The following is a 72,089-nucleotide window of genomic DNA, read 5'->3' on the forward strand; positions in this document are numbered from 1 at the left end:
TTACAGCAAGAAGGTCCGGGTTCGAGCCCCGTGGCCGGCGAGGGCCTTTCTGTGCGGAGTTTGCATGTTCTCCCCGTGTCCGTGTGGGTTTCCTCCGGGTGCTCCGGTTTCCCCCACAGTCCAAAGACATGCAGGTTAGGTTAACTGGTGACTCTAAATTGACCATAGGTGTGAATGTGAGTGTGAATGGTTGTCTGTGTCTATGTGTCAGCCCTGTGATGACCTGGCAATAAATAAATAAAAACCCTTCGTTACACAGAGCCATCAAATACAAGCTTCTAATTATTATAAAAAAAAAATGCCTGGGTGCCACTGCATTTTCTTTGTTTGTCTTTTCACTGCTTCAGTTGGGTTGAATAGAGAAAGAATGTCACTGTGCTGTAATGTTTGAGACAAAGGCTTCTAATTCTAAAAATCTAATCAGATTTTCTGTAACCATATGATTTTTACTGGCAAAATCGGCGAATCGACAGACTTTTATGAAGTTTAAATCTGACTCGGTCAGATAATGCGTATGCAGTCCTGACACCGCTACTAGTAAACGATCCTGTGATTTCTTGCTGTATAAAAAGATCGCGTTTCTCAGCGAAGAACAACAAACAAAAGCATGTCACTTAAAATGGTCAATGATCTGGCTTATTTTTACACCCAAATGCTTGACACCCAGCATCTTTAGTGTTGACAATTTAGAAGTGACATGTCCACAAAACCCCCTAGCCTCAGTAAGTCGTGTAGGTGATATCATGATTTGTACTCGGAGCACAATATTTGATTGGGCGGCACAGTGGTGTAGTGATTAGCACGGTCGCCTCACAGCAAGAAGGTTCCAGGTTCGAACCCAGCAGCCGGCGAGGGCCTTTCTGTGTGGAGTTTGCATGTTCTCTGCGTGGGTTTCCTCTGGGTGCTCCGGTTTCCCCCCCAATCCAAAGACGTGCAGTTAGGTTGACGTGGGGCGGCCTTGGGCTGAGGTGCCCTTGAGCAAGGTATCTAACCCCTGACTGCTCACCGGGCGCTTTGGTGTGGCTGCCCACTGCTCTGAGTGTGTGCATGTGTTCACTGCTTCAGATGGGTTAAATGCAGAGGATGAATTTCCCTGTGCTTGAAGTGTGCATGTGACGAATAAAGGTTTCTTCTTGGAAAGAGTAAGATGCCTGCACCCAGGGATGATGTTTTTTTTCTTTTAAAATAAAATCTGTACACAGTATACAGGTACAGATATGAACAAGTGAACACTCTAACATGCCTTGTATAGAAATTATCTGTCAGTATAAAGAAGTTTATTTTTAGGTTTTGTTAATCTTTAAGGCACAGTAGTGGACAGTGGTGGACAGTGTTTCTGATTTGAAATACTAAATCAGCTTCTGTTTGCTGAATCATGCTCTTCTGGTGAAACAATGGATATGTAGTGACATGCTATCTGATTCTACCCAACATACTGTCAGAACCATGACTATTACAAAATATTTATTAATGGGTTTACAATTTTCCAAGGGTGGCACGGTGGTGTAGTGGTTAGCGCTGTCGCCTCACAGCAAGAAGGTCTGGGTTCGTGCCCCGTGGCTGGCGAGGGCCTTTCTGTGTGGAGTTTGCATGTTCTCCCCGTGTCCGCGTGGGTTTCCTCCGGGTGCTCCGGTTTCCCCCACAGTCCAAAGACATGCAGGTTAGGTTAACTGGTGACTCTAAATTGACTGTAGGTGTGAATGGCGAAAGGCGGGGTACACCCTGGACAAGTCGCCAGGTCATCACAGGGCTGAAACATATTTTCTTATTCATTTTCCATTAATTTTTTATCATCAGAAATAAAATCTTCTTTGACTAGGCTACTAACTGTGCTCTGAATAAATGTGGAAAGTTAAAATTTCAACCCTAGACTGAAAATCACTGGTTATGGTCATTGCAAGATGAAATGATGTCCGTAGCCATTAACTTTTGTTAACTTCATCATTTAGAAATGTTATAGTGTTCACATAATTGTGTTTGATATTATAGACAGTGGTGAATCTAAAGTCTATCCCAGGAACACTGGGATCCCACACCCTGGATGGCATACCAAGGTCATTCTCAGAAAATGTGAGTAGGTTGTACCTCGCCTCTTGCCCATAGGCAGCTGGGATAGGTTCCAGCTTTGCCCATGACCCTGCACAGGATAAGTGGTTATGGATAATGGATGTTTGGATGGATGGGATATTATTTGGCAGTAGGCACATTGGAAAGTGTATCAGACATGAGACCTCACACTGCAAAATCTTTTTTACATGATCCACAGATAGTATTTGTGGCAAAGTGTGTGTGTGTTTGTGTGTGTGCGTGCGTATGTAGTGTGTGCTCAGACAACGTCACATGTAAACAATTACCTGATTGATCCGATAAGACATCTGACCAGGTTCAGTTCTGGAAAAATCGCTCCAGAAGCAATCTCACTGATACTGATAAACCCAGGCCCGGGCTATAGGTATCGTTATCGGTCTGTAATTTATTTATAGTTATCATTATAGTTATTGGTGGTGTGGTACCGGGCCCTTAGACAGTGACAGGTGGAGTAATTTCGCAATCAGGCACCAGGTGGCAGCCCATCATTTTGTTGTGATATTTAAGTCTGAGAACATGTCCTCATTGTACCCTTTTTTGGATTCAGAGCAAAAATGGCTGAAAATTAAAATCAGTGGACGTGCCTGTTGAATCTTTTCTTTTTAACACTATTGCAATATGTTGGGATTTCCATAATAACACTGAACCCATGTGACGATAATTTATTATATGTGAATATTTTGTAAAATTTACGAGTTTACTTGAATTTGAAGTCATGTGAAATTAAGTCACTTGTATGATGGAGAATACAATCTCTGTACATTGTGTGTGTGTGTGTGTGTTGTTTGTGTTCATTTGTCTAAGATTCAGAGGCCTCAGTGAGTGTGTGTTTGTTTATATACTGTGCTGTCTGAGTGCGTGTGCATGCGCGCTACTGTGTGTGTGTGTGTGTGTGTGTGCGCGCGCTGTTCAAACATGCCCCCAGGCACCCACACAAAGCAAAGGGGAGTCCCATATACGATTCGTACATTGGGGAAGTGCCTGTTAGAGAGCGCACTTGTCCTGGGCCATCGGCATAGTGAGGTAGGGTGGCACCCACACACTGGCCCTTTCTCTCGGCTGTGTGAGAATGGAGGGCTTTGCTTTGTGTGGGTGTCTGTCAGTGCTGTTGTGTGGAGTTGGCCCCATTGTGGCCGACCACTGTTCCTTATTGACACAGGACTCTCTCTGCTCTCTGTTCCCAGGCTTGGAGCCTGCGTCCGGACCTCCAGCACCCTGAAACCGGATCCGGTGAGCACCGTCACCGTTTGTGCTCTCCTTCTCCCTCCCCCCTGCACTATAGTGTGTGTCTGTATTTCAGTCTAAACTGTGGCTGTGTCTATTAAAGGACAGCAGGTAATGGTGTGGTCACAGCTGCAGCTGCTGATGGGGAATGTGACGACTGCTCCTTCAGAGCCACTCCTGAATGGCTGCACTCATTTTCTGTTCTCTTTGTGCCTCCTGTTGCTCTGTGATGGCATGGCATCACTAGAACCTCAGAGAGAGAGAGAGAGAGAGAGAGAGAGAGGAGACGTGCTTAATATTGGGTCTGTTATGGAGTGTGTGTGTGTGTGTGTGTGTGTGTGTGTGTGTGTGTTAATTGGGCCTCAGAACCTACCGTTACCTCAGAGGCAGATGGAACGACTAGGCAGGTAATGACAGTTTAGAAATATATCCCATTAGAGATTTAGTTTATTTCCTCTGGCAGGAATTTCTTTCTTTATTAGGCCTAAATAAATAAACAAACAAACAAAAATTGCAACATAAAATATAGAAGAATAAACAGAAATGAATGAATGCATTAATAAATGAATGTCACAGTAAAAGTATAATAATATTTTTTGCTGTTTTGAAAGCCCTTTCTTTATCTCTCCTCCATCCTAATTACTAATATAAAACAGAATCTTTTATATTTTTAAAAGCACTAGTGCTAGCGTGTTTAGCACATCTTCCGCTGTGTCTCCCATTGTGTATATTAGCGAGTTCACTTGATACTCTTGACTCTTATAGTTGAGTCCTGCAGCTATGCGGAATCTTTCAAAACGTCGGATCCAATTTGGCCAACTAGCAAAGTCACTAAAGTCAAATGCATCCGGCGGATTTATTGAAAACAAGGAATCCATTGCTCTTTTTACCTTCTGACTGTTCTCTCGTCACTGACGTTGCTGCAACGTTCCGTTGGAATCCCTGTAACTTAGCTTGGCTAGTTCACGTCATGAACTCCCCAAAAGTGTCTTTTCTCCGCGTTGCCACTTTAGACCGACTAGAAGAAAGCTCCACTTATTTGCCTTTGGCAGCGGCATTCATTAGAGACGGGTCGACGACTTCTGACACGATGTGTAGTACTGTGTACTTAATAAATGGACCAGAGACCAAAAGCGTAGTTTTCACCGTTTACTCAGATATCTACTGAACTCCACGCATGCTCGCATGATACATCTCCAACCTTATCACTACAGGGTTTCCCCTCCCCTCCCTCTAATCTTCAGCTGCCCAGTTTCTGGGCATCTAAGAGTAAAAATTTTGCCACTGTAGGAGAAAAGGACAGCATTTTTAGCTAAGGATGCTCACTGGCTTATGATTTCTATTCCTAAGGGCTATGCCCTTAAAAATGTGTTGAAGTGGAGCCAACATTGAAGAGATCATCGCTGTGAAATCAAGCACTCCCTGTAGGCCTACATTTACAACCCCGATTCCAAAAAATTTGGGACAAAGTACAAATTGTAAATAAAAACGGAATACAATGATGTGGAAGTTTCAAAATTCCATATTTTATTCAGAATAGAACATAGATGACATATCAAATGTTTAAATTGAGAAAATGTATCATTTTAAGAGAAAAATTAGGTGATTTTAAATTTCATGACAACACCACATCTCAAAAAAAGTTGGGACAAGGCCATGTTTACCACTGTGAAACATCCCCTTTTCTCTTTACAACAGTCTGTAAACGTCTGGGGACTGAGGAGACAAGTTGCTCAAGTTTAGGGATAGGAATGTTAAACCATTCTTGTCTAATGTAGGATTCTAGTTGCTCAACTGCCTTAGGTCTTTTTTGTCGTATCTTCCGTTTTATGATGCGCCAAATGTTTTCTATGGGTGAAAGATCTGGACTGCAGGCTGGCCAGTTCAGTACCCGGACCCTTCTTCTACGCAGCCATGATGCTGGAATTGATGCAGTATGTGGTTTGGCATTGTCATGTTGGAAAATGCAAGGTCTTCCCTGAAAGAGATGTCGTCTGGATGAGAGCATATGTTGCTCTAGAACCTGGATATACCTTTCAGCATTGATGGTGTCTTTCCAGATGTGTAAACTGCCCATGCCACATGCACTAATGCAACACCATACCATCAAAGATGCAGGCTTCTGAACTGCGCGCTGATAACAACTTGGGTTGTCCTTCTCCTCTTTAGTCCGAATGACACGGCGTCCCTCATTTCCATAAAGAACTTCAAATTTTGATTCGTCTGACCACAGAACAGTTTTTCACTTTGCCACAGTCCATTTTAAATGAGCCTTCACCCAGAGAAGACATCTGCGCTTCTGGATCATGTTTAGATACGGCTTCTTCTTTGAACTATAGAGTTTTAGCTGGCAATGGCGGATGGCACGGTGAATTGTATTCACAGATAATGTTCTCTGGAAATATTCCTGAGTCCATTTTGTGATTTCCAATACAGAAGCATGCCTGTATGTGATACAGTGCCATCTCCAGTGGGGAAAAAAGGATTTAGTCAGTCACCAATTGTGCAAGTTCTCCCACTTAAAAAGATGAGAGAGGCCTGTAATTTTCATCATAGGTACACTTCAACTATGGGAGACAGAATGGGGGGAAAGAATCCAGAAAATCACATTGTCTGATTTTTAAAGAATTTATTTGCAAATTATGGTGGAAAATAAGTATTTGGTCAATAACAAAAGTTCATCTCAATACTTTGTTATATACCCTTTGTTGGCAATGACAGAGGTCAAACATTTTCTGTAAGTCTTCACAAGGTTTTCACACACTGTTGCTGGTATTTTGGCCCATTCCTCCATGCAGATCTCCTCTAGAGCAGTGATGTTTTGGGGCTGTCGCTGGGCAACACGGACTTTCAACTCCCTCCAAAGATTTTCTATGGGGTTGAGATCTGGAGACTGGCTAGGCCACTCCAGGACCTTGAAATGCTTCTTACGAAGCCACTCCTTCGTTGCCCGGGCGGTGTGTTTGGGATCATTGTCATGCTGAAAGACCCAGCCACGTTTCATCTTCAATGCCCTTGCTGATGGAAGGAGGTTTTCACTCAAAATCTCACGATACATGGCCCCATTCATTCTTTCCTTTACACTGATCAGTCATCCTGGTCCCTTTGCAGAAAAACAGCCCCAAAGCATGATGTTTCCACCCCCATGCTTCACAGTAGGTATGGTGTTCTTTGGATGCAACTCAGCATTCTTTCTCCTCCAAACACGACAAGTTGAGTTTTTACCAAAAAGTTCTATTTTGGTTTCATCTGACCATATGACATTCTCCCAATCCTCTTCTGGATCATCCAAATGCTCTCTAGCAAACTTCAGACGGGCCTGGACATGTACTGGCTTAAGCAGGGGGACACGTCTGGCACTGCAGGATTCGAGTCTCTGGTGGCGTAGTGTGTTACTGATGGTAGCCTTTGTTACTTTGGTCCCAGCTCTCTGCAGGTCATTCACTAGGTCCCCCCGTGTGGTTCTGGGATTTTTGCTCACTGTTCTTGTGATCATTTTGACCCCACGGGGTGAGATCTTGCATGGAGCCCCAGATCGAGGGAGATTATCAGTGGTCTTGTATGTCTTCCATTTTCTAATAATTGCTCCCACAGTTGATTTCTTCACACCAAGCTGCTTACCTATTGCAGATTCAGTCTTCCCAGCCTGGTGCAGGTCTACACTTTTGTTTCTGGTGTCCTTTGACAGCTCTTTGGTCTTGGCCATAGTGGAGTTTGGAGTGTGAGTGTTTGAGGTTGTGGACAGGTGTCTTTTATACTGATGAGTTCAAACAGGTGCCATTAATACAGATAACGAGTGGAGGACAGAAGAGCCTCTTAAAGAAGTTGTTACAGGTCTGTGAGAGCCAGAAATCTTGCTTGTTTGTAGGTGACCAAATACTTATTTTACAGAGGAATTTACCAATTAATTCATTAAAAATCCTACAATGTGATTTCCTGGATTCTTTCCCCCCATTCTGTCTCTCATAGTTGAAGTGTACCTATGATGAAAATTACAGGCCTCTCTCATCTTTTTAAGTGGGAGAACTTGCACACTTTTTTGCCCCACTGTAAGGGCCCGAAGATCACGGGCACCCAGTATGGTTTTCCGGCCTTGACCCTTACACACAGAGATTCTTCCGGATTCTCTGAATCTTTTGATGATATTATGCACTGTAGATGATGATATGTTCAAACTCTGCAATTTTACACTGTCGAACTCCTTTCTGATATTGCTCCACTATTTGTCGGTGCAGAATTAGGGGGATTGATGATCCTCTTCCCATCTTTACTTCTGAGGGCCGCTGCCACTCCAAGATGCTCTTTTTATACCCAGTCATGTTAATGACCTATTGCCAATTGACCTAATGAGTTGCAATTTGGTCCTCCAGCTGTTCCTTTTTTGTACCTTTAACTTTTCCAGCCTCTTATTGACCCTGTCCCAACTTTTTTGAGATGTGTTGCTGTCATGAAATTTCAAAATGTCTCATTTTCGACATTTGATATGTTGTCTATGTTCTATTGTGAATACAATATCAGTTTTTGAGATTTGTAAATTATTGCATTCCGTTTTTATTTACAATTTGTACTTTGTCCCACCTTTTTTGGAATCGGGGTTGTATATGCACTAGCTGACAACTTTGTGGTATTTGCAGCAAGAACTTGACTGCTCTGGCATCTCTTGATCATCCCTGAGCTACTTATTGCCAGCCACATGAGGTAGCATTTAATTAGATATCACCCTGATGCACTGAATTTTCTTATACTCAGGGTGATCATATTGACAGGAAACAGTATTTTGCAGCTATTCTGTTTTTTTTTTTAAATTATTTTTAAATGTAATAGCAAAATTGACTACATTCATGTTGCAATAAGGTTCCACCAGACAGGAGGATATAACTCCATTAAAGTGACAATATTTTGTGATAAATTCAACATGTAAAAGGATACAAATTCCACAGTCTAGTCAAGTTTATTTGTATCACACTTAACAACAGACATTGTCACAAAGCAGTTTTACAGAAAATTAAAGGCTTTAAACATGAGTTAATTTTAATCCCCAATGAGCAGCCTGTGGTGACGGTGGCAAGGAAAAACTCCCTCAAACAACATGAAGAAGAAACCTTGAGAGGAACCAAACTCAAAAGGGAACCCATCCTCATTTGGGTGACAACAGATAGCGTGATTACAAGTAACTCGCTTCTATAACAGTGCCCTTTAGAGTCACAAAGTATAACTGTGAAACCAGAAAATTCATTATAGTTTTAACATGAAGTCTGTTTTATTGAAGTTATAAACTGTTCATTGATAGAAACTTGAGTGCAAAACTGTTCATGACAACTGCAGTCCTAAAGTTATCATGTCACTTGTAGTCCTCAACCATAAGAGCAAAACTGTAAGTGTCCAGAGCATCTTCCAAGTGCGACTTTCGACTGTCCATATGGGGCCGTCCTCCACAGGAGTGATGTGATGAGACTCCAGCCAGACGTAGGGCACCAGGATGGATCAGGTAGGTCCGAGGAGCAGAAGAGGTCAGGGGGAAGAGATTTTTTTTTTTTGGGGGGGGGGGGGGGGAACCACCACAGGTTGTTAGGTATTGCCTAATGTCAGTGTTACAATGAGAATAAATCAGCTGACTGTCATTCACTATATTCCTAATTATATTAGAGAATGAATAGATTCATCAGGAGAAAAAAAGCCATCATTTCTGAATCATTTTAACTTTTGGTGTATAATATTGAACTCTCTCTCATATGACTAGCTGTGACTCCCATCTGTCACTGCGAAGCTGGACTTCTTGCAACTTGGTAATAACTGACATAGCTGCAATTCCCAAATCAACACCACTGCACAGCACTGACTGTAAATCACTAGTACAGGACTATTACTATTATAGGATTGTTAGAATCACAAGAACAACAAATCACGTTTATATTTTTAACAACATCTTCTGCACTGTAGCTTTAAACAGTTCTAAACACCAATGGTAAACTGTAAGCTGCATAGCTTAAGGTATCACCCATTCTTACAGCTAAATGTTGCAAATTATAATCGCAATTCTGTATAAAAAGCTTAGTAGTTGGTGTAAATTCTGGCCCCAACCTTCAATGTGGCATCTTCTTTTATGTCTATGGTAAAAATTACATCAAGTGCTGCCATCTAGTGGTGATTTGGGTACTTGTCCTGTGCACTGGTTTCCTCAAATTTATTCATCTAAAAGGCACTAAACCAATAATTATTGTACTGTACAATGCAAAAAAAAGAATAGAAAACCAGTTTCGATTTGCAAATAGCAGAACTATTACTTGCAGTAATAATTGAGTGACTTGATATTGTGACACTATATTGGGCTTTCAGTGATTTCAGTGAACTGCTCTTTGTCTGAGACAATTATTGTTTTTTCCTGTTAAAGGTGCATGCTGTACAAACAAACAAGAATTTGGTACACAATTTATTTATTTTAGGTTCTCTTATCAACACAGGGTCAAAATTATCCATCCATCATCTATAGCCGCTTATCCTGTTCTACAGGGCTGCAGGCAAGCTGGAGCCCATCACAGCCGACTATGGGCGAGAGGCAGGGTACACCCTGGACAAGTCGCCAGGTCATCGCAGGGCTGACAGACACATACAACCATTCACACCCACGGTCAATCTAGAGCCACCAATTAGCCTAACATGCATGTCTTTAGACTGTGGGGGAAACTGGAACACCCGGAGGAAACCCATGTGAACACAGGGAGAACATGCAAACTCCACACAGAAAGGCCCTCATCGGCCACTGGGCTCGAACCCAGAACCTTCTTGCTGTGAGGGGACAGTGCTAACCACTACACCACCATGTTGCCCCAAAATTATACATATAAAAGGTCAAAATTATACATACAGCACATCTAATATTTGGTTAAATGTCTCTTTAGAGGGTTTCAACTTGTCCAGATGCTTTTGTTTGCCATCAACAAGCTTCTAGCAGAATTCTGGCTGGATATCTGACCCGTCATCTTGGCAGAATTGGGAGAGATCGGTTAAATTTGTTTGCCTACTTTATCCATTCCACAACCAGCTTTGAAGTGTTTTGGGTCATTGTCCTGATTTTTGAGGTTATGGTGAAGAATTCGGAGGTAGTCCTCATTCTTCATTATTCCATCCACTTTATTTAACCGTGCTTCACAGTTGCTTAATAGTTGGTACAGTGTTCTTTGGGTTGAATGACTCACTTTCTACTCCTCCATACATACTTCTGGTCATTGTACGTAGCCGAAGAATTTCATCTTTGTCTCATTTGAGCATAAACTTTCCTCCAGAAGGCTTTTTCTTTGTCCATGTGGTCAGCTACAAACTTGACTCAAGTTTGAAGGTGCCGATTTTGGAGCAGGAGCTTCTTTCTTGGATGGCAGCCTGTCCAGTCCATCGAGATGTAAAACTTGCTTGATTGTGGACACCAATACTGGTGTTTCAGCAGCACATAGTTCTTGAAAGGCCTGTGCCTTAGTGGTTCCTTGGTTATTCCTGACCATGCAAACCAATTTTCTCTAAGGTGAGGGTGACAGTTTGGTTCTTCTTCCAAAACTTGGCAAAGTGGCTTCACCTCCCAGTAACTTGTATTTGTCAAACAAACCCTTTTTATGTTGCCATGGAGAAGCTACCTGCTGCACTCAATCATGATCACTAACAGGACAATAAGATGCCTTGGCTTTAATAATCTTAGTGGGTGTATAGATATTTTTGACCCTATACGAAAAAAAGTAATTTAAGAAAGAAAAGTGTAGGACAGAACTGTTGTGAGTTCTCAGGAACATTAACTTCAAGAGAAAAATTAAAAGGTGAGGAAACTACTGTTTACAGCTTCTATAAATGTGAGTCACAAGCATAAACTTTGTCTTGTGGATGTTCGACAACATTAAACAAAACCATAACGATTTAAAATTATGTTGATAAACAATCAACTTCATGTTTGCATCAGGCCATATCACAATCACCCCATCATTTTTAACTTTTCTATAACAGCTTGCACCATTGTGCTTTATTCTTTATTTGGCAGAAGTCTGGAAAATACATTTTGTCTAGTAGTTAATTTTGAAGTTTTATTAGCTTGCTCAAGTCAACTGACAACCTGCTAACATAGAAAAAAAAATCTGACTTGAGATTAGCCCAACATGCTAACTATCTGCTGAACATAATGCTTTCTTTATAGACTAAACTCAATATTAGATCCAACCTCTGAATTTTTTTGTAGTTCATTCCTTGATGAACAATACATTGTTTCCCTTACATTTTTTTTTGCTAAATCTACTGTAGTTGTGCTCTATGTACAGTGGGGCAAAAAAGTATTTAGTCAGCCACCAATTGTGCAAGTTCTTCCACTTAAAAAGATGAGAGAGGCCTGTAATTTTCATCATAGGTACACTTCAACTATGAGAGACAGAATGGGGTGAAAGAATCCAGGAAATCACATTGTAGGATTTTTAATGAATTAATTGGTAAATTCCTCAGTAAAATAAGTATTTGGTCACCTACAAACAAGCAAGATTTCTGGCTCTCACAGACCTGTAACAACTTCTTTAAGAGGCTCCTCTGTCCTCCACTCATAACCTGTATTAATGGCACCTGTTTGAACTCGTTATCAGTATAAAAGACACCTGTCCACAACCTCAAACAGTCACACTCCAAACTCCACTATGGCCAAGACCAAAGAGCTGTCAAAGGACACCAGAAACAAAATTGTAGACCTGCACCAGGCTGGGAAGACTGAATCTGCAATAGGTAAGCAGCTTGGTGTGAAGAAATCAACTGTGGGAGCAATTATTAGAAAATGGAAGACATACAAGACCACTGATAATCTCCCTCGATCTGGGGCTCCATGCAAGATCTCACCCCATGGGGTCAAAATGATCACAAGAACGGTGAGCAAAAATCCCAGAACCACACGGGGGGACCTAGTGAATGACCTGCAGAGAACTGGGACCAAAGTAACAAAAGCTACCATCAGTAACACTACGCCACCAGGGACTCAAATCCTGCAGTGCCAGACGTGTCCCCCTGCTTAAGCCAGTACATGTCCAGGCCCGTCTGAAGTTTGCGAGAGAGCATTTGGATGATCCAGAAGAGGATTGGGAGAATGTCATACGGTCAGATGAAACCAAAATAGAACTTTTTGGTAAAAACTCAACTTGTCGTGTTTGGGGGAGAAAGAATGCTGAGTTGCATCCAAAGAACACCATACCTACTGTGAAGCATGGGGGTGGAAACATCATGCTTTGGTGCTGTTTTTCTGCAAAGGGACCAGGACGACTGATCCATGTAAAGGAAAGAATGAATGGGGCCATGTATCATGAGATTTTGAGCGAAAACCTCCTTCCATCAGCAAGGGCATTGAAGATGAAACGTGGCTGGGTCTTTCAGCATGACAATGATCCCAAACACACCGCCCGGGCAACGAAGGAGTGGCTTCGTAAGAAGCATTTCAAGGTCCTGGAGTGGCCTAGCCAGTCTCCAGATCTCAACCCCATAGAAAATCTTTGGAGCAAGTTCAAAGTCCATGTTGCCCAGCGACAGCCCCAAAACATCACTGCTCTAGAGGAGATCTGCATGGAGGAATGGGCCAAAATACCAGCAACAGTGTGTGAAAACCTTGTGAAGACTTACAGAAAATGTTTGACCTCTGTCATTGCCAACAAAGGGTATATAAAGTATTGAGATGAACTTTTGTTATTGGCCAAATACTTATTTTCCACCATAATTTGCAAATAAATTCTTTAAAAATCAGACAATGTGATTTTCCGGATTTTTTTTTCTCATTTTGTCTCTCATAGTTGAGGTATACCTATGATGAAAATTACAGGCCTCTCATCTTTTTAAGTGGGAGAACTTGCACAATTGGTGACTGACTAAATACTTTTTTGCCCCACTGTACATACATGTCAACCTTTGGTCAATCAAACCTATATAACCAACCTCCAAAATCCGTATTTCCCTTATAAAATCCATATAAGATGCAAATTAAAATAATTTACCTAAAATTTTAATGATAATTAACAATGATATATCCCAGTTACTTTTTATTCAATATTAATAACAATAAACCTTCAGAATGAATACAAAGCTCCAATGTTTGACAAAAACACAAAGTGTTATCAGCGTAGTTACGAAGGAAATACTTCGTTGTTTGGAGACAGGTTTCACCGAGCGGCTATTATGCGCGAGACTTCATATTAGCCACAAAGTCAGAAAAATCTGTTCGTAAAATTACGTTATAATGACCAAATACAATGAAAAGTATTTTTCCAGTCTCACCTGTGAAAGGTAATCCCATGTGATCTCGTTTGGACGGTAAACCTGTTGGTACAGTTAAACGCAGCACATGAATGAGGCATCTTTATTCTCAGCTACTGTCTAGACGCTATACCAGAGACGGCTGAAGAATCTCCACTTTGCCACATCCAATATGGGGCAAGGATGACGTATGATTCTACGCAGAAGGCGGCGTCTATGTTTATATGTCTATGACTTCCCGGTTGGCGGGATTCTCGCAATGCGGTGTGCGCATGATCAAAAGTGGAACGAAGTCTCGCTACCACAAGATAATGCGAGATTTCATAAGACTCTTTACTGGCTAATCTGTGGTGTACAGTACGTTTGTAAATGTTATGCGCCCTTTTATCATCGTGGGAATTGATTATAGCTCTAAATAAATATTGAAGTTTTTTTAAATAATCCGTATAACTTTATTTATACGCCCGTATACTACGTTTATTGAATCAAATCCGTATAAAATACGGACATTCCATATAGGTTGACATGTATGTATGTAGTGCCAAAGAATACCGAAATGCAAAGGGAGTGGTAAAGAAAACCTTAAGGGTTCTATATGTAAGAATCTTAGCTCATAAACATTCAAAATTAACTAAAATTAATCAACAGAACATGAAGAAATAACAGGTTTGTCGTTGTTTCAAAGATGTCTGTGTATTGAGTTGCAGAGATATCTACTGAATTTAGCATGCTAACCAGCTAGCTGCAACCCATCCTGTCTTGTAATACCATGCTGTACCTCAAGAGGTAATAGAGTCACCATAGCATCCAGTCTGCCCTCAGTCCATCATGAGAGAATGAAGTAGCAGCACAGCAGTGGCTGTTCGTAGCACTAAGTTAAAGCATTGTTATTGATTTTGATATACTTCTAGAGTATGTTTAAGTCACAGGAGTACACTTTCTGATGATATACTGTCACCAATTTGCTTGGAGTGTGGAGAATGAATTCAACAGGTGGCCAATTCTTACATATAGCACCTTTCAAGGCAAACAACCCCCCCCCCCCCAAAAAAAAAAAAAAAACAACTCATTTTTACTCACATATCCATACAAGACATGTTTGAATGTTCACTTGTTCATATTTGTACCTCTATACTGTGTACAGATTGTTTATCTTTTAAAATAAAACTTCCCTGGGTGCTGCCATTTTACTCTCACTGAGGTTCAAATATCGTGCCCAGAGTACAAATTACACAAAAGAATCCAAGACTGGTGACGTCACATGACATACCGAAGCTGAGATCTAGTAGATACATCACTTCTAAATTGTTGGAAAGATCCCTGAGTGTCAAGTGTTTGGTTGTAAAAATAAGCCCGATCACTGAAGCGGTGAAAACACATGTAAAACAGTGAGTAGACTTACTAGTGCATCTCAAAAAATTAGAATACCATGAAAAAGTTCCTTTTTTTCATAATTTAATTCAAAAAGGTAAACTTTCATATATTCTATATTCATTACATGTAAAGTGAAATATTTAAAGCCTTTTTTTGTTTTAATTTTGATGATTATGGCTTATAGCTCATGAAAATCAGAAATCCAGTATCTCAAATTATTAGAATATTCCCTAAGATCAAATCAAAAAAAGGATTTACAATACAGAAATGTCCAACTTCTGAAAAATATATTCATTTATACACTCAATACTTAGTTGGGGCTCCTTTACCATGAATTACTGCATCAATGCGGTGTGGCATGGAGATGATCAGTCTGTGGCACTGCTGAGGTGTTCTTGAAGCCCAGGTTGCTTTGATAGTGGCCTTCAGCGTATCTGTATTTTTGGGTTGGGTGCTTCTCATCTTCCTCTTGACAGTACCCCATAGATTCTCTATGGGGTTCAGGTGAGGCAAGTTGGCTGGCCAATCAAACACAGTAATATCATGGTCAGCAAACCATTTGGTAGTAGTTTTGGCACTGTGGGTAGGTGCTAAGTCCTGCTGGAAAAGGATATCAGCATCTCCCAAAAGCTCGTCAGCAGATGGAAGCATGAAGTGCTCTAAAATCTCCTGGTAGATGGCTGTGTTGACTTTGGACTTGATAAAATACAGTGGACCAACACCAGCAGATAATATGGCACCCCAAATCATCACAGACTGTGGAAACTTCACACTGGGCTTCAAAACACCTTGGATTCTGTGCCTCTCCACTCTTCCTCCAGACTCTGGAACTGTGATTTCCAAATTAAATGCAAAATGTACTTTCATCTGAAAAGAGGACTTTGGACCACTGAGCAACAGTCCATTTCTTTCTCTCCTTAGCCCAGATAAGACACTTCTGACATTGTCTCTGGCTCAGGAGTAGCTTGATATTAGGAATGCGAAAGTTGTATCCCCTTTCTTGAAGATGTCTGTTCGTGATGGGTCTTGATACACTGACACCAGCCTCAGTCCACTCCTTGTGAAGCTCTCCCAAGTTCTTGAATCAACTTTTCTTGACAATCTTCTCAGGACTGCAGCCATCCCTGTTGCTTGTGTACCTTTTCCAGCCACCCTTTTCAGCAATGACCTTTTGTGGCTTACCCTCCTTGTGGAGGGCATCAGTGATCATCTTCTGGACAACAGTCAAGTCAGCAGTCTGCCCCATGATTGTGGTTGTGTGTACTGAACTAGACCGAGAGATACACTGTGTTCATACTGTTTTACTCAAACTTGAAATGAAATATTCTAATATTTTAAGATGGTTTTTTTTTTTAATGTTTTTGTACTGTATGCCATACTGATTAAAATCAAAATAGAAAAATGCGTGAAACATTTTAGTTTATGTGTAATGAGTCTATAATATATAACATTTTCACTTTCTTAAATAACTGATGGAAAATATTGAACTTTTTCACAATATTCTAATTTTTGAGATGCACTAGTATACCCAACCTTTGAGAGTCTTTTGCTATTTATAAATGCTCCATTGCCAGTTACTCACAGCTTATTTCCCCCCAAATTAAAAAGTTATTCCTTGTATTTTTATGTAACACTTTTATACAGTGAAAAAAGCAATCTGTTTAAATGGCAAGAATTGTGTTGCTATGAAAATGGATATTGTTTATTTCTATCCAAGTCAGGACTACATATGCATCGTCTACCAGAGTGAGATTCAAACTTCCTAAAAGTGAAGGTTGCTGGTTTGTGTATTTTGTTGCCAATAAGTCACATGGTTACAGAAAATTTGATTCTAAAAATTTAATCAGAAGCCTTCGTCACATATAGATTACAGCACAGTGAAGGTCTTTCTCCGTATTCAACCTATCTAAAACAGTGAACAAGCATGCACACAAGGAGTGTGCTACAGCACCTAGGGATTTTGTTTTGTTTTAGAAAAAGAAGCCTTTATTTGATGGCTCTATTTTAAATCAGGTATATGACATTCCAGGCATTTAGCAGACACTCTTATCCAGAGCAATGTGTAACATACTCAGAGCAACCTGGGGGTTAGACACCTTCCTCAAAGGCACTTCAGCCATTTCTGCTGACCCAGGGAATCAAACCAGCAACCTTTTGGTCCCAAAGCTGCTTCTCTAACCATTAGGCCAGGGCTTCTCTGTAAACAGTGTACCAGTTACATCACAGGCAAGTTTCAGTGCAAAGAGTTGCATCCAGGTACACCTGTTTTTAAGCAATATAACTTTAAATTAAAAACACATGGAGGGTGCATCAAGGCACTTGCCATGATCAGCAAACGGCATTTACCATTGTGTTTTGGTTTGACTTTAAAGAGCTCTGCTATGTTCATCACCTGAGCCACTCCCCCACAGTGATGTTCCAAAAGCTACTGGAAAGCCTGCCCAGAAGAGTGGAAGCAAGTTATAGAATCAAAGAGCAGATCTAGCTGAACTACAAAAGCAGTATAGCCCATCCAAAGCACATCTGTCAGAGGCAGACCTGCTGTTCCCATGAAGCAGTCTTAGCTCAAGTAGAAGATTCAAGTTCATTGTAGATGGTCCTACACTTTGTATTTTAAAATTAACATGTACCATTCCCTGAGTGGTAAGATGGCGGCACGCAGTGGTGCAGCAGCTTCTTGGCTCCCGGTTAGCGTACGACCCCTTCCTCTCTTTTCTATTAACTCATGCAACAAACTGAGGCTGAAATACAGCGCACAGAACCCATTTATTCTGGAGAACCTGAATGTGGGACTGAAACCAGACGTCAAGGCAGTGTTGGGACGTTTTGGGCTGCTAAAGGAGAGTGGACGAAGGAAAACAAAGCAGCAGTGCCCAAGGAGACAACAGTGTGCCCGGAGGCAGAAGAGAGGGAAGAGAGGTGGCCTGCTAGCTAGGCTAAGGGCTAACAACAGACCCACTCTTCCAACTCCGTTTCTGTCTAACGCCCGCTCTCTAGCCAACAAGATCGACCTGTTTAGGCTAAGACTGAACTTCCACAAGGAGACGAGGAATTGCTGTGCTTTCCTGAATGACAACATGCTGGACTCCATGTACCACCTGGACGGCCTACTTTTCTTCCGCGCCGACCGCGATCAGCTGTCAGAGAAAAGCTGTGGTGGAGGACTACTTAACAAGAACTGGTGCACAAACCATCTTGGTAAGCCAGCATTGCTCTGAACCTGTGGAGTTTGTCGCTAAATTGCCACCCGCATTACCTGCCTCGGGAGTTTACGGTAGTGCTGCTGGTGATTGTTTACATTCCTCCGAGTGCGCACGCCGGCACGATGCTGACTGAACTGCACATGCACATCAGCGAGCTGCAGGACCAACACCCAGAGGCATTTTTTGTGATTGCTGGGGACTTTAAAATCACACCCATCTGATGGACTGCCTGCCCTGGTTTTACAAGAAACAGACATTGCAACCAGGGGAGACAATATTCTGGACCAGGTCTACACCAGCAAGCAGGGTGCATATGCTGTGGTGCCACGGCCCCACCTGGACTTCTCTGATCACATCTCTGTCCTGCTGGTCCCTGCCCATTAACCTGTGCTGAAAAACAACCGGCCAACACGGAAGGCCATCACTGTGTGGCCCAGCAGTCCCTGCACTGCAGGGCTGCTTTGAGTGGACGGACTGGCAGGCCTTCAGGGAAGCTGCTACCACCGGTGAAGGTGTAGATCTGGAGGAGTACACCTCCAGATCTACATCTCCGGCTTCATCCAGAAATACATCAATGACGTCACCAGCAACAAGAACATCACCATATGTCCTAAACAGAAGTCATGGATAAATGGTGAGGTTCAATGTCTCCTGAAAGCGGTCATGTGCTCTCAGGTCTGGAGATGCACTGGCACTGAGAACAGTGAGGAGGGACCTCCAAGCGAATGTGACATGGGCAAAAGAGAGCACATGCTGACAAAATACAGGGCCACTTTGCATCCAACGACCCTCGGAGCACGTGGCAGGGCATAAAGGCAATCACAGGCTACAGCAGGAAGAACGCCAAGTGTCCTTGGGACCCATCCTTCCCAGATACCCTCAACACCTATGCCTGTTTTGAACCCACTGACCCCCCCCTACCTGCACCAGGCTCACCATCCCAGAGGGTGAGCTATCATCAATTCAGTGTGTCAGCAGATGACATGAGGAGGACTCTGCAGTGCGTCAACTCCCACAAGGCAGCAGAACCAGACATCCCAGGGGAGGGTCCTGAAGGCCTACACACATGAGCTCACCGAGTTGTAGACAGACATCTTTAACACCTCCCTCTCCCAGGCTATGGTGCCAGTGTGTCTGAAGACATCTTCCATCATTCCAGTGCCCAAGTGTGCAGCAGTGAGGAGCATGAATGACTATTGACCGGTGGCTTTCACCCTGATGGTTAGGAAACACTTCGAATGCCTGGTCATAGACCACATTGAGAAGGTGGACATAAATGTGGACCCAGACTAGTACGTGTACAGGAGGAACAGGTCTGTAGAGGACGCCAACTCAGCCATCATCCACTCTGCTCTCACCCACCTGGAGAACAGAGACACCTACATGAGGCTGCTCTTCCTGGACTTTAGCTCAGTGTTGAACACGATTGACCTGCAGACTTGATGTCAAACTGCTGCTGCTTGGATTACCACCATCCCTCTGCAACTGGGTACTGGATTTCCTGAGACACAGGCAGTGAGGATCCACAGCATCTCTTCTACCATCCTCAACACTGGCTCCCCCCAGGGTGGCATCCTTAACCCCCTGCTCTACACTCTGCTCACATATGACTGCTGTGCTAAACATCCAGGCAGTCATATTGTGAAGTTTGCAGATGACACTGCCGTGGGATCTCTGTCCCACCACTGCCATGAGGTGGAGGACTGGTACAGGGACAAATCAATGTGGGGGAAAACAAAAAGATGGTTGTGGATTTCAGAAGAGGTGACTACACCCTCTCTACATAGAAGCTGTAGAGACAGTCCATAGTATCAAAGTACCTGGGGTCTACATCTCTAGCAACTTGAAGCAGACCACAAACACAGCCAGCATGGTCAAGAAGGCCCACCAATACCTCTACTTTTTGAGGAAGCCAAGGCAGGCCAGACTGAGCCCTGCTGCCCTGGGAGCCTTCTACAGGTGTGTGGTGGAGAGCACACTGACCATCTCCTGGTATGTAAACTGCTCAGTTGTGGACAGGAAGCCTCTGCAGCGGGTGGTGCACACAGCAATCACCCATTGCAACCTTCTGTCCATAGAAAAAGACATCTACAACAGGCACTGCAGGAGCAGAACAGCCTGCATCATGGGTGACTCCACCCACCCAGCACACAGACAATTGAGCCTCCTCCCCTCAGGAAAAAGGCTCTGCAGCATCAGGGCCAAAACATCAAGACTCCAGCACAGCTTCTTTGCAGAAGCTGTGAGACTAATGAACACAGCCCAAGTTCTGATGCTGCCCCCCACTCCCCTTATTTTGCACATATTGAAGTTTCTGTTCACCTGAACACTTTAAGTCACAGTTGCACCATTTTTATTCCCCCCCCCCATATTTTATATCACACACACAGCCCTGAGGCACAGTGTTTACATGTGAAACATGCAAATGACAATAAAGAACCTTGATCACATCAATAAACAAACCACAGACCAAAAAGACATGCTAATTTTTTTTATTTATCCAATATCTATACAATAAGCATCCATTACAACAGAACAATTCTAGTACTCCTCCTCTCCATCTTCACCATCTTGAGGAGAATCTGCTCCAACCTCCTCATAATCCTTTTCCAAGGCAGCCAGGTCCTCTCTGGCTTCAGAGAACTCTCCTTCTTCCATTCCCTCACCAACATACCAGTGCACAAATGCCCGCTTGGCATACATCAGGTCAAATTTGGAATCCAAGCGACTCCAGGCTTCAGCAATTGCAGTAGTGTTACTCAGCATGCATACAGCCCTTTGGACCTTAGCCAGATCTCCACCAGGTACTACAGTGGGGGGCTGGTAGTTGATCCCCACCTTGAAGCCCGTGGGACACCAGTCCACAAACTGGATTGAGCGACGGGTCTTGATGCTTGCGATAGCAGCATTGACGTCTTTGGGTACCACATCACCACGATAGAGCAAGCAACAGGCCATGTATTTGCCACGACGAGGGTCACATTTCACCATCTGGTTGGCTGGCTCAAAGCAAGCATTTGAGATCTCAGCCACAGACAGCTGCTCGTGGTAGGCTTTCTCAGCAGATATGATGGGGGCATAGGTAACCAGTGGGAAATGGATACGAGGGTATGGAACCAGATTGGTCTGGAACTCCGTTAGATCAACATTGAGAGCGCCATCAAATCGCAAAGAAGCAGTGATAGAAGAAACAACCTGTGCAATTAGCCTGTTCAGATTGTTGTAGGACGGACGGTCTATATCCAAATTGCGCTTGCAAATGTCAAATATAGCCTCGTTGTCCACCATGAAGGAACAATCAGAGTGCTCGAGGGTGGTATGAGTGGTTAAGATGGAATTATAAGGCTCTACCACTGCAGTGGAAACCTGGGGAGCAGGGTAGACTGAGAACTCCAGCTTTGATTTTTTGCCATAGTCAACAGATAGGCGCTCCATCAGCAGAGAGGTGAAACCAGATCCAGTTCCACCACCAAAGCTATGAAAGATCAGGAATCCTTGCAGACCTGTACACTGGTCAGTCTACAGAGAACAAAAACAAAAAACCTATAAGGGAACCTGTCCTGACAGCTCACATGGTATTGAGTGCACTTTTATTAAAAAAAAAAAAAGGTTCCACCTACTTCCCCAAAACAAGCATATCCCCCTAGGGGGAAGTCAGCTAATGCAGGGGCCTCAATCTTCTGTAAAAGGCTGCTATGGCCATAAGTAAAATCATTCTAACAGGACACATTTAAATCTATTAATCTTTTTCTCCCACCACCCAAATCAAGAAGGAAGCAAAGTCTTTAACCACATTGGGGATTCACAGATAAGAACACACCCCTGCCTTGATGGTTCCAGATACAAAAAAAAAAAACAAAAAAAAAAAAAACAAACCACCCACAGCTGTTCCTGAAAGGTCAAATACACCATCTAGACCAGTGGTGTCAAACCTGATCCATAAAGGGCCGTGTGGCTGCAGGTTTTCATTCCAGCCATGCAGCAGCACCCTGATTTGGCTTATTCAATCAACTGACACACCCACCCTTTAATCAAGGGTGGGTGTGGCTGCAAGTATTTGATTGTGTGAAGACAGTTCAGTTGATTGAATGAGCCAAGTCAGGTGTGCTGCTGCATGGCTGGAATGAAAACCTGCAGCCACACGGCCCTTTATGGATCAGGTTTGACACCCCTGATCTAGACAAATAACTGAACCCCCCCCCCCAAAAAAAACCCACCCCGTTCTATTGATCTTTGCAGAGAGGGGGGAACCCACCCCACAACACTTGATTCATTTAGTGACTGAAGTTTATATCTTTAAAAAAAAAAAAACCCTCCCAACCACATCTTAACTGGTACCATGTTAATATTCTTGCGAAATCCAAACAGAGGAGAACCTCCCAGTGACAAATGGTGGATTTGCTACTTTCAAGAAAGTAAAAATAGAAGACTTATACAATTATTTTTAGTCATTAAAGCCATTAAAAAAAAGGAAAAAAAAAGCCAAACACACACCTCACCATTTTTCGTATGCGATCAAGGACAGAGTCTACAGCCTCCTTGCCAATGGTATAATGACCACGAGCATAGTTGTTAGCTGCATCCTCTTTGCCACTGATTAGTTGCTCTGGGTGGTAAAGTTGACGATAGTGTCCATTCCTAATCTCATCTGTGAGCAAGCAGTTACAAAATAAACCATTAAATCAAGATACAGAACCTAGACATCAGTTTGAGGTCAAAAGGTGCAACAAATGAAGTACCCAGTAAATGTGAAACCCAGATATTTACAAGTATTCTTATGTTACTGAAAAGGACATCATTGAAACAAAATAAATCAGGATCATTTAAAATGTCTCAGACTCAAAACAAACAGACTCATTACAATGCATTTTACCTACAACTGTTGGCTCCAAGTCAACAAAAACAGCTCGTGGAACATATTTTCCAGCACCAGTGTCATTGAAGAAAGTACCAAAAGAAGAATCAGCCAGGTTGCTGCTGCCAGAAGTGATTGCCCCATCAGGCTGGATACCATGCTCCAGGCAATACAGCTCCCAGCAGGAGTTCCCCATCTGGACTCCTGCTTGACCAATGTGCACAGAGATACACTCCCTCTGTACATACAGGACATTACACACCAGTCAAATAGGAGTTGTAATCCAAACATAAGTGTTAAGCATATTCTTTAATAAATCAGTACAGTGGAACATAATTACCATTCTATTCAGTGCTGAAATAAAACAAGGCAGAAAATTATTTGATCTACAAAGTAACAAACCACAATAACTACCTCAGCCACTGACAAAAACTAACAACTCTCTAAACTTCTATTACTTCACCAAACAGCTCTACTATACTAATCATCTGAGCTAACTTTATAACAGGTGACCGCCATCTTAGGGGCGTGGTTTTTCAATTAAGGCCGGAAGTAAATAAAACGCTTTTGACTTCCTGTGCAAATACTCTGGATAAAATAGAAACTATTGGCTCCTATAACCTACATAATGCCCTGTATGTACAACATGGAGTTATTTGGGATTCATCTTTAGCTCGCTGCATCAAAAATATCTTTATTTGCATAATATATATATATATATATATATATATATATATATATATATATATATATATATATATTTGCATATACTATATTTAGTTGCAGATTATTATTGCAACTATACATCATCAGTAGGGTAAAACTAACTTGTCTCACGACAGTCTAATCCCAGCTCTCGTTCCCTGTTAGTGTCTTGTCATTTTTGTTTGTTCTATATATTAATGTAAAATGTTATTTGGAGTAAGCCCCCTTAGATGAGCCTTAATGCTCTTAGGGCAAACTCTGACCCCAAATATGTTTAAATTTAAAAAAGTGTGTGTATATATATATATATATATATATATATATATATATATATATATATATATATATGTATGTGTGTGTGTGTGTGTGTGTGTGAGCTATAACATTTTCTAATAATAACGGTAATTCAGGTGAGTCGGAGAATCGGTTCAGTTCACCATTAAGCTTCGACTTTTTCGATTCCCAAACGACTCAGGTTTTTTTTTTTATTCTCTTAACGGGTTTTGTAGCTTGATTTAAAATGATCCTTAAGACACGTCACTTCTGTACGCGGAGTAAATTGCTTGAAGAGATAAAAACTAAGATTATTAGCTACGTCCAATAGGCTATGGTATGTATATTCTTTCAATGAAAATGTACTTAACTTAAAAAAAAAATTAATTGCTGAAACAGGGCTTCAGAACCAATTTCCTGATTTGTAAACTTTGTGAAATTCAGATGTAATGCATTAAGGATGGGTGTCCAGGTATTCAGTGGTCCAGGACTGAGAGGTTGGGAAGGTGCTGGAGCTCCGAGTAATATATAGATTTGGTCAAAAGTTTACGTACACTCATCATATACATGAATGTTATGTCTACTGACTGGGCTTTCAGTTATTTCTTTAAACTTTCTTCTTATAGGGAAGAATAATTATACAACATACATCTTCCATAGGAAAAAAAACCCCCAACAATTCAGTGCACAAGTTTTAATTATTATTTTTAATCAACACAGGGTCAAAATATATACATACAATCACTTACATTATTGTTCATTTGGGATTCATCTTCAGCTCACTGCATATAAAATGTCTTTAATCGTAACAGTAATTCAGGTGAGTCAGAGAATCGGCTCAGTTCAGTGAAGCCCTGTTTCAGGCAGTGAATCTTTTTTTTTTTTAAATACAAATACTTTTGAAAGCCTAGATTGGACATTGCTATTAATCTCAGTTTTTATCTGTTTAAGCAATTTACTCCACGCACAGAAATGATGTGTCTTACGATCATTATAATGCTATAAAGCCAGTTTAAAAAACAACAATAAAAAAACAACCTGGTAATGAGTCGTTTGGGAATCGAAAGAGTCGAAGCTTAATGGTGAACTGAGCCGATTCTCTGACTCACCTGAATTACCGTTATTATTAGAAAATATTATCGCTCTTAAAGATATTTTCGATGCAGCGAGCTAAAGATGAATCCCAAATGACTCCATGTTGTACATACAGGGCACTATGTAAGTTATAGGAGCCAATATTTTCTATTTTATCCAGAGTATTTGCACAATTAGTCAAAAATGTTTTTAGGCCTTAATTGAAAGACCACGCCCTTAAGATGGCGGTCACCTGTTATAAAGTTAGCTCAGGTGATTACTATAACAGAGCTGTTTGATGAAGTAGTTTTTTTTTTCGTGTGTATTTGTAAAGTTTTAGAGAGTTGTTTGTTAGTGTCTGAGGTAGTGTGTTACTTTGTAGATCAAATCTATCTTTTTTTGTTTTGCTTCAACATTGAATAAAATGGTAATTGTTATATTACATTGACTTATTAAAGTGTACTTTTAATATTTGTTTGGATTATGACTCCCATTTGACTGGTGTGTAATGTCCTGTATGTACAGAGGGAGTGTATCTCTGTGCACATTGGTCAAGCAGGAGTCCAGATGGGGAACTCCTGCTGGGAGCTGTATTGCCTGGAGCATGGTATCCAGCCTGATGGGGCAATCACTTCTGGCAGCAGCAACCTGGCTGATTCTTCTTTTGGTACTTTCTTCAATGTCACTGGATCTGGAAAATATGTTCCATGAACTGTTTTTTTGTTGACCTGGAGCCTACAGTTGTAGGTAAAATGCATTGTAATGTGTCCATTTGCTTTGAATCTGCCTTGAGTTATTTAAACAACCCTATTTCATTCATTTCCATGATGTCCTTTCAGTAATGACTAATTAGGTTCCATGTTACTGGGTATGTGATTGTTGCACATTTGATCTTGAAGCAGTGTTTAGGTTCTGTATTTGTCATTTTAATGAATGATTTGATTTTGTAACTGCTTGTTCATAGATGAGATTAGGAATGGACATTTTACTGTCAACTTTACCACCCAGAGCAGCTAATCAGTGGCAAAGAGGATGTAGCACCAACTACACCTGTGGTTACTACACCATTGGCAAGGAGACTGTAGACTCTGTCCTTGATTGCCTATGAAAAATGTTAAGGTGTGGGTGTCACTGTGCCCCCCCCCAGGCTTTAATGATTTAGGATGATTGTGTGCAAGGGTGCTGCTTTTTTTTGGGGGGGGGAGTGGCAAAGCTGTCATATGAGATGTTCTCATCTGTCTGGATTTTGCAATAATATTTGCATGGTATCAGTTGAAGTATGGGTGGGTTTGATTGTGCTCAATACCATGTGAGCTGTCAGGCCAGGTTCCCTTTTTTTTTTTTTTCTCTGTAGACTGACCAGTGTACAGGTCTGCAAGGATTCCTGATCTTTCACAGCTTTGGTGGTGGGACTGGATCTGATTTCACCTCTCTGCTGATGGAGCGCTTATCTGTCGACTATGGCAAAAAAAAAATTGAAGCTGGAGTTCAATCTACCCTGCTCCCCAGGTTTCTACTGCAGTGGTAGAGCCTTAGAATTCTATCTTAACCACTCATACCACCCTCGAGCACTCTGATTGCTCCTTCATGGTGGACAACGAAGCTATATTTGAGATTTGCAAGTGCAATTTGGATATAGACAGTCTGTCCTATAACAGTCTGAACAGGCTAATTGCACAGGTTGTTTCTTCCATCACTGCTTCTTTGCAATTTGATTGTGCTCTCAATGTGGATCTAACGGAGTTCCAGACCAATCTGGTTCCATACCCTCATATCCATTTCCCACTGGTTACCTACGCCCCCATCATATCTGCTGAGAGCCTACCATGAGCAGCTGGCTGGGGCAGAGATCTTGAATGCTTGCTTTGAGCCAGCCAACCAGATGGTGAAATGTGACCCTTGCCATGGCAAATACATGGCCTGTTGCTTGCTCCATCATGGTGACGTGGTACCCAAAAAGGTCAACGCTGCTATCGCGAGCATCAAGACCAGTCGCTCAGTCCAGTTTATGGACTGGTGTCCCACGGGCTTCAAGGTGGGGCTCAACTACCAGTCCCCCACTGTAGTACCTGGTGGAGATCTGGCTAAGGGCTGTATGTATCCTGAGTAACACTGCTGCAGTTGCTGAAGCCTGGAGTCGCTTGGGTTGCAAATTTGACCTGGTGTATGCCAAGTGGGTGTTTGTGCACTGGTATGTTGGTGAAGGAATGGAAGAAGGTGAGTTCTCTGAAGCCAGAGAGGATCTGGTTGCCTTGGAAAAGGATTATAAGGAGGTTGGAGCATCTCCTCCTGAAGATGGAGAGGAAGAGTACTAGAATTGTTCTGTTTTGTAATGAAGACTTTTTGTACAGATATTGAATGAATAAATAATTAGCTGTGTGTGGCTTCAGTTTATTGATGTGGTATTCATAATTTTAAAATACAAAGTGTAGGACTATCTAAAATGAACTTGAAAGCTGTGGACATGAGGGGTAGTTTTGGCAAGCATTAGTTTTCTCTTAGTGCCTTGGATTTAGTTTAAAGGCTCGAGTAATAAATGAGGCCTTTTTGAGACTTCATTTTGGGTTCAAAATCTGTTTGTCAATGACTGGGTTAGAACTGTGTGTGGAGTTATTTAATTTTTTAAAAATGTTTTCAGAAATGCTTATTTACCTACTCTTAATAATGTTACCTGGTGCAGGATTCAAGAGTTTTAGGCCAATTTAAAAACAAAGAGGGGAGGAGACTCTTCCACTTGAGCTGAGGCTGCTCCATGGAAACAGCAGGTCTACCTCTGATAGATGTGCTTTGGCTGGGCTATACTGCTTTAGTAGTTCAGCTAGATCTGGTCCCTCATCTCATCTCATTATCTCTAGCCGCTTTATCCTTCTACAGGGTCGCAGGCAAGCTGGAGCCTATCCCAGCTGACTACGGGCGAAAGGCGGGGTACACCCTGGACAAGTCGCCAGGTCATCACAGGGCTGACACAGACAACCATTCACACCTACGGTCAATTTAGAGTCACCAGTTAACCTAACCTGCATGTCTTTGGACTGTGGGGGAAACCGGAGCACCCGGAGGAAACCCACGCGGACACGGGGAGAACATGCAAACTCCGCACAGAAAGGCCCTCGCCGACCCCGGGGCTCGAACCCAGGACCTTCTTGCTGTGAGGCGACAGCGCTAACCACTACACCACCGCGCCGCCCAGATCTGGTCCCTTTGATTCTATAATTTGTTTCTACTCTTCTGCAAAGGCTTTCCAGTAGCTTTTGGAATATTTGCTGTGGGGGAGTGGCTCAGGTGACGAACGTAGCAGAGCTGTTTAGTTAGTCAAACAAAGCCCCAACAATAAATGTTGTTTGCTGATCATGGCAAGTGCCCTGCTGTGCCCTCTACATGTTTAAATTAACAAAACTTTAAAAATTTATCCATTTTATAAATTATGATCTGGCTAAAAATGGATGCAGCTATTTGCACTGAAACTGGAAATCCATCTGTGACATAACCGGATCGCTAGTAGGCCGTTTACCTTCGTTACATGGGGGGGCCAAGATGGCGTCGTCGTGGATAGACGTGATTTCACGCTCGTCAACATTTTCAAGTGAAGTGGACTGGCAACTAGTTTAACCACATTTTTAAGTAACAAAGTGTGTAATGTAACATTCAAAAAATAGTTGAGTGTATGGGAAGAAAAAATAAACCAAGGTAAAGGAAAATCTAAGAAGATGCTGCAAGACATGGACGTTACGTTAGTGAACTCGGCTAGCTCCAGGGCTGTGCATTCTCCGTTGGGTGAGGAAGACGGTAAAACTTGGTTCGGCTCAAGTCCTTCATTTGACCGTAACTTTACTGTAGCTACCGAGCCAGATACTCCTGTGAAACCCGCAACTAAGAAAAGTAAGCACATGGAAACAGAAACGCCGGCTACGACTAATGTTAACACTGAAAGTAATATGGACATTTTTTAGCTACTATCCGTGAACTGTCTGTTAAGCACGATGCAACATTTTCAAAAGATTTCCACAATTGAAAAAATGACTCATGATACCTCAAGAGAAATAAAGCCTCTCTGTTACGGTGAAACAACTTGTGGTAGATGTGGCAGAGAGTAAGAAAGAACTGCATCGAATGGACAGAGAGGTTCATGCTTTGAAAATGGAAAATCGCAACCTAAAAACTGCACTGGATGAATCCCGCTGTTACGGCTGGAAATGGTTTTTGAAACTTCATGGTCTAAAGGAGTCTGACGGTGAGAACGTGAGAAGGAGAGTTATAGACATCCTTCAGCAGGTGGCACCGGACGTGTGTGATCATTTACAAGCGGGAGTCGACATTGTCCACCGTCTCGGACCAAAGCAAGAAGGGAAGAATCGATCCATAATCATCCTCTTCACAGTTCGGCGAGCTCGAGACGCGGTCTGGAATGCTGCGAGGAAATCTAAATATCTTCAATCTAAACAGCTGTCTATCACGGAGCCCCTTTCTGCAGAGGACAGAGCAGCGAGGGAAAAGCTTTGGCCCTTGGTTAAGAAGGCTCGTGAAGAGGGCAAGAAAGCATCTTTCAGGAGATCATTTGCCCTCATCGATGGGAAGAAGTACAACTTCTCAGATGTCTAGCCTAATGAAGGGGGAAGGAAGAAGGGGAGAGGGAAAAGGGGGGAAAAGAAGGGAGGAAAGAAAGAGAAAAAATGCTATTTTTACATGCCAACCTGAGTCTTGTTTCCATATAGGCTTTGTAGCTCAGCTGAGATTTTTTTTTTTTTTTTTTTTTTTTTTTTTTTAATTTAGCTTCTTTTTCTCTCTCATAAGGAATCAATGGGCTCCAAAGCTGACTCAAAAAATCTATAGCCTATACACATTTTTCCCTTTCTCAGGTTTTTTTTTTAACATTTTTCTTCTCATTAACTACATTGACTGACTGAATTTAAGAGATTTAAAGGGTAATGCCCATATTCAGTTCTGACAGTATCCCTTTTGAATAGCCTAATTTTATCATAGGCCTATGTCTTTTTTCACTGAACTCTAAAGGGAATTTTATAAGTGGGTGACACAAGTGTTTAAAGCTAAGAGTATTTTCATTTGACTTTATATTTAGCCTAGGTTTATAAGGGTAACTTGCATTCCTCTGTGTTCTTAAATAGAGGTCCTGTATATTTTCACACTGTTAGCCTAAAAGTTGCTAAGTTGTCATCCACCTCTCCTTGGTAGGTGAGTTTGTAGTAAGTTTCTTTGCAAGTTCTGGGTAAGTGTTAATTGTAAGTATTAATTGTTTTCTTTATGGATTGTTTTTAAGTCTATTTTGTCTTTTAAATGTGAGAGGAATGTGTGATAATGTGAAGAGGAAAGCTTTTTTATTTTGTAAAAGAAGCGAGGCAGATATTGTTTTGCTCCAAGAGACTCACTCAACTGAGCTGGATGTTAAGTTATGGAGATCTCAGTGGGGGAATACTGTATATTATAGTCATGGGTGCAATAATTCAGCAGGGGTTGCTATACTTTTACATAGATTTAAAGGGGAAGTATTAGACAGTGAAATCTCCTGAAGGTAGATGGGTGATTGTTGCTAAACAAGAAAATGGCCTTTTTATGCAATATATATGGCTATAATTTACACTCTTCTAACAAAACATTAATCAAATATTGAATAGTGCCAAATTACTACTTGGAAAATATGTTGATTCATATATTACCTTTGGAGGTGACTTTAATGAATGTGTGGACCCTAGTGTTGACAGATTCCCCCCCCCCCCCCCCCCCCCCATCGAGTCCAAGTCCTCTTATAAATAATTTGACTTTAGCTTTATGTTCTGAGCTCTCCTTAGTAGACACTTGTCGATTCTTTAATCCTGATTCATTGGACTTCACCTAGTCAAACAAAAACTCAACACTTAAATCGAGAATTGATCTTTTTCTAGTTTCCCAATCAGCTGTAAACTTTGTTAAAGGCATCTCACATTCTTTTGCACCACTGTCTGATCACAAATTGATAACTATTAAATTAGGAGGTCAACAGGATTATCCACAATTACGAGGTTATTGGAAAATAAATAACTTATTAAAAGATGAAACATTTAACAATAGTATTAAACACCTGATATCTGAGATATTCCATGACCTAAGTGAGGGGTGTAAACAAAAATGGGAGTTTTTCAAGTACAAGGCAAGACATATTGCTATCAAGAGATCCAAAATGATCAAAGCCTCTAAACGTCAATTTGAAGCAAACTTCCTCAATAGAATAGATGAACTGTCTAGGGAAAATATTACAGAAGAAGAAAAAATAGAAAAGGAAAATCTTAGCTTGCAACTTGACAATTTTTATATAGACTTGGCAAAGGGGGCCTTTATTAGCTCAAGGGCCAAATGGCTTGAGGAGGGTGACAAGGAATTCTAGTTTTTTTTTTCTCTCTAGAGAAAAGAAAAGCCTTGACCTCTCAATATCAATGGCACCATATCAAATGATCCTTTTTCAATCTCATGTTTTGTTGAAACCTTTTATAAAAATTTGTATTCTTCCAAATTTAACTCGAGCAACTGTAGCAGATCCATTGAAAACATCTCGTCTCGTCTTCTTCCGCTTTATCCGGGACCGGGTCGCGGAGGCAGCAGTCTAAGCATGGAAGCCCAAACTTCCCTCTCCCCAGACACCTCGGTCAGCTCTTCGGGAAGAACACCGAGGCGTTCCCAGGCCAGCCGAGAGACATAGTCCCTCCGGCGTGTCCTGGGTCTTCCCCGGGGCCTCCTCCCGGGGGACATGCCTGGAACACCTCCCCAGGGAGGCGTCCAGGAGGCATCTGAAAAAGATGCCCGAGCCACCTCGGCTGGTTACTCTCGATGTGGAGGAGCAGCGGCTCTACTCCGAGCTCCTCCCGAGTGACTGTGCTTCTCACCCTATCTCTAAGGGAGCGCCCAGCCACCCTGCGAAGGAAACTTATTTCGGCCACTTGTATCCGCGATCTTGTTCTTTCGGTCATTACTCAAAGCTCATGACCATAGGTGAGAGTTGGAACATAGATCGACCGGTAAACTGAGAGCTTCGCCTTTTGGCTCAGCTCCTTCACCATGACGGACCGGTAAAGCGACCGCATCACTGTGGAGGCTGCACTGATCCACCTGTCAATCTCGCGCTCCATCCTTCCCTCACTCGTGAACAAGATCCCGAGATACTTAAACTCCTCCACTTGAGGCAGGACTTCTCCACCAACCTGGAGAGGTCAAGCCACCCTTTTCCGGTCGAGAACCATGGCCTCGGACTTGGAGGTGCTGATTCTCATCCCAGCCGCTTCACACTCGACTGCAAACCGCTCCAGTGCATGCTGGAGGTCCTGGTTTGAAGAAGCCAGCAGGACATCATCCGCAAAAAGCGGAGATGAAATCCTGTGGTTCCCAAACAGGATTCCTTCCGGCCCCTGGCTGCGCCTAGAAATTCTGTCCATAAAAATTATGAACAGAACTGGTGACAAAGGGCAGCCCTGCTGGAGTCCAACATGCACTGGGAACAGGTCTGACTTACTGCCGGCAATGCGAACCAGACTCCTGCTCTGTTTGTACAGGGACTGGACAGCCCTTAGCAAAGAGCCCCGAACCCCATACTCCCGAAGCACCCCCCACAGAATACCATGGGGGACACGGTCAAATGCCTTCTCCAGATCCACAAAGCACATGTGGACTGGTTGGGCAAACTCCCATGAACCCTCGAGCACCCTATGAAGGGTATAGAGCTGGTCCAGTGTTCTGCGACCAGGACAAAAACTGCATTGTTCCTCCTGGATCCGAGGTTTGACTATTGGTCGAATTCTCCTCTCCAGTACCCTAGAGTAAACTTTCCCTGGGAGGCTGAGAAGTGTGATTCCCCTATAATTGGAGCACACTCTCCGGTCCCCTTTCTTAAAAAGAGGGACCACCACCCCAGTCTGCCACTCCAGAGGCACTGTCCCCGACCGCCACGCAATGTTGCAGAGGCGTGTCAACCCAGACAGCCCCACAACATCCAGAGACTTGAGATACTCAGGGCGGATCTCATCCACCCCCGGTGCCTTGCCACCGAGGAGCTTGCAAACCACCTCAGTGACTTCGGCTTGGGTAATGGGCGAGTCCACCTCTGAGTCATTAGCCTCAGTCTCCTCAATGGAAGACATGACGGTGGGATTGAGGAGATCCTCAAAGTATTCCTTCCACCGCCCGACAATGTCCCCAGTCGAGGTCAACAGCTCCCCACCCGCACTGTAAACAGTGTTGGCAGAGTACTGCTTCCCCCTCCTGAGGTGCTGGACGGTTTGCCAGAATTTCTTCGAGGCCGACCGATAGTCCTTCTCCATGGCCTCCCCGAACTCCTCCCAGTTCTGAGTTTTTGCCTCCGCAACTGCCCGAGCTGCAGCACGCCTGGCCTGCCGATACCAGTCAGCTGCCTCAGGGGTCCTAGAGGTCAACATGGCCCGATAGGACTCCTTCTTCAGCTTGACGGCATCCCTTACTTCCAGTGTCCACCACCGGGTTCGGGGATTGGCGCCACGACAGGCACCAGAAACCTTGCGGCCACAGCTCCGAACAGCTGCGTCCACAATGGAGGTAGAGAACATGGTCCACTCGGACTCAATGTCCCCTGCCTCTCTCGGAAGCTGGGAAAAGCTCTCCTGGAGGTGGGAGTTAAAGACCTCCCCGACAGAGTGCTCGGCCAGACGTTCCCAGCAGACCCTCACCATACGTTTGGGCCTGCCAGGTCTGTCCAGCTTCCTCCTCCACCAGCGGATCCAACTCACCACCAGGTGGTGATCAGTTGACAGCTCAGCCCCTCTCTTCACCCGAGTGTCCAAGACATGGGGCCGGAGATCAGATGAAACGACAAAGTCGATCATCGACCTCCGACCTAAGGTGTCCTGGTGCCACGTGCACTTATGGACACCCCTATGCTCGAACATGGTGTTCGTTATGGACAAACCGTGACTAGCACAGAAGTCCAATAACAAAACACCACTCGGGTTCAGATCGGGGAGGCCGTTCCTCCCAACCACGCCCCTCCAGGTGTCACTGTCGTCGCCCACGTGAGCATTGAAGTCCCCCAGTAGCACAATGGAGTCCCCAGTCTGAGCACCCCTCAGTACCTCTCCCAGGGACTCCAAGAAGGCTGGATACTCTATACTGCTTTCGTTCCGTAGGCACAAACAACAGCAAGAGCCCTCTCCCCAATCCGAAGGCGCAGAGAGGCGACCCTCTCGTTCACTGGGGTAAACTCCAACACATGGCGGCTGAGCTGGGGAGCTATAAGCAAGCCCACACCAGCCCGCCGCCGCTCACCATGGGCGACTCCAGAGAAGTGGAGAGTCCAGGCCCTCTCGAGGAGCTGGGTTCCAGAGCCCAAGCTGTGTGTGGAGGTGAGCCCGACTATCTCTAGCCGGTACCTCTCAACCTCCCGCACAAGCTCAGGCTCTTTCCCCCCCAGTGAAGTGACATTCCATGTCCCAACAGCTAGCCGTTGTGTCCGGGGATCAGGTCGTCGAGGCCCCTGCCTTCGACTGCCACCCAATCCACACTGCACCAGTCCCCTACTGCTACCTCTGTGGGTGGTGAACCCACAGGAGGTCGGGCCCATGTCACCTCTTCGGGCTGGGCCCCATGGGCAAAGGCCCGGCCACCAAGCGCTTGCATACGAGCCCCAACCCCAGGCCTGGCTCCAGGGTGGGGCCCTGGCTGCGCCATACCGGGTGATGTCACGGTCCTTGATGGTTTCTCCATAAGGGTTTTGGTGAACTGCTCTTGGTCTGGCCTGTCACCTAGGATCTGTCTGCCTTGGGAAACCCTGACAGGGGCATAATGCCCCCGACAACATAGCGCCTAGGATCATTCAAGCACACAAACCCCTCCACCACAATAAGGTGGCAGTTCTAGGAGGGGCCATTGAAAAGATATAAACAATATTCCTGTTATCAATAATGCTTACAAAGAAGGCTTACAAACAAATAACTGTTGCTGAAGTAAAGAAAGCCCTTAATTCTATGAAAAAGGAAAGTCTCCTGGTATTGATGGGCTTTCAACTGAATTCTATCAACATTTTTGGGAATATATTCAGGGTCCCCTACTTTGTATGTATAATGAATGTCTGGAACAAAGGGAGATGACGACTATTATGAAACAAGGAATAATCTCACTTAAACTGGGTAAAGATTCGCTACGTATTGACAATTGGCGCCCAATCTCATTATTAACGATCGACTATAAAATATTAGCTTTAGTTTACGCAAATAAACTCAAAACAGGTCTCTATGATATCAGAAACTCAATCTGGTTTTATGAAAAACCGACATATAGCAAATAATGTAAGACTGGTGCTTGATTTGCTAGACTATGCCGATGCTGTGCCTTCACAAGCTCTTATCCTTTTCTTAGATTTTTATAAGGCCTTTGATACTATTGAACACTCATTTATTTTGGAAACTTTCAGGTTATTTGGTTTTGGAGATGCTTTACAAAGATGTATAAATTCCGTAATAATTAACCAAAATACAACCAACAGTTTTGAGGTCAATCATGTGTTATGCCCACTTGGCTCAAAGCGGAGATAACATAGAGGAGACCACACCGAACGTAACGTTATACTATGATCATTTATTAAAAGAGATTCAAACCCAGTCAGTAAATGTAAGCTACTCAAATGTGTAGTGAACGTCAGCTTCATGCAGTGTAGTGCGTAAAAAGATAAAGGGAGAGGGAGAGAGAGAGAGTCAAAGAAGAGGCTGCAGCCAGCCCTCGTAGCCACAGGGCCAGAGCAGCCAAGCCAGAGCAAGAATGAGAGACCCGACAGACCTGGAGGAGGTGCTTTTAAACCCCTCCACCCAACTACCAATCAGCTGGCCTATTGGCCACCATGGCCAGCCAGCCAAGTTGATCAGCTCCCCCTGCAGCCTGGGAGCTGGAAGACCGGGCCACTCATAACTAATATGTAGGAGGAATGAGGCAGCCATAGCACAACAGAGCCGGGCGCAACATCACTCCCCCCATAAGACAGACACCCATGCCTGGGTTCTGACAGGGACCACACGCAATCCTAACCCCAACATACAAACACACACTTGACTAAAACATTAAACATTACAATACATTAGACACAGTTATCCTGAAAGCCATTAACTACATGCATACACATATACTCACACACCCACACTCCACCACCCCAACAGTGTGTCCCCCCCCCCCCATCCATATAGTCCTTCACCACATCCACCCAGCTAAACCTGGCGCCTAGACAGCCAAGTGAGAAGAGGTGAAGACGATACCGAAGGAGGACACCTCTTGAGCCCTAGGAGACAACGGAACCTGGTAATAACCTTTAAGTAAATCAAATTTACTAACAAAACGTGCTGCACCAACTTGATCGATACAATCTTCCATTCTAGGCAACGGGTAAGAGTCTGGTTTCGTCACCGCATTCACTTTCCTGTAATCAGTACAGAATCTAAAGGTGTTGTCTGATTTCTTAACGAGCAAACACGGGGACGACCAACTAGAGTACGATGGCTTAGCTAGCCCATTATCAAGTAGATACTGGACACTCATCTAAACTCTGACGCTTGTCGGGTGCCACGCGATAGAATCTCTGTCGTATAGGTGTTGCATCTCCGACATCAATGTCGTGCTCCATCAAGTTGGTGCAAGACGGTGTATCTGAAAACAAACAAGAAAATTCCAAAATCAAAACTTTTAATTCCTCCCACCTATGTAATTCCAAATGACTGAAAAAAACATCCAGGTCAGCTAAAGTTTCAGAGTTATTCAAACGTGCATGCAAAATCGCGTCATCAGGAGAGCGCACACCATCCTCCCCTGCCACCGGAGCCTGAGGAGCGCACTCCACCGCAGCGAAACCAACAGCTTTAACCTCAGCCTTCCTCTCCACCTGAGCTGAAGAGAAATATGGCTTTAAAAGGTTAATGTGACACAGTTGCGTATTTCTCCTACGCTCAGGAGTAGCGACAACATAGTTTACATCGGAAACCTGCCGAACGACTGTATATGGACCAGAATATTTGGCAACGAATGGAGAACCCGGAAAGGGTAACAGCGCGAGAACCTGATCCCCAGGGCTGAAGACACGCACCTCAGCCTTGCGATCATAGTTGTGTTTCATTTTCTTTTGCGCGTCAGTCAAATTTTCGCTGGCTTTTTGCCACGCCAGAAACAGTCTGCGCCTGAAGCCCAGAACGTAACTGGCCAAATTCTCAGGAGGATCCGATGTATCCAAATCATCTGCCAACACAGACAAGGAAGTTCGCACCTTGTGGCCGAACACCAGTTCATTGGGACTAAAGCCGGTGCTTTCCTGCACCACATCTCGCGCAGCCATTAGTAACCACAGTAAACCGTCCTCCCACTCACGTTTCATCTCCACGCAATACGCGCGGAGAAGAGACTTGAGTGTGGCATGAAAACGTTCGAGCGCGCCTTGGCTCTGCACATGATATGCAGAGCTGAAATTGTGTTGTATTTTCAACTGCTTGAGCGCAGCAGCAAACGTCCTTGAAGTGAAATTCGAGCCGCGATCACTTTGAATGACTTTAGGTAGCCCAAAGATTGAAATGAACTGAGTCAAACTCTTAACAACGGATTTTGTTGAAATGGTTCGAAGCGCATAAGCAGCGGGATACCTGGTGGCTTGGCACATTACCGTGAACAACTGAACACAGCCAGATTTTGAGGGGGGCAAAGGACCTACACAATCGATGATAAGATGTTCAAAGGGAGTGCCCACCGACACTATAGGTTGTAATGGAGCCGGTTTAATGACAGTGTCAGATTTTCCTGCAATCTGACAGACATGACACGACTTCACAAACCGCGCAACATCCCTTTTAATGCGTGGCCAGAAAAAGTACTGCAACACACGATTGTAAGTCTTTTTGACCCCGAAATGACCAGAAATGTCCCCATGCGCAGTAGCCAACACTTTGTCCCGACATTCCTCAGGCATCACCACCTGCATGACCTGACCTGCCACATCAGTGTCAGCAGTAGGCGACCACCTACGAAGTAACAAATCATTCTGCAAAAAATAACCATGACCCGTATTATCCTTATCAGCAACCAGATCAAAATATTTCTGCAACCCCTGATCGTGTTTTTGGGCCACAACAATGTCATCACGAGACAATGACGCCGGAAGTTCAGGAATGAAAAGTCGAGCTAAAGTGGTTTTAGATTCATCAGACGGTTGCGCAGCTTCCCGACGCGCCATGGCGCGCGTCACAGCGCACGCTGGAAAAACCTCTGGAAAATCTGAACCACACTTAACTAGCTCAGCTGATGGTGAAACTTTGGTTCTAACCACTGGCAGCGGCACAACCTGCTCGGGAAAAACACAATCACGAGCCAGATTGTTTCCCACAATGAGGTCTATTCCATCTATGGGCAAAGATGGACCCACAGCCATGGTTACTTCGCCATTCACAAAACCAGAAAATAATTGCATTCTATGCAACGGCACTGGAAAAGCCTGCAGCCCAATTCCCCGAATTAACACAACGTTCCCCGTGTCTGAATTAAACGAGAAAGGTAGGACTGATTGACATATAAAGCTCTCAGACGCCCCAGTATCGCGCAGGATCTTTACCGGAACACGGCAAGTGTCACCAACCAGCGAGACAAAACCCTCTGTGACAAACGGAGCATAGTCCGTCATGTCGGCCACAGTTGTTTTGTCACGCTCATCACACTGCCCCTTTACACCACTTTTGAACTCGTTCGATACAGCACAAGACGTCTGATCAGATTTTCCTGGAACGAACGAACGCCCATCAATTTTTACCACCCCCTTGCACTGACGCGTAGCACAGATAGAAGATGCGCAAAGCCCCACTTTACCACGCTCATTCTTCTTTCTACGTTCGTTCAACATTTTCACACAGTTTCTTTTGAAATGACCTGGCTCCAGACAGAAATGACAAACAGGCCAATTTTCTGCGTTACGATTTTGTGTTTGATCAGAATTTGTTGGAGTGGCTAAATCAGACATAGATGGTACAGCATTAAAGTAGTTAAAGCGCTGCCCCCCGCGGTTATACCCTTGCTGTGGCACCAAAATCACGCACCTGATTCTTATGGGTAAGAGCAAACCCATCTGCGAGAGCAGCAGCCTCCGACGCTGTTTTTACTGGATGTTCATTAACATAAGTGCACATACGATCAGGCAACAGATTTTTAAATTGCTCCAAAATCATTAAGTCGCGCAATGCCTCAAATGACTCAACACCTTCAGCTACAAGCCAACGGTTGAAAAAACTAGACAAATCTCTAGCCAGTTCAGCATGTGTATGCTTATCAGATTTCTTCCATGAACGAAATCGTTGTCTGTAAGCTTCGGGAATTAATTCATAACACTTCAACACTGCCTCCTTAACCGATTTATAGCTCTTCCTTTCGGAAGGCAACAGAGCAATAAAAGCTTGTTGCGAACGCCCAATCAGAGCTGTCTGTAATAGTAACACTTTCTCTTCATCACTCCACTCCTGATCAAGAGCCACATTCTCGAACAAAGAGAAAAACACATCAGGATCTCTTTCATCAAATTTAGGAAGGAATTTAACCATATGGGCCAGGCCCGATGGCGAGGAGACCTTAAGCTTCTCTCGCTCCACTACACGGACCTGATCTAAACGTCTCAACTCCAACTGACGATCCTTTTCTCTTTCATTAGCCTCCAATCGTTTTTGTTCCATTAACAAGTTATGTTGCATTTGCAGCAATTCTTTTTGTTGCTCGAAAGATAATTTGCTAGATTGCCCCGATTGCATTACTGGACTCGAAGGACTTTTCAATAAAGACGCCCCCTGACTCGTCTGCTCCTGTGGCTTGGTACCAGGCAATACGTCCTTCTCCTTCAAGCGCTCAGAAATAAATGTAGCAAGTTCATCTTTCTTTGCTGATTTAGGCAACATTACTTCGATCCCATAATGGTCGGCTACACTATTCAACTGTTCTTTAGTTAAAGCCGCAAATAACGCCTCCGATGGAGACGCAACGAAAGCATCAAACACGCTCATTTTCTAATGCTAATTTAACAACACTCAACGATCAAAAAAAAAAAAAAAAAAACACACGTTGCCTTTCAGGTTAACTTAACCAACCAAACACGATAAACTACAGGCAAAGTGATCTGTAATACACGCAACAAAATAACAGCAGAGCTCCCCCTAAACATTTACCCACCACTAGACTAACCTATCTTCACACTGAGCCCAAGAACCGAGGATCAGCGAACCAAAAGGATTCACTCACCTATACCGCTGGAGCCAAGCTGTCCCGTTAATCGATCCAGCACGGAGATCCACGGCGGTGCCCAAGGTCCAGGCTCCAGTGACACTGCGGCCTACCCAAGCGCCGAAACGCTCTAGAATGGGGATGGCTAGGCTCTGCACGCTGATACCCTGTTACGGGATCACAAATACACTTCGCAAAAAAAAGAAACAAAATAAACAAAACTGGTTGGACTAAATGCTCTATTCTGCTCAACTCTTCCCCGATCAAACATGTATAACGTTACACATACGATGTAAATCCCCCCAAAACAAACACTATGAGAAACCGGCAGGCCAAACATACGTCTCCTTCATTCACAAAACTTGAGACCAATGACGTCGCTCTACACACCTCACACTCTACCAATAGCAATGAGAGCAGCCTAGTCAAAACATATGCCGGTTCACAACTCTAGGGAACTACATACAGTATCTTTTTAAACAACGAAAACGTCGGGAACAAAGACGGCTCGAGCCCCCATATGTTATGCCCACTTGGCTCAAAGCGGAGATAACATAGAGGAGACCACACCGAACGTAACGTTATACTATGATCATTTATTAAAAGAGATTCAAACCCAGTCAGTAAATGTAAGCTACTCAAATGTGTAGTGAACGTCAGCTTCATGCAGTGTAGTGCGTAAAAAGATAAAGGGAGAGGGAGAGAGAGAGAGTCAAAGAAGAGGCTGCAGCCAGCCCTCGTAGCCACAGGGCCAGAGCAGCCAAGCCAGAGCAAGAATGAGAGACCCGACAGACCTGGAGGAGGTGCTTTTAAACCCCTCCACCCAACTACCAATCAGCTGGCCTATTGGCCACCATGGCCAGCCAGCCAAGTTGATCAGCTCCCCCTGCAGCCTGGGAGCTGGAAGACCGGGCCACTCATAACTAATATGTAGGAGGAATGAGGCAGCCATAGCACAACAGAGCCGGGCGCAACACATGGAATCAGGCAGGGATGCCCAATTTCCCCCTTCTTATTTCTGTTGGTCACGGAATTATCATCATTGAGTATAGTTGGTAATTTTAATTTAAGAGGCATAAATATTTTTGATAGAGAAATTAAAATTTCACAATTGGCAGATGACACTATATTGTTTTTACAGGATAAAAACCAACTATCTGTTGCCTTAACATTGAACAGTTCTCCAAGGCCTCAGGTCTCAATTTGAATGTTTCCAAATGTGAAATCTTACCCTTACTACATTCATGTAATGATAGTCATAAACAATATCCCAGTGAAACACACTCTTAAATACTTAGGAATTTATATAACTAAGAATATAATGGAGAGGCAAAAATTAAATTTCACGTCTAAAATGGTAAAATCAAAAAGTATCTTTAACTCTTGGTTACAGAGAGACCTGAGTATATTTGGCAGAACTCTCTTAACTAAGGCAGATGGACTGTCACACTTTGTGTATCCTGCCCTCTCGTTATTTATTAATGATAAAACTCTAAAAGAGATGAATAAAATCTTTCTTGACTTTGTCTGGAAAAATAAACCCCATAAACTTAGAGGTACTTTCAGATTGCAAAGCCCAGGGAGGTTTAGATTTTTTTGGATTTCACAGATACTGTTAACTCATTTAGAGTTGGCTGGATCAGGAGATGTCTGTTAAATTCCAACTCTTTATGGTTTTTCATCCCAAGTTACATATTTAACTAAACTGGTGGCCTTTCTTTTATTTTAAAATGTAATTATCTTCCCTCCAAACTACTCCTCAAGTTATCTAAATTTCACCAGCAATGTCTTTTGGCCTGGAAACTGTGTTACAGCCACAATTTTTCACCTCATAAAACGCTTATCTGGAACAATGCTGATATTATAATTAAAAACAAATCCATATTTTTCTCTAAATGGTATGATCATGGTATTTGCAATGTTATCTCTTTATTTGACAGATCTGGTGCAGTTTTGACTTATGAACAATTTCTGTCACGTCATAACTTCCTTGTCCCATTTAGGGAATTTAGCTCACTTGGGCCCTGTCCACACGGCAGCGGATTCAGGTGAATCTGATAAAATTTATCGTTTCGGCCTGGCGTCCACACGGCACCGGCGTTTTGGGTGCCCCAAAACGATATTTTTTGAGAACGGGTTCCAGAGTGGAAAAATCTGGCAACGGCGCCGTTGCCAAGTCGTCTGGATGAATAGAACGGATTTGTTTACGATGATGTCACAACCACATGACTAGAACAAGCAGCACTCTCGCGCTCATCATTCGTAACAACAGCAACAATGGATAAGAATCTTTATTATTGGATAAGAATCTTTTGAAATTGTTTACACATTAACCTGACTGACCTGCCAGACAGACAATTTACACCTGCTTTGATGAACAGAAAGTACAGCCTTCCACACAAAGCAACAGTTACCTGACTATAGTGGAGGCAGAGGGGAAAAGGGTCAGAAGACCCTTCAACAGACTGTTTTGTATGAACCACTGCATTGCATTCACTTTTGTATACAGCTTTTCTTTTAAATGAACAAGTAATTGAACCATTTCTTGAATTTCTTTTTTTTTATTGGATAAGATTGCTTTTCGGGCGGCACGGTGGTGTAGTGGTTAGCGCTGTCGCCTCACAGCAAGAAGGTCCGGGTTCGAGCCCCATGGCCGGCGAGGGCCTTTCTGTGTGGAGTTTGCATGTTCTCCCCGTGTCCGCGTGGGTTTCCTCTGGGTGCTCCGGTTTCCCCCACAGTCCAAAGACATGCAGGTTAGGTTAACTGGTGACCTCTAAATTGACCGTAGGTGTGAAATGTGAGTGTGAATGGGTGTCTGTGTCAGCCCTGTGATGACCTGGTGACTTGTCCAGGGTGTACCCCGCCTTTCGCCCGTAGTCAGCTGGGATAGGCTCCAGCTTGCCTGCGACCCTGTAGAAGGATAAAGCGGCTAGAGATAATGAGATGAGATGAAGATTGCTTTTCAAAATGTTCGCACAATATAAAAAGTTATATAAAAATGCTTTTCAAAATGTTCACACACAATAAGAAAATTAAGTTATATACAGGGGTGCACATAACCTTTTTTAGTGAGTTACTCATATGAGTACCAGCAGATAGTGTTTGGTACTCACCTCATACGCGATAAGTCTTAAAAGTCCTCCTCACTGTCCTCCGCAGTGTCTCCTCCGTTGTCGTCCTCAGTGTCACCCCCACTGTCCTCTGCCTCAACTTCCTGTGTGGCAGATGATGCTGCTGCTGCAGACGCACCCCCTTGTCCTTGGTTGAGCCTCCAATTAGCTGTCTCCATCCACAGGTCAACAGCTGGCTTTGGGTCAAATGTCTCTGTGGTCTGCTTTGACAGGTGAATGTGCATCAGGGCTGAGAGACGAGCATGTGACAGATGGGATCTGTACTTGGTTTTTATTATGTTTAGATGTGAAAAACCTCTCTCACAAGCTGCACTGCTCAAAGGCAGTGTAAGAGACAGCTTAACCAGCTTATTGATGTTGGAGTAAGCATCCAGGTTACTTGGATTATTTACTATTTGGACTAAGTCATACACAGAAGATGCTCCCAAGCGTTTTGCTGCCTGCTTTAAGTGCGTCCATTCTGTCAGTGATGTCTTTGTCAAGCTGTAGGGTGGCCTCATATTTTTGGAGAATGCTGCGAACTGTTGTGTTTTCAAAACTGTGGAGGTCTTGAATTTCCTGAGGCCATGTTGAAGGATCAAATATTAAGAAATTATCACATGACTTAAGGGAGTCATATCTGGTTTCAAACTCTTCAATTAACCCCCTGAGTGAGTTTGTCTTGTCTCTGTCAGCATCAGCATTAGAAACAGTCTGTGCACTGTGGCCTTCGGCATCAAGCAGAAGTCTGAATTGCCCAATGGCCACCATGAGCTCGTCCTTACATTCTCCAATGGTCAGCTTTTCCTTCTGAAATCTGATTGATGTGGTCTTCAAAATGTTGCCAATGTCAAGCATGTGTGATAAAAAGCACTGAAAACGCTCTGTGCAGATATGCTGCAAGTCAGTGTTATGACTTGTAGCCAATTGCATTTTAATGGCTGGCAATAGTCTTGATATTTTTAACAGTACTTCATGACGCCATGCAGACCACCTGATATTATGAAACTTTCCCAATTTCACAAAGGAGATCCCATTTTCTTTGCATAGCTTCTGCAATGGAGTTGTTTTTTTCGCGCCACCTTTCTGTAAATAAAACTGCAGCAGCCTGACCATAGACTGATTAAACGTCTTGCAGTATGGGACTTTGCGGTCAGCTGATTTTGCGCAATTCTCCAACGTGTGTGCAGTGCACAGAATGTGCACAAGAGAGTCTCCAATCGAAACTAGTCCTTTTAGTTTTGGCATAACACCGTTGTACACCCCGACGTTAACAGCTGCTCCGTCTGTGCACACAGCGACCAACTTTGTTGTCCAGTCATCCAAGCCTGCGTCGTGGAAAAGTTTCACAAGCCCATCTGTAATTGCCTGCGCGGTTCGGTCGGCACCCAATTCAATCAATCCAAGAAAGTCTGATGAAAACTCTCCATTGCTGGATACAGACAGTGTAGACGATTTCCTGCTCAGTTTTTGTGATGTCCTCAGATCCGTCAAAAAGCAGTCCCCAAAATTCAGCAGCCTGCAAATTTGCTTTTAGCTCCCCACTGATGGTGTGAGCGATGCTCTGCATAATCCTTGTCCCCCCTTCACGGGAATGATAAGCAGCCCCGACATTTACTCCTAGCCGCTTCAGTAACGGAATATCCTCCGAAAATGACGACATAGGGCGTGCGTGTTTAGCTTTATGGAAAGCAAGGAGAAAAACATTAAAAAGGGCTTGCCTTTGTTCCTCAGTCAGCTTGTCTCTCCATCTGCTAAGTGGACGACTAGCTATTTCTTCTCGGCTAGCTTGTTTATTAGCAATGGCTTGCGCCACGTTAATGTGCTCCTTGCTCTTTTCGTGTTTGCTAAATAACGGATGGTTGAAATTCTTCGAGCCTTTATAAAACGCACCTGTTTTGTCTGCTAGCTGTGGATGTGCACGGCAAATCTTGCACCACATTTCAGTCCGCTCATCATTAGCCTCAAGCCACGGTACTTCTTGAAGCCACTTTTCAGGAAAAAGTCTTTTTTTTCGTCTCTGGCTCCAGTTGCCGTTTCTTTGTTGGTGGCGAAACTCCAAAGAACCTGCTTACTGTTGTCTGTTTCTTTTTGGACATATTTGACTAGTTACCAACATTCAACATACACCAGCAACTTGAACAGTAGTTTTTTTTTGTTTTTTTTTTTCAGGAGGGATAGTCAGTATGCAAGAGCGCGGTAGTAATCCAAGTGGCATTACGCATTGCTTATTTTTGTCGCGCATGCGTACCTGCGTACCAGTTATGTGCACCCCTGGTTATATAAAACTATGCACACTAATAAAACTAATTTGTACACACAGAAGGCACGATTTCCTCGCGTAGTCGCAGCCATCTTCTTGTTGTTGTTGTGTGTTTGTTCCTGAGAGTGCTTCACGCCGGGTAGAAGAAGGGGTTTATGCGCATGCGTCCTACTTCTTCTATTGTTCTGGTGTCTCCGATGGGACCGTCTTACAGCACACATAGAGGTGTGGCATGTGTATTGCATCGTTTTCAGCAAGCATTGCGTTGCCATATGTACCTGATATTTTACTGATCCGTTGCCCATGTGGACGCGATTTTTTTTTTTTTACCCGCTAAAAAAAAAATCTCGTTGCCGTTGTCGTGTGGATGTAGCCTTTATAAGGCTATTCCGAAAGAATTAATCCAACTGATAAAAAAAAATCATCTATCTTTTGGAGAAGATGATATAATAAGCTCATTTTGAATGGGATGGATATAATGGACAAAGTTTAGTAATAAACAGATTCGCAAGGTCCTTCAGGTTAAAAATAGAATTACCATACACCAAGGGGCAAATTCTTTTGGCATTCTGTGGTTCAGGACATTAACTGGCATAAAGCTTGGCTTTTACCTAGTAAATACTGCATCACAAATAAAATTAAGGAAGTTCACTTCAGAATTCTTCATAAGATATATCCAGTAAATGTTAGCATAGCTAAATATGCAGATATCAGCGCTATTTGTTCATTTTGTGGTGATGAGGATGAAACATTGCAACACCTCTTTTTTGACTGTCAGGAGACCACATTGTTTATCAATAACTTAAACAGGCATCTCTTTGACTCTTCCTACTCCCTTACTATAAAAGATCTTTTGTTTTATTATGAAAACCCCAATAATAGCTCATTGGAATATGTTGTAAACTTCTTTATTTTGCATTCTAAGTTTTTTCTCCATAAACAAAAATGGCAAAAGGTACGACCTTCCTTCTGTGCCTTCAAGGCAGAAATAGACTCGCTCCTCAGTTCTCTTCGAGTGGTTAAAGACAATCAAAAGAATGACATACTTTTATATGTCCTTCACACAGTATGGAAAGAATGATTGTTCCCTTCCTCTCACTGTATTGTGTCGTATTACATAATGTGATATAGTATGTATTACTTATTGTCTTTAATTTATTCTATTTATTTTTTCCCTTATATTATTATTTATTGTTTTTTTTTTTTTTTTGCTGTCTTGTTGCTGTCTGTTTGTCTATGCCTAGTTATTTGTGTCAGTGTCATTGTTGTAATTACTGTTATTGCATAAATAAAAAATAAATAAAAACCCTTCGTTACACAGAGCCATCAAATACAGGCTTCTAATTATTAAAAAAAAAATGCCTGGGTGCCACTGCATTTTCTTTGTCTTTTCACTGCTTCAGGTGGGTTGAATAGAGAAAGAATGTCACTGTGCTGTAATGTTTGAGACAAAGGCTTCTAATTCTAAAAATCTAATCAGATTTTCTGTAACCATATGATTTTTACTGGCAAAATCGGCGAATCGACAGACTTTTATGAAGTTTAAATCTGACTCGGTCAGATAATGCGTATGCAGTCCTGACACCGCTACTAGTAAACGATCCTGTGATTTCTTGCTGTATAAAAAGATCGCGTTTCTCAGAACAACAAACAAAAGCATGTCACTTAAAACGGTCAATGATCTGGCTTATTTTTACACCCAAATGCTTGACACCCAGCATCTTTAGTGTTGACAATTTAGAAGTGACGTGTCCACAAAACACCCTAGCCTCAGTAAGTTGTGTAGGTGATGTCATGATTTGTACTCGGAGCACAATATTTGATTGGGCGGCACAGTGGTGTAGTGATTAGCACGGTCGCCTCACAGCAAGAAGGTTCCAGGTTCGAACCCAGCAGCCGGTGAGGGCCTTTCTGTGTGGAGTTTGCATGTTCTCTGCGTGGGTTTCCTCCGGGTGCTCCGGTTTCCCCCACAATCCAAAGACGTGCAGTTAGGTTGACGTGGGGCGGCCTTGGGCTGAGGTGCCCTTGAGCAAGGTATCTAACCCCTGACTGCTCACCAGGCGCTTTGGTGTGGCTGCCCACTGCTCTGAGTGTGTGCATGTGTTCACTGCTTCAGATGGATTAAATGCAGAGGATGAATTTCACTGTGCTTGAAGTGTGCATGTGACGAATAAAGGTTTCTTCTTGGAAAGAGTAAGATGCCTGCACCCAGGGATGATGTTTTTTTCTTTTAAAATAAAATCTGTACACAGTATACAGGTACAGATATGAACAAGTGAACACTAACATGCCTTGTATAGAAATTATCTGTCAGTTTAAAGAAGTTTATTTTTAGGTTTTGTTAATCTTTAAGGCACAGTAGTGGACAGTGGTGGACAGTGTTTCTGATTTGAAATACTAAATCAGCTTCTGTTTGCTGAATCATGCTCTTCTGGTGAAACAATGGATATGTAGTGACATGCTATCTGATTCTACCCAACATACTGTCAGAACCATGACTGTTACAAAATATTTATTAATGGGTTTACAATTTTTCAAGGGTGGCACGGTGGTGTAGTGGTTAGCGCTGTCGCCTCACAGCAAGAAGGTCCGGGTTCGTGCCCCGTGGCTGGCGAGGGCCTTTCTGTGTGGAGTTTGCATGTTCTCCCCGTGTCCGCGTGGGTTTCCTCCGGGTGCTCCGGTTTCCCCCACAGTCCAAAGACATGCAGGTTAGGTTAACTGGTGACTCTAAATTGACCATAGGTGTGAATGTGAATGGTTGTCTGTGTCTATGTGTCAGCCCTGTGATGACCTGGTGACTTGTCCAGGGTGTACCCCGCCTTTCGCCCGTAGTCAGCTGGGATAGGCTCCAGCTTGCCTGCGACCCTGTAGGACAGGATAAAGCGGCTACAGATGATGAGATGAGACAATTTTCCAAATTATGTATAATTAAAAATTATTCATACTTTTCACTAGCTGGTGAACAGAATGCTAGTTTTCAGGTAACGTAGCCATGATCTTGTAGCAGTGCTAACCTCTGGGAAATATATAGCAGCGGGTTAGCAGTCAAGGTCCAATATTTTTTTTTTTTTTGTGACCAGACATCCCCAATTTCCAGGGACAGACCCCGATTTTAATGATCTGTCACCAAAAATGTCCCCGATTTTGGCCGCAAACCCCCGGTTCCGATCAAGTAACAGAGGTCTTTGAAAGTAGTCTAGGAGAAGAAGTGCGTGGGTTGCTTTGACAGTAATCCTATTTCAGAACGACACTGGCTTTCAAGTGCCCCTATGGAGCACTTGCATGTCACGTCACAGCCGATCCAGATTGTGACAGACGCCATCTTGTCGGTCAAACGCCATATTTCCACCTTCTACTTCTACTTCTGGTTCTACTTCTACCTTTTCTTCTGGAAAACCCTAGTATATACAATTCTACTACAACGGCTGCGGCTACAAGCTCTCCCTACCTGTGCACGTTTTTTATGTTTTTTGTGTGTATTTTTGCGTGTTGTTCATCTGTACCGGACTTCAATATCCACTACAACCGTATGGACTTACTGGACATTGGTTTCCAGCTGAAAATGACGGTTTGTAGCGATTTCCATCGCATGCACAACATTCCGGACGAGATAGCGAGATCAACGGGGTCTCCGTGGATTGTTATCGGAAGCAAAGCGAAGGAGGCGGCGTCGGGAGAGGAAGCAAAAGCGAGGCTGCAGAGCCGGCCTGTTGACTAAGCTCAGAAAACAGCCACTCAAACCTCCACTGCCAAGCCTCTACCTCTCCAACACCAGATCCATGGTAAACAAGACGGACGATTTGGAATTACAGCTGGAATTACCTTATTCTATTCTATAATCGGCTGGTCAGTGCTATACTCAATACTTAAGTGACTTACCCCTCCAATGAGGATTATTTTCTTGTTTACAAGATGCCACATCTGAGTCACTGACAAATCCTGAATTTCTGTAAAGATAACTGTCCAGAGATTTATAAGCACGCAGTGCTTCACCACTGAACAGCGAGGGAAAGTTAATGAGGTAATTATACATGTCTGGGTATTCCACCTCTGGCAGTTCCATATCCACTGACACGGTCGTGAAAACTACGTCCGGTAAGCCATAAGGGTCACTAATCTGTAGATCGTTTATTTTAGACATATATCTAGTTATCTGTTCATTAGAAAAATGAGCCGTGTAGTCTGTTGGTTGAAATTGATCCATTCTGTACACGAGTGCAGCAGTATTCAACTGTGTTTTTTACTGACAAGATGGCGGCTGTGTACTTTCCGGTCACGTGACTGTAAGATCTCTATAGGTGGATCACGCCATGTCATCATTACATCAGATTATGCTTCATAACATTTGACATAACCGCACGCTTCTAGAGATCCTCATCTTGTTAGGCTACTTGTCATCCTGCTATAAGTTACAGGTTGTCTTCATATACCGGTAGGTGACTCAGTGGCTTTTCTCGTGTGTCTATTTTGTGTTTGCAATCTATCTTTTTTTTTTTTTTCCATATGACACATGACACAAAACATGGCATAGCCTACAACGATTAAATGAAACCAATCCATTCAGGTCATTCACGAGAAGAGCTTACGTCTTGTCAGTGGAAGGACTGCGTTGTTTGGTCTCGGCATTTTTCCTGAGCACTCATTAACTTCAATCAAGTCTTGTCTGTTGTAGACAACATAATGGCTATTATAAGTGCATTTAGCCTATGATTTTGCAACCATTGCAATGGTAGGCTACTGGTCAAAATAAGTTTTAAAAGCCACACATTTTCAAATAGACGTTAGTCTAGGGGTGGCCATTCATTCCGGTTTTCCAGCCCTCTGTCTGGATCATGGAATAGGTTAATCCTCATTTTAGGCATTTGTCTGGATTTCTGACAGTTTCTTCACGCAATCGTAAACAATATATATAGTGGTATTGAAAACAATGCGTTCTCTGCGGTCAGTGATCTGCATTTCGGGCGCAACAGTGAACATCAGCTGGCGCAGATGCACACTGAACTATTGCGACACTTCGGACGCATAATGCTCCGAGTCTGTTTTCTAGTGGGGAATGCTGAAACATGAAAGGATAGACTGCAAATTTATCTTATCTTACATATATGTCACTCTGGGTCTTAACCCACTATCCTTATAAAGGAACTACGGACATTTCTATCCCTTCATCAGACTTTGTCAGTTATACCTGATACCATGTTTATTTATTTATTTTACAGATTTTAAAGACTATTTTATGGAAATATTCTTAAGAAATTACTTCTTGGGGCGGCATGGTGGTGTAGTGGTTAGCGCTGTCGCCTCACAGCAAGAAGGTCCGGGTTCGAGTCCCGTGGCCGGCGAGGGCCTTTCTGTGCGGAGTTTGCATGTTCTCCCCGTGTCCGCGTGGGTTTCCTCCGGGTGCTCCGGTTTCCCCCACAGTCCAAAGACATGCAGGTTAGGTTAACTGGTGACTCTAAATTGACCGTAGGTGTGAATGTGAGTGTGAATGGTTGTCTGTGTCTATGTGTCAGCCCTGTGATGACCTGGCGACTTGTCCAGGGTGTACCCCGCCTTTCGCCCATAGTCAGCTGGGATAGGCTCCAGCTTGCCTGCGACCCTGTAGAAGGATAAAGCGGCTAGAGATAATGAGATGAGATGAGAAATTACTTCTTAAGAAATTACTTGAAAATTGTTTTAAAAAAAAACAGTTATAGATATCTGGTAGCCTAATAATTTTGTAAGTTATTTATTAACATTTTTTTTGTTTAAAATAGCTCTAAAATTCTGTGCATCCTTCAGTGTGTGCTCTTATCACCTTCACATCTTCATACAAATGCTGCTGATAAATCAAATAGGCTAACCTTTAATTTCATTGGTTGGAGGGGATGTCATGGGGTGCATTTTTAGTAAAATGCCATTGGTTTGGGATTTAATTTTTTAAAGCAGTTTTTATGAGCATCTGTGCTGCAGCTGACTTATTTTAAGAGTCATCTCATAGGCCTACAAAATATTTTGCTTTGCCCAGTTGTGTCTGATATAGGGCTATTCAATAAACTAATATACTGAGAGGAAAAAAATATACAGGCCTATGCTTCCTATGCTATTTATGGACAGACTACAAAAACAGGAACGCTAAGCAAAAGAGCAAAAAAAACTGAGGTTCTAGTTTTATTTTCCCCGCCGAACGCCAAAATGTCCCCGATTTTTCTCCCAGAAATGTGGTCACCTTATTTTAGAAACCTAAGCAAGCAAAAGTAATAATATAATTAAGAGACCTTTCAGAATTCAGTGCAGACCCCCTGACTAGTTACTGAAAGATACCCTTAAATGTGAACTATCATCTATCTGAATGCTAATATCTTAACAACTGATTTTATTTCCTTTTTTTTTTTTTTTTGACCAGGTACATCTACAACTTCTTAAAACAACAACTATTGCCTTTGGACTAACATTGTTGGTTGTTGTGCGACAGTTAGCTAAGTGTCAGGCTGGGCAAGGTCTCAGTTTGGACAGAAGCAGCTTCCAGTTGGTTAAACACTGGCACCTGAGAGGTTCATCTGTATGGAGGAGAGAGGTGGGCAGCTTTAAGTTGCCTATTTTCTTATTCATTTTCCATTAATTTTTTATCATCAGAAATAAAATCTTCTTTGACTAGGCTACTAACTGTGCTCTGAATAAATGTGGAAAGTTAAAATTTCAACCCTAGACTGAAAATCACTGGTTATGGTCATTGCAAGATGAAATGATGTCCGTAGCCGTTAACTTTTGTTAACTTCATCATTTAGAAATGTTATAGTGTTCACATAATTGTGTTTGATATTATAGACAGTGGTGAATCTAAAGTCTATCCCAGGAACATTGGGATCCCACACCCTGGATGGCATACCAAGGTCATTCTCAGAAAATGTGAGTAGGTTGTACCTCGCCTCTTGCCCATAGGCAGCTGGGATAGGTTCCAGCTTTGCCCATGACCCTGCACAGGATAAGTGGTTATGGATAATGGATGGATGGGATATTATTTGGCAGTAGGCACATAGGAAAGTGTATCAGACATGAGACCTCACACTGCAAAATCTTTTTTACATGATCCACAGATAGTATTTGTGGCAAAGTGTGTGTGTGTGTGTGTGCTCAGACAACGTCACATGTAAACAATTACCTGATTGATCCGATAAGACATCTGACCAGGTTCAGGTCTGGAAAAATCGCTCCAGAAGCAATCTCACTGATACTGATAAACCCAGGCCTGGGCTATAGGTATCGTTATCGGTCTGTAATTTATTTATAGTTATCATTATAGTTATTGGTGGTGTGGTACCGGGCCCTTAGACAGTGACAGGTAATTTCACAATCAGGCACCAGGTGGCAGCCCATCATTTTGTTGTGATATTCAAGTCTGAGAACATGTCCTCATTGTACCCTTTTTTGCATTCAGAGCAAAAATGGCTGAAAATTAAAATCAGTGGACGTGCCTGTTGAATCTTTTCTTTTTAACACTATTGCAATATGTTGGGATTTCCATAATAACACTGAACCCATGTGACGATAATTTATTATATGTGAATATTTTGTAAAATTTACGAGTTTACTTGAATTTGAAGTCATGTGAAATTAAGTCACTTGTATGATGGAGAATACAATCTCTGTACATTGTGTGTGTGTGTGTGTGTTGTTTGTGTTCATTTGTCTAAGATTCAGAGGCCTCAGTGAGTGTGTGTTTGTTTATATACTGTGCTGTCTGAGTGCGTGTGCATGCGCGCTACTGTGTGTGTGTGTGTGTGTGTGTGTGCGCGCTGTTCAAACATGCCCCCAGGCACCCACACACTGGCCCTTTCTCTCGGCTGTGTGAGAATGGAGGGCTTTGCTTTGTGTGGGTGTCTGTCAGTGCTGTTGTGTGGAGTTGGCCCCATTGTGGCCGACCACTGTTCCTTATTGACACAGGACTCTCTCTGCTCTCTGTTCCCAGGCTTGGAGCCTGCGTCCGGACCTCCAGCACCCTGAAACCGGATCCGGCGAGCACCGTCACCGTTTGTGCTCTCCTTCTCCCTCCCCCCTGCACTATAGTGTGTGTCTGTATTTCAGTCTAAACTGTGGCTGTGTCTATTAAAGGACAGCAGGTAATGGTGTGGTCACAGCTGCAGCTGCTGATGGGGAATGTGACGACTGCTCCTTCAGAGCCACTCCTGAATGGCTGCACTCATTTTCTGTTCTCTTTGTGCCTCCTGTTGCTCTGTGATGGCATGGCATCACTAGAACCTCAGAGAGAGAGAGAGAGAGAGAGGAGACGTGCTTAATATTGAGTCCGTTATGGAGTGTGTGTGTGTGTGTGTTAATTGGGCCTCAGAACCTACCGTTACCTCAGAGGCAGATGGAATGACTAGGCAGGTAATGACAGTTTAGAAATATATCCCATTAGAGATTTAGTTTATTTCCTCTGGCAGGAATTTTTCTTTATTAGGCCTAAATAAATAAACAAACAAAACAAATTGCAACATAAAATATAGAAGAATAAACAGAAATGAATGAATGAATAAATGAATGTCACAAAAGTATATTTTTTGCTGTTTTGAAAGCCCTTTCTTTATCTCTCCTCCATCCTAATTACTAATATAAAACAGAATCTTTTATATTTTTAAAAGCACTATAAAGTAAAAAAAAATTATAACAAATAAAAAAATACATAGACATAACAGAATAAAATATTGTTTTAATAGTATAAATAAACTAAAAAAGTACAAACAAAAATGTAATAAGATATTTAAGCAAAACATTATAATTAAATGCTGAAATAAAAATTGCATTTATATTGGCAATGCTATATTTACCTCTCACACTCTTTTAAATATTTTGCTGGACGTGTTTTAGCAGAGAGTTAGGGTATGCTATCGGTGCGTCGGACTCTTTAGCAGGTTATGTTGCTCAGAGTTTGGACAGGATGTACAGCTTGGTGTGTTCAGCTGTGTGAGATCAGCTGAGTCTCAGAGCTGAAGCTGCCAGGTTCAGTGTGTGAAAACAAGTGAAAATGAGAAACAGAATATTACACTGGATGGACGAGACAGCACTCTGTTGGGAATTCTCCACTTGGCCAGTCTCACACACACTGGTCTTGTTCACACAGGTCAGTTCTGAACACTTTGCTCCACCTGTAGCGGGACAGACTTTTGACATTTGTGTGTGAAAACCTGAGGAACTGAACTTAAACGCTGCTATTTTCATATGTTCTTCACTTCATCTCCTCCTTTTGTTGTTTAAAAATGAATCCTTTTCATACATGGTTTCACCAATACCCCTGACACACAAATACACACACAATTGTATGAGTCTCCATGCCTGTAGCTATGTGTGAGGTGTGTGTGTTTGATTGTGTGTCTGCAATCTGTCAGTGCGTGTGTATATACACAGCACAGCCGTGTGTGTATCCATGTGTGCACGTGTGTGTGTGTGTGCGCCTGACGAGGTGCCGGTTCCCACAGCTCTGATCTAATTCAGCTGTAACCCAATCTCCGTGTGAGTGTCGCTCAGCCAGCACTCTCCCTCCCACCACCAACATTCAATGCGTGAGTGTGTGTTCACGCTTGTGTGTGTCAGTGCATGCACGTGTGTGTGTGTGTGTGTGTGTGTATCTGTCAGCCACTTCCCCCGTCAGTCCCACAAGCCCCTAGGCGCAGCAGCTCACAGGGATTGGTTTACTATGTCAACTCCGGCAGGCGTGCTCATATGGCCTGCTGCATCCTGTGTGCACACCATCACGACACTCTATACCTGCTGCTCAGCAACTGCAGAAGCCAGGAGGAGACAAGCAAGACACCGATGGTGGAAAGCAGCAGAGGCACATATTACTCCCATTCTTTATCAGTTACACTGCCGCTCTGTTGTATCCTGTATACAATACAGTGTACACTGTTCTTTGGAACTGGAAAGCCTTGTATAGCCTTTTCCACTCAGTCTAACAGATTTTCCTTAATTCGTCAACACACATACACCCTGGCACTGGATTCTTGGCGTTCACCATGTTTCTGAGAAGTGTGTTCAGTATTAACGCTCCAACAAGAACATTTTTTCCATGGACACGTTCAAAAACAAGAACTGGCTCAAATAAGAACCAAAAAAAACTAAGGTACTAGATAATTTTCCAAAAACAACTGGCATAAGATCAACTTTCATGGTGATGATAGTAAAAGTGATCACATTATTGTTCTGAGGCACAACAATGCCATGGTTAAGGATGCATAGAAGAATTACTCTTTTGTCTGATGAGTTGTTTGGTGAACCAAATTATTTTTACTTCAAAGAAATTACATCTAATTGAGGCCCAATTTACTGAATTCCAAGATGTGCATCTAAAAAGTCTAAAGTCCTTCCTGCGCCGTGCCCTGGTCTTCCCAGGCAGTCTCCTGTCCCAGTACTAACCAGGCCCTTAAGGCGCATTGGGTGGCGCTGATCTCCGTTTCCGTAGCCCTCAGCCTCAGCTAGGGTTACAGTGGGGGGCTAGTCATCTGGTAACCACAAGAGTTTGACTCCCCACTCACATCTGTATTGCGGTGTGCCTTGCCAGATGGCAGTAGGTACCATTTTTATGATGTTCTTTGGTATGACCTGACTGTGAGTAGAACTCATGATCTCCCAGTCGAGACGTGGACACGTTAACCACTAGACCAGCTCGTGGTCCAAGATGTGCGTAGATTAGATAAAAAAAAAACAGAAAAGGTATTTCCAGCACAGAATAATCATTTTTAGTTTCCTAAAGAAGCTTTTGACTGATGGAACTTCAACCGGTTTTGTTGACACCACAAATTAAATGAAATAAAAACTCCTCTGTAACTGTTACCATTATGCTGAAAGAACAAAAAATAAAAAAAGAGAGGGCGAGAACAGAGAGGGGGATCACTGGAGGGAGGAGAACACTGAATGAAACCTGGATTGGGCAGATTAGTAGGAGAGGGGAGATTTGGAAATAGAAGATCAGTAGAGAAGAGCAAGAAGAAGGAGATTGATAGAGGAAGGCAGTAGGATAGTGATTAGTGGAGGAGAGCAGTGGGAAAGAAAGCAGAGAAGGCAAGAAGTGGTGAATAAAGAAGGAGATCTGGAGACAGGAGCTCTGTGAAAGACAGCAGGAAGGAGATCAGAGGACAACAGGAGAAGGAAAGAAGCAGGAGGAAGGAGTTTGGTGGAAGAGTGAAGGATGGAGGAGAGCAAAAGAGGAGAGATGGAGAGACAAGATCAGTAGAGAAGTGCAGGAAGGAGATCACTGGAAGAGAGCAGGAGTAAGCAGATCAGTAGAAAAGAACAGGAAGGAGATCACTGGAAGAGATTATATGAGAAGAGCAGGAGAAAGGAGATCACTGGAAAAGAGAAGGAAGAGATCAGAGGAGGAGAGCAGGAGGAAAGAGATCAGATGAAAAGTCTAGGTGGAAGAAAATCAGTAGGTTAGAGCAAGACAGAAGAGTGCAAAGAAGGAGAGAGGATATAAGCCCAGGAGAGAAGGAGGTGTTGGGTACCACCAAATCTTTTAAGAACTGGTATGTGGTTCAAACTGCAAGCTGGTCTAGTGGTTAGCGTCTCCGCCTACAGACATGATCGAGAGATTGCAAGTTCTACTCGCGGTCAGGTCATACCAAAGACCATCATAAAAATGGTACCTACTGTTGTCTGGCAAGGCATGCTGCAATATAGATGCAAGTGGAGAGTCAAATGCCGCTTTTCCACTACCAACGCGGCTGAGTTGGGCTGAGCCATGCCGTGCTGAGTCGAGCTGAGTGGGGCTGTTGGAGTTGCATTTCGACTACAACCGCGCTGAACCGTGCTGGCTGGAAGTGGGTGGACACATTGGGTGGAGTTAGCGAAAGTGGGTGGACGTCACGTGATGTCGTTAGGCGGCGCAAACAGTGACATCAGTGAACTTTTAAGCGGTAGTCTCACGACCCGGATAGTAAACAATAAACATGGAGTCGTTAGTGTTGCTGGTCTTGGTGCTGTGGCTTGTTGTCACCGACAATGCCAACAGATACTGGCAAGAGCGTATAGATGACGCGAGGCGCATAAGACTTCAGAAATTCTCGTAATTTGTAATTCTTCTTCTTCCGGGTTTACGGTGTTTACAGATCCCAGCATGCTCGCGGGGCGTGTGTGGGCGTGTGAGGACACTCCTCCTCACCAATCAGTGCACAGGGGAGTGTCTCCTCACGCCCCTAGCCCCACTCGGCTCGGTTTGGCTCGCTTCAGCCCCACTCCAAAACCGTGCGAGTTTTGGGAGCTGAGTAGGGCTGAAGTGAGCTGAGTCATGCTGTTCTGAGGTAGTTGAAACGCGAGCCGTGTCGGGCTGAAGTGAGCTGAAGCGAGCTGAAGTGAGCTGAAAAAGGGTAGTGGAAAAGGGCCAAAAGTCTCATAGTTACCAGAGGACTAAGCCCCCCACTGTAACCCTAGCTGTATAGATGAGAGACCAAGGGCTATGGAAACAGAGACTGGCACCACCCAATGCGCTTCAAGGGCCTGGTTAGTACTGGGACAGGAGATTGCCTTGGAAGATCAGGATCTGGCACGGGAAGGACTTATGATGTGGTTCTAGTAAGGAAGAACCATTACATACAGTTCTCTAATGCATTACATAAAAATGCTCTTGAATCCACAATCAATCTTGTTTGAAATGGAGCATGCAGAACAGTTCCATATCGCTGGTACCTTGTTGGGAAAAAAGGGTTAACTGACTTTCAGGACATTTTTACCTATAAGAACTAACAAGGAATGAGAGAGAGTGTCCTAGTGTGTATCCAAGTTGTTTGTGTGTTGAATTGGTAATAAAAACAGATGTGAAGCAGTGTGAGATGGAGCACTCTGTCAGAGAGAAAGTTGGTATGTGTGTATGAGTGGAGCAAAAACATAATTGACCGAGTCGAATGACTGGATTCCTGGAAAAAAATGCTTGTGCGTGTTTAACAAGGGGTTTTGAGGGGTGGAGTGTGTGTTATCCATACGGCGGTGTGTAGTTCACATCAATTATGTAGCATTATGTAATTATGCAACAGTAGATAGCTAGTACAATTATAGTTCTCCTTGGGAATTATTGCTTAGTTCATAATGAACAACCAAACCATTACTTTATCAGCTTGACTAATTATTCAGTATTTATTAGTAGATAACAGGAGTGACTTAAGTGTTAATGTAGTATTACTCATTCATTCCTGCTTAGTCCCTGCATAATTACCTCCAACAAAGAGGGTATGTTTTTGGTGCAGTTTGTTTGTCTTTTTTTTGACAGGATGAGCAAAACCTACCAACCCGATTTCCATGAAACTTGGTGGAAGGGTCTAGCATGTGCCAAGGAAGAACACATTAAATTTTGGAATGGATCTGAGTCACAGGGCGGATCCACGAATTTAGTTTCACTTTTGTTAATGTTGCAAGATACGGCATTTGACCTTGGTGGAAGTCTGTGCTCAACAATGATGTACATCTTAACCCTCTGGGGTCTGAGGGTATTTTCTGCCACTAATGATTTTGGGATGCTCTGATGTTGTTGTCAATTTCAACCAATCTAAGCAGTATTTTCAAAGTCATATGACTTTGTTTGTATTCAGCACAAGTTTAGCTACAATAATGTCTATGTAGTATGTATGTCATGATTGTACATTTAAAAAATAACAGATAAATGATGATGTTGTAAAAAGCAGTTTTAGAACTGTGTTGAAATATATGAAAAAAAGTTACCTTACCCATTGTGATGAACTGTTTTGATCACTTGAGGTAATTCTGTTCAGTCTTAGGAATGTATCAAGCACAAAAACTTAAATCTGCTCCATTGATTTGGACAATTAACTGGCCATCAAAAAATTTATATCCTATTGTTTTGGGATAAAGGGTTGGTAGTAGGAGGGGTATTTAATGAGAAGTGTAAAACATTCCATTCCATTCAATGAGAAGAGTGAACACCCCTCCCACTGCCAACTCTTAATCCAATCAGGTCAAGTGATCAAAATGGTTCATCACAATGGGTAAGGTAATGTTTTTTTCACACATTCCAACACAGTTCTAAAACTGCTTTTTACAACAGCTTCATTTAGCTGGTATTTTTTTAATTACAGTCATGGCATACATATTACATAGATATTATTGTAGCTGCATTTGTGTTGAATACAAAAAAAATCATGTGACTGAAAATACTGCTTAGATTTGTTGAAATTGTCAATAACATCAGAGCATGCCAAAATCATTCGTGCCAGAAAAAGATGAAGAATAAAAGAGAACAAACAAGCGCTGGTGCACATTTTGTTTGTTCAAGAAGCACACAAAGATTACACAGGAAATTTGCCTGAGTAAAACGTATTCAAACTGTAGAAAATTTTACTCTACTTCAGAGAACGTTTGGTCCCTCTCTAAAACAAGTACAGTGGATAAAGTGGACACACCCTGTTAAAATGATAGCTTTTTCTGATGTAAAAAAGTGAGACCACAATAAATAATTTCAAAACTTTTCCCACCTTTAAATGTGACCTATAACCTGTATAATTCAATTGAAAAACAAATCTGTTAGGGGGAAAATATAAAAAACGTACAATAAACTGGTTGCATAAGTGTGCACACCCTTAAACTAATACTTTGTTGAAGCACCTTTTGATTTAATTACAGCATTCAGTCTTTTTGGATCGGAGTCTATCAGCCTGCCACATCTAGACTTGGTAATATTTGCCCACTCTTTCTTGAAAAAGCGCTCCAAATCTGCCAGATTGCGAGGGCATCTCTTGTCCACAGCCCTCTTCAGGTCACCCCACAGATTTTCAATTGGATTTAGGTCTGGGCTCTGGCTGGGCCATTCCAAAACTTTAATTTTCTTCTGGTGAAACCATTCTTTTGTTGAGTTAGATGTATGCTTGAGGTCAATGTCGTGCTGAAAGATGAAATTCATCTTCATCTTCAGCTTTCTAGGAGACACCTGAAGGTTTGGGGCCAAAATTGACTGGTATTTAGAACTGTTCATAATTCCCTCCACCTTGACTAAAGCCCCTGTTCCAGCTGAAGAAAAACAACCCCAAAACATGATGCTGCCACCACCATGCTTCCACTGTGGGTATGGTGTTGTTTTGGTGGTGCATAGTGTTGTTTTTGTGCCAAACATATCTTTTGGAACTGTAGCCAAAAAGTTCAACCTTGGTTTCATCAGACCAGAATACATTTTCCCACATGCTTTTGGGAGAGTTGATGTATTTTTTTTTTTGCAAAATTTAGCCAGGCCTGGATGTTTTTCTTTGTAAGCAAAGGCTTCTGTCTTGCGACCCTACCCCACAGTCCAGACTTATGGAGAATACGGGGTGTACCCTGCCTCTCACCCATAGTCAGCTAGGATAGGCTCCAGCTTGCCTGCGACCTTGTACAGGATAAGCAGCTACAGATAATGTATGTATGTATGGATTGAGTTTGATCTGTTTTATAATCATATTTGAGGGATATGAAGACTTCTCACAGCACTGTGAGAAACTCTACAATACAAAGACCATTAAATGAATGTTTTTCTGTAAACATGTTTCATTGTATTGTATTGTATTGTATTGTATTGCTGCTCAGTCACACTGCTCAGTCATGCCTGACACCAGAATGCCAGAGATGACAGAGAATGTCTATTTCTGTCTCACACACACACACACACACACACACACACACACACACACACACACACACGCCTATCATCACTAGTCACAAGTCTCACACCTCGGCCTACTATAGATGACTTGCAACCATGTGATCAAAATGTGCTAAGTCCGCCATGATGGTGGATATACAAAGCAACTAGGATGGCAGCCGCTGAAAGCGTGTCTGTAAAGAATATTGAATTTTCTCAGTATTACCATGATTTGAATGGTTGAGCGAAGGTACAATACAAAGATAAGATAGATATGTGTGATTCTGACCCATATTATTTCAAAAAGTCAGACTTTTCTGAAGATAAGACGCTTCTACCGACCATCAAGTATACAGGTCATTTTGCCCAATGCCTTTTTGTCCAATGGTTGAGACATTTTGTCCAAGGCCTTTTTCATAAGCACTAGCAATTATTTTATATTTCAGGTATTTGTTTGTTCAAAAAAAGGAGGGATTCTCAATGGAATTTGACTTAAGCAAATTGCATTTTTGTAAAGCAAATGAGTGCCATATTACATGCGCTTTGACGCTAAAGAGCCTACTAAGGGGGGGTAACCACGTCATCCCATGCCACTTGCTGACCCTGGGATAAGTTAACTCCCTTGTCATTGCAGGCTGCTCGCTTGCATGTCTATGTTTCTGGCTGGACCATATTAAATCTTCAGGCACCGAGCAGTGCTCTCATGGGGGCTTTGTTCGTGAATCCCGGGCCGAGGCACAGTCCTACTGACCCGAGACTGTGCTCTTTCGAAGGTGGAGGCCTAGAGGGAGGTGCCTGTAAAATTTGGCTTTGCTGCAAGCTCCCCTGGCCGAGTTATTAATTTTTAAAGCCGGCTGGATCATATTAAATCTTTAGGTGCCGAGCAGCTCTCTCGTGGGGGCTTCGTTTGCAAATCCTGGGCCGAGGCACAGTTCTACCGAACCAAGACCATGCTCTTTCGAAAGGGGAGGCTTAGAGGAAGGTGCCTGCAAAATTTGGCTTCATTGTGAGCTCTGTTGGCCGAGTTATTAATTTTTAAAGCCGGCTGGATCATGTTAAATCTTTAGGTGCCGAGCAGCAGTCTCGCACGGCTTTCGTTTGCGAACACTGGAATACTTGAAATATAAAATAATTGATAGTGTGTATGAAAAAGGCTTTGGACGAAATGTCTTAACTATTGGATGAAATGGTCATTGGACGAAGTGTCCTGATCCTCTCGTCTCCTCTCTGTACTAAGCCTCAGAGTTTCCTCGCCCTCTTTCTGAATCATGGACGGAATTCTTAAAAATTGGAACGTGCCATGGTCACGAGTACTGTTGTGACCACAACTATATATAGCACAAAGATATGGTATAGCTAAAAGAACGCTTAAAGCAGTAGAAAAACAAAGAGTCGTGCACACGTGCCTATGTTTTGTATGGAATGTCGCTTGACTTCACATTTGTATATCCACCAATATGGCCGACATCCAGGTTTCTATTCTGCTTTGACGTCACTTGCAAGTCAAGCATGAACTAGCTGGAGGCTCCACATCCCTCCTCAGCCTCTGGATAAACAAACTCTCTGAAACACACACGCACAGACTTATATTATTATCTTTGGGATAACTATCTTTACTTGTGTATTACTGATGCTAATTAGTATTATGCACTACATCTAGCTTGAAGTATTTCAAAAAGGAAATATTTTGAAGATTAAAAAAAAGATTTTTTTTTCATTAATAGCTTGACAAATTGTAAAACATTTTTCTTTACTGGACCAAGCTAGATGACCCCACATGCCAAATTAACACCTATTATTGTTGGTATGGTAGTATTTGTTCCCCACAAAGAGCTAAATATATGCTATGACACAAATTTATGTCTGGGGGAAAAAAAGGGTATATATCTATACAAGGGTAAATCTGAGTGTCTAGTTCAAGGCTATGTATTACAAAAGAGATTATCAGTACTTTCACACACGCATGCACACCAGTCCAAATAAACACAGAGCACTCTTCTCCCCTACCATGTTAAGCAAACACACAACCTTTTTCTTCTTTCTCACCCCCCCAAGTGACCATAAAGCATGTTCACACATCTACCTCCGATTGTAACTACATTCAAGGCTGCACAGAGCAAGCTGTTCAATCCACAGTGAATTTACAGGTTCTGTATGTTTTACACATTCTTTGTCTTTCTTTTAAGCCTAACGTGTGTGTGTGTGTGTGAGAGAGAGAGAGAGAGAGAGAGAGTACTGATAATCTCTGCTGTAATATATAGCCTTGAACTAGATTCTTAGACTTACACTTGTATAGCTTTGCCCTTATATATACCCAGGTATCGAAATGTATAATTTCATTCACTGATTCCTGTATTAGGACTAATGACTGTAAAAATCATGGACATTATAACATCTCTAAAAAGTGAAGTAACCACAGGTCTAGTGTCCCCACTGGCTTGGTGCAGTATAATCTGTTGCGCCACCCATCCCCATGTGCTTCAATGACAAAATAGCCCATTTTTCATGTCACTTTTCTCGTCTAAACTTTTTCCACCTACCACATCCAATTCAAACAATTAAATTTCCCAATACTGATATCTGCATATTTTCCCCCAGAAATTAGTTTTTAAAACGTTATTCTACTATATCGTAAGAAGGCGTGGATACACTTGGAATGAACTGATTGATAGCCGTGGCAATGCGCTGGACCTTGGTATTGGGAGAAGGGGGTGGGTCTACCAAATGAGTAGGTGCACCTGACATCTCTGTGGTAGCCCTGTGATAGATTTGCTACCTGCCCTGGGTGTACACCATGTCTGGGGGATTGGCTCCAGCTTCCCCCATAACCCTGACGGGTAAGCAGTCTAGATAATGGATGGATGGATAGATGATTCAGACTCATGTATGTATCCCAGAATCTTTAATCATTAATTGATTCAAGTTGGTTTTACTTCTAGATTTGGATTTATTTGTGCTCCAAAATAAAATCCTTAAGCATCTATATACAGCACAAGGACATCATAGAAATTGATTACGCACTATCCCTGAACCTCATATATCACCAATTCTTAGTTCTAGGCCAGCAGCAAGGGGGTGATACCAAACTTAAATGGAGTACATGCATTTTCTTATAGTGAACAAGACAAACCAGACAACAGCGTTGAAAACCTTGAAAATTCCCCAGATGAGGAAAGCAGCTGTTATCAGCGGCCATCATGGCGGCCATCCAGAAACTAAACAACAAGGCAGATCAAAGGTTTGGTTTAATTCCCACATCAGCCTTCAAAGGATGCTTAATACAAAAGTGTTGGAAACACAGCAAGCCGCTGCTGACCATAATAAAGACTCTGGAAGCATCAGCTTTAGCATCACCTTGCTAAAATGGATGATTGAGAATGTCTTTCCATAAGGAAATATCTGTATTTTGGACATTAAAGAGAACAACAAGAAGAGGTGATTGATAGAAAAATATTAGTGTCTTCTAACACATGGCAAATTATTGCCTGGTTCCAACGTTATTAAAAAAAAAAACTCATCCTTTGTTGAGTGAAGCAGTGTTTGTTCCATAACAGCACAGCAGCAAAAACCTGGATTTCTGTTTGAACATCATCATGAAATATCAGACTTTTGACACAGAAAGGAAAAATTGTAAGGAGGCTTGATAGAATAGATCTGGTCAGAATTTGGGCTGACATATGAATGGCTTATGTCATGGTGGTGCCAAAGGGGTGCAGAACTATACTACTAATCAGCTCCAGCATGTCACAGGTTACTATCACTCACACCCGATTCCTGTTTCACCTTGATTAGCACCACTATTTAAGTTCTAGATTTTCAGTGTCTCACTGGCAAGCTTTTGTTGTACTTGTTTGTTGTCATGAGTTCCACAGTATCGTTTATTGTTGTTTTTTTTTGCTTCATATCCATAGTTTATGGTTCTTGATTTTACAGTTGTTGTTTTTTTGCACTGTACATAATAACCTAGTTGTTGAACCTTCCATAGTGTGTAACTTTACAATGTGAAAAAAGGTAAGGTGATGGGGGTCGCAACTCTACACACCACCACTATCCAACTGAGTGTTGGGATTTTTTATCAGGGTTGTCTCCCCTAGATCCGCTGCGATTCTGTGACACTAGGGGCAGCGCTGAGAGCCACTACGGACGGTCTTCATCATGTGAGAGGCTAGATGGTGTGGCCACTTGCTGGAATATTGGCTGTGTTTTGAGCATCACATGATGCTGGATATGGGGAGACCAGACTAGGATGCCAGGTGTATCAAGGCCACCCAGAAAGGTACTACTCCTCCAAAGATCCTTGCCCTCATCCACATGGTACAGCTTTGAACGTCAGCTGGCAGAGCTATGTACCAAATGAAGATTTATATGGTACCCTCCCCAAAAAAGCTGGGTTAGGCTCCAGCTTGCCTGTGACCCTGTAGGACAGAATAAGCGGCTACAGATAATGGATGGATGGATGGATGGATGGATGGATGGATGGATGGGCCTGGCAGAGACTTGGGCTTGCGGGCCACTGCTTCAGGCACAAGAATCTGTCTGCTGGTGAGCTTGTGCTGTGGGAGCCTCTCCACGGTTGCAGAAGTCGAGGTCGTACCCCCGTAACCTTCATTAACACCCTAAAAAGGGACGTGGGTGCTGCCAGTACTGCTGAGCGAAGCTAACTGCATGACTGATCGACAGGATTGAGCCTCCAGGAGTGTGATTCAGCTGAGGCCACCATGATCTGGTGTGTGTGTGTCCATAATAAATTGTCTAGACTTGCATCTGCCTTTGCTACAATTCCTGACAGCTTACTATTACACAATAAGTGCTGGATTTTTGCACTTTCCAGGCCAGCAGTACCGTAATGTTGGAAATGAGTACATTTCTAGGCTCTTATTTGGTGGAGACGTTTGAAATGATTACAGGCAAGAAACCAGCACCTAGCACCTTACTGATGGGAAAAAGTACTGGCAGTGGCAGTCCTGAGATTGTAACTAGCAGAGATATTTAAGCCCAGAATGAATCCTGATACTTCATGGAGTCCTTGAGGTGATCTGAGGTCTTGGATGATTCCTGAGATTACAGTATTGCAAGCTAAGATTAAATAAATTTTATTCAGCCTTCATGGGGTTTGATAGATCCTAATGGATACACATCATCAACAGCACTTTCTATCATGCTTGCTTTGAAGTAGTTTTTTTTTCCGTCAAATTATATTCTACATTTTAGTTGATTTTAGTAGTGTAGCCCATATGTAGTAAAATGTTTCGTGTGTGTGTGTGTGTGATCTGTAAAACATGTCCTCAGGGAGTCTGGTTGAAAAAAATTTGAGTTGAGAAAACAAACCCTCCAGTTCCGCTTCTCATGCACACTTTGACACTTGATATCTCTCTCTTTCCCTCCCTCTCTCTTTTTATCTATCCATCTGTTGCATGCACATGCTCACTCATTGTTCCTGTTAGAACACAAACATACACACTGACACCCTCGCAAACCACACATTAACATGCTCTCACACGTTAGCTCTGAGCATTTGCTTGTGAGCTGATTTTTTTTTTTTTCAGTCTCAACACCAGAGGCTCTGCACATGGACTGTACTTGGTTGAGCACCTGTGCACAAGTCAGATCCCATGTTCTCTAGAGGAATGACGAATGTGTGAACTGGAATAATCGAGTGCTCATTATTGAATTGATTAGAAAAATACAACTCAACATCCACAAATTTATTTGATTCAATCCAAAGCCTTAAAAAGGGCATATCGTTTCTTTCACATTAAAATATACATCACACTGATATTTATCAAAATTTTGTGACAAATATTGTGAATTGTGAACTGTAAATATCTGTGAACTGACAAATCATAGAGTCAGTTCACAGAGTCAATTCATAGAATCATCACTCCAGTCAAACAGTTTGTGATTGTTTAACTGGAGTGATGATTCTATGAATTGACTCTATAATTTGACTCCTGTGAATTGATTCTGGGATTTGACTCTGTGAATTGACTCTGACTCAGCCTAGTTCCACTCATATTCCCCAACTGGGTGTGCTTTCTAGTGTAGCAAGAATAGTAACAAAGTTCAACACGTGTTTGGGTACAGTATGGCTCATGTGGCAATTGAAGCTTCATAATGTGGTATCATAGATTTCTTACCATTACAGTCAGGGGCATAGCACAAAATCCTGGGCCCTATACATAAATAGTCTCGATGGGTTCCCCTCCTCTCTTGATCCATGTCCCTCACACATTTTTCCCCAAAAAAGTGTATTATATGCGCTTTCAGTGAGATGTCGCAGTTCGTTTTTAGCACTAACGATTGCGGAGGTATTCAAGCAGTTTAGAACCATGGGATTTCATGACTCATCTGTTTTAACGTCAGAGGTGGACAGTAATGAAGTACATTTACTTGACTACTGTACTTAAGTACACTTTTTGAGTATCTGTACTTTACTTGAGTATTATTTCTTTTGGAAACTTATGACTTTAACTTCATTACATTTGAAAGGCAAATATCGTACTTTTCACTCCACTACATTTCTGTCAAGGTCCTCGTTACTCGTTACTATGAAATGGCTTTGAAAGTGGATGTTTTTTTCTTTTCTTTTCTAAAACGTTATTGAGACAGCCAATCAGTAATCACTAGGGTCATGTCCATAGACTGTATAAAATCAAGTTCAGTGATTTCTCAGCAGCATTATTTGAACACGATCAGTTGATGGCAGAATGGAAGGAGGCAGTTCTTCTGGGGAATGCATGCACCCATGGCCTTACCTAGAACCCATGTTTCAGTTTTCTGAAAGGATTAAAAATTCATTTCATTTTAAATGTTTGCTTTGTTTGCTAAAATCGAACCACATCACGGCCTACAAAAACTCGCCGTCCAATCTGTGGAAGCATATTGAGGAATATAAACGGTTTATTCCAAGAGAAAACTTGCAATGAAGTTGCTTGTGCTTTTAGAGCTACGTTGCAATAGCTATGCAGTCTGGCTAGTCACATGACTTTCTATGGATTTGCCCACCAAGTTGCCATAGCCTTGTCCACGGCTAACGCTAACACATAGCTAGTTAACTTGGACACTGTTAGTTAGCATGTAAAAACAGAGTTACGCTAACATGAATAATGTTAACTTATCTGAAGTCCTTTCAGAAATATGTTTTAGCATAATCTTGCCAAATAAACAGAATGTAGAAATCTTTCTTTTCTAGTAGCGTTAGCTACCCAATATGATTTCGAGTTTGAAAAGCGTTTGCTAGCATGTCAGGTGGAGTTTCACTGACTAGCTAGCTTGATGTTAATCCACCATGATGGCACAGCATGCGTTCATTTTGTGAATTCACATTTCTGTCTTTGGTAATGGCATTAGGTTTTCTAAGCATTGTGGCAATAATACAACAATGTGTTGACAGAAAATGTACTTTTAATGCTTAAGTATTTTTAAAAGCAAGTACTTTAACTTAAGTAAAAATTTAACTGTACAACTTTCACTTGTATCAGAGTAACATTTGACCAGTGGGATCTATACTTTGACTTAAGCAATGAAGTTGGGTACTTTGTCCACCTCTGTTTAACATTTGTGCTCACCTTTCTTTGGAAAGAAGTTTGTCAACAGTTGCTTTTCCTTGTTTTACTTTCTGTCTCTTTCCTGTCTTTCCTTTCTTTTCTAATACCCTGATTTAGTTTTCTTGGAGAAAGACTAGCAGCACTAGGCTACAATTTGCACTCCAGCAGCAGCGGTGCTCAACAAAATGCATTTAGTTATGAATCCTGGTACAGGTGGACTAAACCATTTTGCACTTTTGCAAGGGGTGAGAGTGGCCTCAGACAGTCTTCACTATTTTTAGGATACAAAGTTCAGTCAGTCAATCAACCAGTTTATTCAGACAATACGCTAAATTTACATTTAGTCTGACATTCATTATGGCATTTAATTAGGAAATTAAAATATTCAAACGGGGTGGCACGGTGGTGTAGTGGTTAGCGCTGTCGCCTCACAGCAAGAAGGTCCGGGTTCGAGCCCTGTGGCCGGCGAGGGCCTTTCTGTGTGGAGTTTGCATGTTCTCCCCGTGTCCGCGTGGGTTTCCTCCGGGTGCTCCGGTTTCCCCCACAGTCCAAAGACATGCAGGTTAGGTTAACTGGTGACTCTAAATTGACCGTAGGTGTGAATGTGAGTGTGAATGGTTGTCTGTGTCTATGTGTCAGCCCTGTGATGACCTGGCGACTTGTCCAGGGTGTACCCCGCCTTTCTCCCGTAGTCAGCTGGGATAGGCTCCAGCTTGCCTGCGACCCTGTAGAACAAGATAAAGCGGCTAGAGATAATGAGATGAGATGAGAAAATATTGAAACAAAAGAAAATATATTCCAGACTTTTCAAGGGCCCTCCCCCCCCACTCAGGGCCCTAGGAAGTCAGTCCCACTTTTCACCCCACTACAACACCCCTGATTATAGTACTACTGATAGACAGTATGCTGTTTCCAAATTGTCTGCTTCTAAGTGAAAAATATTTGGGAAAGGAGAAGAAAGGAAAGTCTGGTAAACAGTCTATCACTTGCACAGAACATACTTTACAATGCAAACCTATAAAGACTAAACAACTCTCTTTACTGAGCTCTGACAAGGACAGAGGGGGCTAAATAGGCTGTTTATGAGTGGCTGGCCAGAAAGGAAAAAAAATAATCGTCCATCACAATTTTATCAGAGAGAAAGGTCCCTGTTTGAGGGGCACTGGCTCTCTTGCCAGTGGCTGCTCTGTGCCAGCTGTCTTGGACATGCAGCACTGCAGTTTTCCCAAGCTTCTGCCTGTGGGAAAATCCACGCTGGCCAGTAATTGATTCCGCCCTGCCAGCTCCATTAGTCCGCAACACAGTTACCAGCCAGTGATCTGCAGACAGCCTGAGAGCGAGAGAAATGTTCTTCTTCTCATCTCTCTCTCTCTCTCTCTCTCTCTCTCTCTCTCTCTCTCACACACACACACACACACACACACACACACACACACACACACACACACACTCTTTTGCTATCTTACTGTGGATTGAACACACAACTTGTAAAGTTGACCCTCGCTCCAATTAGCGCCTGTGTGAAACAGACCACCCCCTGTCTGCAGGCTCAGCCACCTGACCTAGCATGTGCAGCTCCATTCATACGCACTGGGCCATCTCCTGATGCCAACCCATCACATACACACCCCACATGCACAATGTTAAGAGATTTATATATATATATATATATATATATATATATATATATATATATATATATATATATATATATATATATAGACTATATTGCCAAAAGTATTTGCTCACCTGCCTTGACTCACATATGAGCTTAAGTGACATCCCGTTCCTAATCCATAGGGTTCAATATGACGTCGGTCCACCCTTTGCAGCTAGAACAGCTTCAACTCTTCTGGGAAGGCTGTCCACAAGGTTTAGGAGTGTGTTTATGGGAATTTCTGGCCATTCTTCCAGAAGCGCATTTGTGAGGTCACACACTGATGTTGGACGAGAAGGCCTGGCTCTCAGTCTCCACGCTAATTCATCCCAAAGGTGTTCTATTGGGTTGAGGTCAGGACTCTGTGCAGGCCAGTCAAGTTCATCCACACCAGACTCTGTCATCCATGTCTTTATGGACCTTGCTTTGTGCACTGGTGCACAGTCATGTTGGAAGAGGAAGGAGCCAGCTCCAAACTGTAAAAACAGTCTGCATGCCTAGGTGCTTGATTTTATACACCTGTGGCCATGGAAGTGATTGGAACACCTGATTCCGATAATTTGGATGGGTGAGCAAATACTTTTGGCAATATAGTGTATATGTGCAAGTATACATACATGAGTACTTGCTCACATCCACACAGGTGCCCACACACTGAGAAAACACACCACAATGGACAGTGCCACACTCCCAACAGTGTGTTTTGATTCTATAGTAATTCACTAGTGTGCCCTCTATTTTGCATATGTACAATCACACACCGAGAGTCACATACACAAAAAAGTGTTCATTTCCATCCCAGCTTATGTCAGCTCACTGGTTTACTGGTCACATCACACAGTGGGGAAGAAGTGATGTAGTCCAAAGTACTTGTGGTTTAATAATAGACTTCTACTTTCACTCCGACTTAAAACATTCTATAACACATTATCGCAGTTCATGAAGATTACCAAAGCTGTCCTGATAAATGAAATCCTTTGTTAAACCACAAAGCCAACCAAAAATCCCTGACCAAAAGTAATAACTGTCGGAGCAGTGGGGTCTGGTCAAACTTTCTACAGGAACAGGTGGGATTGATCAAGAGTTTCTGATGGAGGGGACAGAATTGGTCAGAAACCTTTTGGGACTGGGAAACAAAACACCCCCAGACACCTCTAATGTGCACTTATGCTACCATAGGCACTTTCATACAGAAGGAACTTCTTCATAGTTCTTAGAATTGTTGGAGGAAATTCCTCCTTTTTTGTGTGTTCGCACTGCAGGAACTGAGAACAATTGTAATTTTTAGAATGCTGTTTTGAGGGACTTTTTTAAGCTCCTACTTCAGGGTAGGTTCTCTCTCAGCACAAGAAGAACCATGAGTGCCATTAGTGTAGGATGATTAGTCCAGACATAAGTGTACGTTGATCAAACATGAGCCAGTACAGCACCAGCAACCACCATTTTAAAAAATCTGTGTAAGTTAGCTGTGTAGACATCAGCTCTTAATGTTAGTGCTAAAAAATGAGAGAAAATAAAATCACACAGACAAATGGACCAGCAGAGATGTTCAGGCTTTATTGAGCCTATATTCGACAGACATTCTGATAAATCTAAGCTCAGTATAAAAATCTTCACTAGCATTTCCTACAAATGTCATGCTAGCAAG

General features: G+C 42.8%; 1 protein-coding gene and 1 pseudogene across 1 annotated transcript; one reads left to right on the top strand and one right to left on the bottom strand.

Annotated features, from left to right (window-relative positions):
- Positions 1 to 20,681: 20,681 nt before the first annotated feature.
- On the bottom strand, positions 20,682 to 23,347 carry LOC132900560 (tubulin alpha-8 chain-like). The gene is made up of 4 exons (XM_060942730.1): positions 23,336 to 23,347; positions 23,014 to 23,233; positions 22,640 to 22,788; positions 20,682 to 21,659 (listed from the first exon to the last, which is right to left on the bottom strand). Exons 1-4 carry the CDS (start codon positions 23,336 to 23,338, stop codon positions 20,682 to 20,684), a joined length of 1,350 nt encoding a protein of 449 aa, XP_060798713.1. The 5' UTR covers positions 23,339 to 23,347.
- A 2,115-nt stretch (positions 23,348 to 25,462) lies between these two features.
- LOC132900561 (tubulin alpha-4A chain-like) lies at positions 25,463 to 27,362 on the top strand (annotated as a pseudogene).
- The last annotated feature ends 44,727 nt before the right edge of the window (positions 27,363 to 72,089 follow it).

The sequence above is a fragment of the Neoarius graeffei genome, chromosome 16, assembly GCF_027579695.1.
Source record: "Neoarius graeffei isolate fNeoGra1 chromosome 16, fNeoGra1.pri, whole genome shotgun sequence".
Classification (NCBI taxonomy): Eukaryota; Metazoa; Chordata; class Actinopteri; order Siluriformes; family Ariidae; genus Neoarius; species Neoarius graeffei.

What these genes read in the sequence shown, in the direction of transcription:
- LOC132900560 (XM_060942730.1), bottom strand. An exon ending in CTTGGAGCCAACAGTTGTAG is followed by an intron (nt 22,789 to 23,013) that starts GTAAAATGCATT and finishes GCTTGCTCACAG; the next exon opens with ATGAGATTAGGAATGGACAC. An exon ending in TTGATCGCATACGAAAAATG is followed by an intron (nt 21,660 to 22,639) that starts GTGAGGTGTGTG and finishes TGTTCTCTGTAG; the next exon opens with ACTGACCAGTGTACAGGTCT.